We start from the raw sequence: 72,089 nt of genomic DNA, 5'->3' as shown, positions 1-72,089 counted from the left end.
AGAGGTACCAAAATATGTTTTAATGACACAGCTCTGCCTTTGACTTTCATGCCTTTTTAAGTGAGCTGCTAATATATATTCTGAGCAAGGAAATATTTTATATCAAGGGCATTTTTATGTTGATAGATTTTGCTAATGGATACCAGTATATAATAAAACTATTCAGTAGACCAAGTGTAAGTGTGATCAGTCAGAACCGTTAGTGTGATTTTTCTCCACAAAAAGACAATGCAAAACCTTTCCTCACCCCATATTAAGTGCAGACAATGCTCTTTTCTTGTCTAAATGCAAAGGGCGTTTGAACCATAATCTGTACTATCAAGCCTAGGTATCAGTTAGATGATACATGGGGTGATTTTATTTTATTTTTTTAAATGGGCAGTTGGTTTCATTGGTTTAAAAAGGGATATCTCACTAAAACCTTTTCCATGTGTTAAGATACGTTTGCCAGATGGGGTCGAGCTGCTATCCTAGCTCTCTGATCATTGCTGCTTACCAGGAGAGGCAAGGTTAGCATGGTGCAAATGCGCCAGCAGAGTTAACCTGGTGCTTCTGCACATGCATTTGCACTGCACTGGCCTTCCTACCAGCTCACCCTTCCTCCTCTTGGTAAATATCAGCAATTCATCTGCCAAGAAGCTAGCATAGTGGCTCCACCCCACCTGGCTTCTCCCATACCTTTGTTTTATAAAGATATTTCACAAGGTATGATGTAGACGATTTGGTTGAATTATGGCATCCTTTTATAAAATACTTTACTGATAACCCTGAAGGAATGTTAGCCACTGAAATCGCAGGCTGGACTTTAGCAAACACCCCCCTGGAGGGGGGTAAAATGGGATTTTGTATTTGTATTTTTTCCCTTTTCCCTTTTTCTTTTTTTGTAATTGTGGTTATATAATGGAAATTAATAAAACTCTATAATTGAAAATGCTCACTGTGAGTGAGTGAGTGAGTGAGTGAGTGCTCACTGGAAGGACAGATCGTGAAGCTGAGGCTCCAATACTTTGGCTACCTCATGAGAAGACCCTGATGTTGGGAAAGATGGAGGGCACAAGGAGAAGGGGACGACAGAGGATGAGATGGTTGGACAGTGTTCTCGAAGCTACAAACATGAGTCTGAACAAACTGCGGGAGGCAGTGGAAGACAGGAGTGCCTGGCGTGCTCTGGTCCATGGGGTCACGAAGAGTCGGACACGACTAAAAAACAACAACAAAGAATTGAAAATAGATATCTCACAAGATTTTGCCATGTTCTGTGTCCGCTAGGCTTTGGGTTCCTTAAACCAAAGCTCTCTTTACTTTCCCCCCTAGAGCTGGTCGCAAGGAAGGGACTCTGGGCAAATGGGCTCAAAAACATCCTAGCAGCTGGATGGACTGATGTGCCTGAAGATTCATCCCATCTTGTAACAGCCTGTTACACTCAGGTTCCTCACTTCTGCCCTAAAGTGAGTTTTAGATTTTCATTGATTGACAGCCCACTCCAAGCCCCACTTACCTAGGAGTAAGCCTCACTGAATTCAGTGGGACTTTCTTCTGAGTATATATGCTTAGGATTGCACTGTTGTTGTATTTTAGTTTTTATTAAAGCTGATGTTTTATTATAGTCATATTTTAGTTTTGAACCTGCCGTGGGATTATGAACACGAAGAAGTAAGGGACAGAAATAAAACAAACAAAAATGCCTGGGGAAAAACCTCCGTCCTGCAGGCTTTGATGTGCTAAGTGAACAAGCAAATCCTTTCTAATGAAGCAAGGTTTTGAACTGTCAAACCTGTAACCTCCTCCATGAGGGCTCAGCTTTTTCAAAGACATGAGTCTTGCCTTTGGCTAGCTCTAAGACTTGAGTCAGTAAGAACTCTCCCACCGACTTGAGTTGGCTTGGGAGCAGACTGCTCATGCAGCATACATTTTGAAAGGTAAGCTTGAAAATTCAGGGGGAGGGGAATGCTTCCTCAACGTTTGCTAAAAACTACCTATAGCACTTCAAGTATCGCATCCTCCTCCTGATGATTCAGCTGGAGAAGAAAATGCTCAGGTCTTTTCACACATAGATTTCTATATACAAATGACCTTGGTTTTTTATAAGTGAAAACTTAACAGAGCATATTTATGGCATTAAGAACATAGAGACCAATTGTCCCCTCACTCAGATGTCCCTCATTCAGTCTTCAAGGTTCTGTACCAAATTCAGAATGTTATTATTATTTAAATGGAATAATAGAGGATTCCATTAGGACATCAAGACCAGGGAATTAGGAACGTCAACATCTGGGGAGAAATTATGTGAAAGTTTTAGAAGCACCCTTACCTGATGCAGAGTAGAGTAACTATATGCAAAGGACAGCAGGACTTCCAGATGTTCAATAATTAGTACCTGAGGGGATTTGGGCAACCTCACTGTAGAAAGACCCTTAAAATTCCCTTGCACCTATAGAAACATAAAGGAAGCCTGCCTTCCTGTGTTTCTGTCAACCTGTTCTTAGCAGATTCTTGTTTTTACCAGAATTGTGGTTCTTTGATAACACGGCACAGACTTTTTTTTAAAAAAAACCCTGCTACTTGAATGGGTTATTCCTTACAATAAGAAACATGGCATACAGAGTTTTTGGAAGTTCTTCTGGTACAGATGTAACTTTTCAGAAGCGATTTTAACAAAAACATTCACAAAAAAATCTTTTTAATCTTCTGCCTTGTACTTGAAAGATCAAATTGTGCTTTTATCCCCCGTTTTATTGTCTAATGTAGTCGGAAATGATTCATGGGGAAGAGCCAGTGCAAGAAACACTCAGGCAGCCGTTACAAGTCCTGTTTAATTGGCTTCACCCTTTATCATGAGTTGGACACTTAAGCACGTTTCACTTTTTTGGGTGTGGAGGGCGGAAGAATGCTACATGACAAGTAAAAAGCTATTCTTCCATAATACAGATTCCCTGCCCCCTCTTTAAAATAATGTAGTTGGACATTTATCTTTATGGAGCAAAGTTTCAAAAGCCAACTATTGCAATTTAGGTAACTTTAACACTATAGGAAGGTTCTGCAAAAAAAAAAAAAAAAAAAAAAAAAAAGGTTTTAGTTGCAGTGGTGAAAGTGCCACAATGTTGAATAAAAACAGACGGGGTAGACTTTATTTTCCTATACTGCAGACTACACAAGCAAAGCAAACAGACATCAAAGTTTTCATGATGTTTTATTGTAGTTCAGTTTCTCCCCTCCACAAACACCCTGCTTGCTCTCTCCATGGGAGAATTACCATATTTCCCCCCCCTTTCGGAAAATGTTAAATTTAAAATTGTCAGTGGATTTTCCATGGAAATCAATTGCCTGGAGCTAGGGAAATGGGCTTGCAATCTTCACTTCAGCAGATCAATAATTACTATCAGCATTTTGTGTTTTAAAGGGAATCAGACTTTAAAGGGTAGGTCTGTGTTTGAACAAATGTATTGCAAGAGGCCAAGGGAATATTCGGGAGGGGAGTTTCATTTAAGCTGAAGCCACTCTTGATGTTAGTTTTACATTTTTTGGTGGAAGGAATTGTTGATAATACCAAAAGTACAAATCTACGCATGCCTACTGAGTTGAGTGTGCCTTACTTCTAGATAAGTGTCTGTAGGATTGCCGCATTGGATACCAAAAAGGGATACAATTTTACTGGACCAAAATCATGTCAGTTAAAAAAAGGGTGGGGGGAGAATGAACCTTTTATGGCTCACAATGCTTTGCTTCAAATAATCAAAGTGTTATAATAATTGATTATCAAAGCGTTTTGATAATCAAATTATCAAAAAAAGGAGAGGTGTTTTCTCATGGTCCCATCAACTGAGCGTCAGCCAGTGCTGGAACTGGGACCACAAGAAGGGCCTCATTTTAAAGAATGCTTCAGGCGCCACAGCAGTGTAGGGTGGCATGTATGTGAAAACAACATATCCAGCGCTAGTTATGAAGAAGAAGAAGAAGAAGAAGAAGAAGAAGAAGAAGAAGAAGAAGAAGAAGAAGAAGAAGAAGAGTAGTAGTAGTAGTAGTAGTAGTAGTAGTTTGGATTTGATATCCCGCTTTATCAGTACCCGAACGAGTCTCAAAGCAGCCAACATTCTCCTGTCCCTTCCTCCCCCCACAACAAACACTCTGTGAGGTGAGTGGGGCTGAGAGACTTCAGAGTGACTAGCCCAAGGTCACCCAGAAGCTGCATGTGGAGGAGCGGGGAGGCGAACCCAGTTCACCAGATTACGAATCTATCGCTCTTAACCACTACACCACATTGGCTTAGATATCAAAGGGTTCTGTACATATCTTTCCTGATATACAGACCACTATATATCCAGCACAGAGCTTAACAGCTGCTCTGTGCTGGATATATGTGCAGAGGGCCCAAGCTGCCTCCCCAATACTAGTGTTGCTACAGCTTACCTGGATGGTGCATGGCACTGAGGTCGGCTCTGCGCAGATGCACCACCAGGAACACTGGATTGGCTCTGCTGGTGTTTCTGTCCCACCCATCCCTACTGCTGTCCTGCCCCAGCCCTGTCAGCTGCAGCAGCGCTAGTGTTAGGAGCACAGCTCCAGCCCACCGCACTGACTCCCACACCTCAAAATTGATCATTAGGGACTATTCGACTGGACAGCTCCTGCCATAGGTTGGTCAACTAAGTGAGTGTGGAGAAGACATAAGCAAAACTATAATGGCAGCCCCAGGTTCCCAAATAAGAGGAATAATGTGGTATGGTACCAGATCAATTCCTATAATTCAAATAGATTACGACCAGGATCCAAAGAGCCACACTTTGCTATAATTACCCTTCTGTGTACATCCCCTCTGCCACATAGCAAGCTGCTCTGTGAAGGTCATTCATTTGATCTTCATAGAAACAGGAAGCTACCTTATGCCACGCCTATTTATACCACACGATCCAGTGAGCTCAGTATTGTCTCCGCTGGATGCCACGTGTTCGCCAGAGCTCTTTCCCATCACTGCTACATAATCCTTTAAACTGGAGGCTTAAAAATGAATTTACTTTTGTTTAATTTCTTCTTACTTTTTGTAAAACAGCTTTTGTTGTGCTATTGACGATGTATTGACGATGTACTTTGACCTTGGAAAACAAAGCAATAAAAAAATATTATTAAAAAAAAAATAAACTGGAGATACCAGGGTTTGAAAGTTGGCCTTTCACCAAGCAGAGCAGGCTGTCTGCCCCTGAGCTGTGGTCTTTCTCCAAAGAAATGTGTCTGTGATGATGACGGGCAATGAGTTTGCAGAAGAAGGGCCTGTATGGCACAGGCTCCTATGCCTGGCACTGGTTCATTTCAAAAAGAAGGACTAGCCTACAATTTAGGATGAGGAAAAGGGGTAAGAAAACTGAAAAAAGTCCCAAACAAGTACCGTATTTTTCCCTCCATAAGACAATATGCACTGAAGCTTCTTCACTTTTCCTTTTCTAATTTTTATTTAAAAGTTTCAAAACAAATACAGGCAGCCTGTTATAAAGCACGGATCCAGTGCATATTGTTATGCTCGAGAGCAAACAGGCAAGACTCCCACTGGTCTTTTCAAGGCTTTATTATCTGTGCAAAACATTTACAGTGCAGAGCGTCTCAATTCCATGTCTGCTCAGTCGCTAGCAGAATCTGGGAGTGGGCAGTCCTTAAACTTTCCCCAGCATAGCAGTCTTTTGACCCCCATCCAACACCTCCCCTCTCTGTGTGTAAACCAACTGCGCAGAGAGGGCGTGGGCAAAGGGGGACCTGCCTCCCCCCGCTTTGTTCAGGCTCAGTGTTGCGGCTCTCTCTTGCATCTTCCGAGCCCTGCATCCCTTCCCCACTGGAGGTGGGGCTTCCCTCCTCGCCGGAGGAAGAGCTGCTTCTCACGATCTTCGGAGGCTCCCTGTAACCCAACTGTCCTTCCACCTCTTGCCTCTGAGCTGATGGCAGTTCCCTGACACATATGCTCTTGGGATCGTGGCCAAGAGCTGCAATTCAATGTGCAAGTAGGCATGCTTATATTTTGATCATGTGGCTGTGGTTATGCACCCGCCTTGGTGCCACTCATGCTGAAATGATCATGCTTCTGTCCATTCTTTCCTGGATAGTGCAACCTTATTCTCAGTCAAACTCCTTCCAGCCCCCAGCCTTTCAGCACAACCTGAACGGTGCGTTTCATGAAGCCAGATCCCTTTGAACTTTGTAAAAAGAATTCAAGCGGTGGAGGGGGGAAGTTTCTGCTGCTGAAAGCACAGTATGCTCTGAGGAAATATGGGTGACAAGGCAGGATACACATTTGCATAAACAAACATTACACATGTTCTGGTGCTTTGTTGTCCTATACAAGAATGCTCTCTTTGAAAGTTTCATAGCCAATTAAAAGCCCTGTTAATTAAACATTATGCTCTTGCATCAATTAAATATGCACAATTGGCACACTGTTTTTAAAGGCAAGTGTCAACATCCTTTAAATGCCACAATGAATAGTTTGACTTACTACATTGTTGGGCCGTGGAAAACATTGCTTTCCAAAGGTATAATTAATAAAAACTGAAAGATGGCATTTCTCTGTACACTTCATGGTACCAGCCTATCTTCAACTGCGGCTTTTCATAAGCTTGAGAGAACAACAATACCAATTCCATTTATTTAAATGTATTCTGAAGCCTCTTAGTTGTGATGAACACAAAGAGGGAAAAAATGGCATTCAGCTAAGCAATGATTTGATATATGAAACTGATCTGTAATCAAAGTGGTCCATTCAAAAATTAGCATATATGACCTTTTTGTATATATCCAGTCTTTGTATAAACATTTTTGAATTCTCTTTGCCTGAAAGGAAGCTGACTGGTAAAAGGGCATCATGTTTGAGCTTACTACTTCAGTAATAACATGAATTAACCAAATTTTGGAAACTCAGTAAAATAGAAGTTTTAATTGCTGTATTAATTAGTAGGAAAGGATGGAGCAACTAAGCATATACAATTATGTATCTGTTAGCTGAACTTCTGTAGTATATGAAAGCCCTTGAATAGAGGTCAGGTGATACAAATGGTGGTAACAAAAAAGATGAAATTTTATACAAATAATATATCTTCTTGTGGCAAAAGCATCGTGCTTTTTGGAAAAGAGATATGCCATTGATACAGGCAGCAGTCTAATGTGGAGATCCTATTTGGTTTGGTACTAAGGGGAAAATGCCCCAGAATGTTTGTTTTTAAAAATGGGCTTAATGACAAAGAGGTATTGAGCTTGTATAGGATGCCTTTTCCCTTCTATGGATAGATGTCCCACTTAACTCATGCAGGCTAAAAGCAGGACAGCCTTGGGCTAAGAGCATTGAATAAGAATATTTTGTCCTTCCAGCATTCGTTTTGGGCACAATGAGAGTACTTTTGTAATTTTAGGTCTCTGTTTGTTTATATTTCAGGCGCATGAAACATCCTTCCTGTACAGACTGTGAGCAAAATCAAGATCTTGTGGATAAGAAGCATAACAGATGGATTTCCAGAAGATGTGAGAGGAACGCTTGGCCTGCCAAAAGGGATACTGGCAAACATACTTCAAAAACAGTACGTGGCTATTAAATCTTTATTGGGCCACACGAACTCACGTACATATGAATAATACTAATAGGCTATCTAATAGCTGGGAAATTTGCAGAGTGCAGTAAAGGCAGAGGTCATTTCTTGTGCCACTGTTGGAAAGGGATAGACTGGACAACCCAAGTAATTATAGGAGGGTTAGTCTGATATTGATGGGGGGGGGGGGATGATGGAAAAGCTAATGATGGATTCAGTCAAGGAGCATTTAAAGCATATACTGCCATTAATAACAAGTCAACCTTCCTCTGTGGAAAATGGGTCTCATCAAACAAAATTAATTCAGTCTTTGCTGTGATTACAAATCTGGTTACTGATGAAAGCAACTCAGCTGATATTATACAACAAATATCTCTCTGCCCTCCCCCCTGTAGTCAGTTGACCTAGGACTGCCTGAACAATGCATTGCCAATGAGACACGAATTAAAGATTGTACAATATCAACCAGAATATGAGAAAATTAAATTATAATAAAATGATGTTCTTTCTGTTCCAGACCCAAAACTTAATATCCTCGTTCAAGAATCTGAAAGAGGATTTCAAAAATATTTGCTGATCACAGGAGTGGATTACACTTGCAGCAGGGGATCACATGCTTAAACATAGATGAATGTAAGACTGCATCCTGGACATACTGGGCAACACTGTCTATGAGATGCTTATGAGACTAAAGATGTACCTCACAAGCAGACCTCTGAGTAAGCAAGTACAAAATAAGAGTAAGGAGTTTTATTTGGCCTCTGTATGTGTGGAAATGGCAAATCAGCTGAAAGGAGGAGCAAAGATTTGGCAGCCATGGTCTTAAAAATATATCAAGGGAAACAGAGACACCAAAGAAGTCCCAAGAATGAGTAAAATAAATGGAAGTGAAACTGCCCTTCACAGTGAAAAAGCTTCTTAAACAGAATTTGATGACTTTGTTAAGTTTAGGCCTCAGATACCTAAAGGTGTGCCTCCTCCCACATAGACCAGACCAGGTGTCAAGATCTGCAAGGGAGGCTCTGCTTGCAGTTCTGTTGCTCTATGAAGTTCATGAAGGGTCACCAAAACCCTTAAAAGGCCACCCAATCCATTGTGTTGCTTCAATCTAGAAGTCATATCATTGAGGTTGAAATGTCGCCCCACTAGTTTTTCAATATTGTATTTATTTATTTTTTACATCATTAGGTCCTGTAACAGTGTCAGGTGGGTAAAAATGAGAAGCACAGGTGCACTGGCACCATCTCCAGGGGGGCCCTGGGGCCTGGGAACCCACACAATTTTTCCTGCCGGTGCCTGGCCTCTGCCCCCCTCCCCACTGCCCAAGGTCACCCAGTGAGCCTTTATGGTCAAGTGGGCTTTGCATCCTGGTCCCCCAGGTCCTATTCCCACACTCTTCGCCACACTGTCTCTCACACTGGCTGGCATGATTGGAAGGTGTTCCTCAGTCTTGAAGGTGCTGCAGCTGCAGCTGATGGGGGCTGGGAAGAGCAGCAAATTGAGGTGAAAAGGGTAACTTTGGACATTCTTTCAGGAAACACTGCAGAGCCCCTGAAAGCCCCTTTTCATACCAAAAAAATGTTTGCTGGAGAACATTCAGTTCAGCCCTAATTGAATCTAATACCAAGCGCATTAAAAATGGAAGAAAGGCACACATGTAACAATGAAGGTAATTAACCTTTGAAAGAGGCAACGAAGGGAAATCTCTTCAAATCTTCAAAGTCGACCTTCAAAAAGATGTTTTAATCAAACACACCAGAGAAGATTTGATATAGTAGTAACTGGGGAAAGTAAGATGCTGTGTATGAAACCAGTTGTTATTTCATCATCACTGCCTGACATTAAAACCTTTACACTGCCAGAATGAGGGAGATGGTAATAATAAAACCCCAACTCAGCCTATTTTTCCCCTCAATTGTTTTGAGATAGATTAGGTGCTGTTAATCCTTCCCCTTTGCCAATAATTTCCTGATTAAATCTGAACCCATTCACCCAGCTGCTATTTGCCTCATAATGCAAAACATTCAGGTACCCAGATTTGCCCTCGGTGCTTGTGGCTGCTAGTTTCCCCCTCTAAGAAAAAAAAGAAGAAAATGGAAGATTGAGGATGAAGTATGTGGCAAATGCAAATTTCCCAGAACACCCCCAGCCCTCCCTTTGTGTTCTAGAACTTACTGCAAGGAAGTGGAGCAGCCAGTGGCAAGGACGGCTGGTGTGGAAGGAATGGGGAGCACCTTATCTTTAAGGCCCGGGTGCTGCTGTGGTGTCTCCATTGCTACCATGGACCTTGAGTAAGCTGAATGGCACTGGGGACAGAGTTTCCCAAGTTCCCTGGCAGCAATGGACTCTCCTGTAGAGCATTCAGGTATTACATTAATCTGTCCCTGCACACCAGTCTTCTTTGCTGCTAGTTCCCCTTCGTTGCATGGGTAAATTTCAGTCAAGAACGGGAGGGCTGCTGTCAAGAAGGACTGCCTGGCAGTGGACACCACTGGAGTTTGGCAGGTTTGGGACTCAGTTCACAAGGACTTGTGATTTTCTGACTGCCAGAGCACCCTTCAGAGTGGCGGATTATCGGAAGCACAAGATTGGTCTGCATATGCAGCTGCCCTTTTCTTCTAGCCAGTGTGGTGTAGTGGTCAAGAGTGGTGGACTCATAATCTGGTGAACCGGATTCGCATCTCCGCTCCTCCACATGCAGCTGCTGGGTGACCTTGGGCTAGTCACAATTCTCTGAAGTCTCCCAGCCTCACTCACCTCACAGAGTGTTTGTTGTGGGGGAGGAAGGGAAAGGAGAATGTTAGCCGCTTTGAGACTCCTTTGGGTAGTGATAAAGCGGGATATCAAATCCAAACTCTTCTCTTCTTCTTCTTCTTCTTCTTCTTCTTCTTCTTCTTCTTCTTCTTCTTCTTCTTCTTAACATCTGGATCCTCTGCCAGCTCATTTGTTACCTCGCTTGTCTACAAGCCATCTACAAATGACTACGGCAAGATTCTTTTTTGTGCGGTGCCAGACTGACATGTATGTGTGAACTTGTGTGAACTGGAAAAAAAAGCTGCAGCCAAAGAATCTTGATATAATCAAATTCAATTTCATTTATAGAACCCCCACGCCCCATCCCATAGAGAGGTAAAGACAAAAGGCAGGGACTGAAAACTGCCATAAATGGCCTGCTCATCCCAAACCTTGCCTTCATTAAAAGGCAGTGTAGGTGTGTGATTTGTCGAGCTTTCATTTGGGTGTCTTCCCTTCAGGGGTATCAGCAAGACAGGTTTATTAATAGGAAAATCCTATACGAGTCTACTTAGAAGTAGGGGTGATGGAGAAATTTGAATCAGTTCTCATCTGAAGTAGAAAGTATATCATTCATATTTTCCAGAACAATATGTGAATCAAAACACAGCTATCGATTGAAAGTCACACTTATCCAAATTTTGTAGTTCATGAACCAAAATGCATATTTCAGGGAAGACTGTGCATAAAAAGGAATGCTTTGGTGAAAATAACACATAAAAAGTGCATTATAGGAAAACTGCAAAAACGTGTCCGTTAGTGAAAACAGCACATAAATGATGAGTTGATGAGTTCTTTTTTTAAATTGCTAATTGCTGTAAGATTTGGAAAACTGAATTTAAGATTAGAAAAATGAGAAACCGGGAGAACCAAAATGGACAGATCCTTCCATTCTTACTCAGAAGTCATAATGAGTTCAGTGGGGTTTACTTTGAAATATGTGGAAACAGGAGTGCAGCCTGAATGGGTAAATCTATCAGAGTCTTTTTACTGCTTATGAATACAATTGACCTTGAATTTGCTGAAAGGCACCCACAAGCAATTGTTTTGCTTGCAAAATAGAAGCTCAAAGACTTGTTTGCTCTCAGCCAGTTATGTCTGGAGAATGGAGCATAATCAGATGTGGCTGTGAGACTAAAGTTGCATATGCTTGCTGTTCACCCCATAATACCTGCTTGATGCACACATTTGTAAATTAATTAAAGTTTTATAAAGTCACCATAAGTCTCCAGTGCTCCCTCGCGCTCTCCTGTGAAAGAAAACTGATCTTGCGAAAGGTGCCCTAGATTTTCTTCTGCTTAGGCAAAATGTTTAGATGCAATAATAGCAGCCATGCACAGAGGCACCAAATTTCAGAAAACTGAAGCACTGGTATATCTTTTTTTCCAGAAGGACACAAGGCCATCTCTTTACATTTTCTCTTGTGAAGTATATAACTATAAGTTGCACGATCAACAATGTATTCGAAAATAAAATCCTTTTTGGCTTCAAAATACAGAGGTCCTGGAGTCTGAGTAATAATATGCTAATATGTAAAAACAACTTCCCTTTAATTTCTAAGCTTACACTTCAGGCTTCCCTATGCAACAAGAATCTAGGCATATATGCATTGTTTCTGAGATTGGGTAAGCCATGCGGTGGGCAACTGAGAAAATTATGGAGTAGAGCTCTTGTCCAGGTAGAAAATGAGTAGGGTTTCAAACCACCCCCAACTCCTTTCCCCAACTGTCCCTGAAATTAAAGAGCTAGTGGGTATTGCATGCACACGATCTATAGACCTATTAAGGATCAATGGGTTCAATCAGCAATGGACAAGTACCCAGTGCTGATCTGGGGGAATGTGTACTGGGAGGAAGCATTTGGTCACATGCTTCTACTCAGCCACTGAAAAGTCTTCTCCTTCCTCATGTGTCTCTGAAGCTCTGATGACCTCATGTAGGTGGGAGATAATACACTTGTGCTCCCTTCTGCCACTGCCCAGGCCCCACTCTAGCCTTGTTCATGCATGTTATTCACCTGGGTACAGAATATGTGAGAGGCCTACTGAGAATATGCATGACTAGACCCACCCCCAGTTGCCAACATGTGCACCGACCTTGCCCCCAGCCAACACACCACCAGCATTATGCGTATATGGTTGTATGTACATAGAATCCTTCCATAGGAGTCTGGTTGACCAGAGTTCACATCCCTATGAGGGATTCTTGTATATGTCAGACTGGTGCCAATCACACATTGCCCCAGGGTGTGGTCAGCATGTTTTTTAAAGGTAAAGGTAAAGGACCCCTGGATGGTTAAGTCCAGTCAAAGGCAACTATAGGGTTGTGGCGCTCATCTCACTTTCAGGCCAAGGGAGCCGGTGTTTGTCCACAGATAGCTTTCCGGGTCATGTGGCCAGCAGGACTAAACTGCTTCTGGCGCAACAGAACACCGTTAAACATAAAACAAGCGTTTTATGTTAACAGCATATCCTTGGCAGCAGATTCACACATTTGGTACCCAGAGGTAACAAATGCATGAACAGGGCTTGTGTTGCTTGGAATGTGGGAAATGACTTGGTACCTGGGCCATGAAAGTGGATACCCTTAGAATATGCAGGGAACTGCATCAGCCTGGAATACAAGAACAATATGGCAGCTGAATGCTTGTGGAGCACTTGAAAGCATGTAGAATCTTTACTAAGGGGTAGCAGTGAGGGAGGCATCCAGTACTTAGTGGGTCAGCCACTGGGATAGTGTTCAACATGAGACTAGCCATGAAAAATAGCCATGAAGCAGAGAATGCAATCCTGATCTGCAGCATTTAGGATAGTTCTCAGGCAGGAGACAACCTGCCCCAAGTTTTCTCCTTGATGGCCCTGCTACCTCTCTTAATCTCTATCCCTTCTTTGAAAGGGGAAATCTTTAAATGTAGAGCCTCCTGTCCTGGAGCGTGATGTTTGATGATTTCCAGATGGATTCAGTGGAAACTCTAGCATGAGTGCATGAGTGATCATGGAACTTTTGATAGAGAATGTGATAGTTCTGTGGTGTGTGTGTGTATGTATGTGTGACTTAGGGGGTTCTATAGTTCTGCACATGGTTCAGAGTGCTTGATCAGTAGCTAAGTTAAAACAGTTGGTATTTGGGTCCTTTATAGCTGGAATTTCAAGGTCACAGAGTTACCCAGACCTCTTCTCTTCCAAGTCACAATCTTGGTTACTGCTCTAGGCTGAGGTCATGAAGAGGAGGTGGTGAGCAGCAGAAAACAGAGTGACAAGCATTAAGCTGCCTGCAGAATAGTGTGTATGTGCACATTAGACATTATTCAGATGAGGCTAGACATTTCTGCCTCCAAAAAACAATATATTCAGCTGACTGAATTATTTTCTCTGAAATCTCTCCTGTGATCACTTTACACATGAACAGTTTTGTTGGTTGATTTGTATTTGCTTAAAGGAGAAATAGATATGGTATAATAAAAAGGAGAATTCATTTGATGCCTAGATCAAGGTTTAGGGCAAGTACTCTTTGGTGAGAGAGGCCCAGCAAAGATTTAAAATCACAAAAAATGCAGCAAAGTTTGGGAATATAGGCTGTTAGACTTTTAAAATGTCCCCTTCTAAGTTGCTTCTAACTTCTCCACTTCCCTTAGCATAGAGAGAGACTACATGTTTGGTTTACTTACAAACTCTTCAAAGGCCAGATTCATTTGCTTTTCCATATAGCAGCAAGAAAAGACAGGCAATATAACTTAGGTTCCAAAATGGTAAATGCTTCTAAATTATTTGTATAGAAACATAAAGATGGCTTGCTTAAGCCACATGGTCTAAGCTTGGAGCCTCCAACTTAGACTTCCTTACCTGTAGGGTTCAAATGGTGGAAGATGAGAGAACAAATAGTTTAGTAACCCTTCCTCCCAAGATGAGGGGAAGTGACCTAGCTAAGACTGGCAGGACAGTTTCCTCAATGGTGTAGATCATGGGTAGGCAAACTAAGGCCCGGGGACCGGATCTGGCCCAATCGCCTTCTAAATCTGAAGGCAGCCCTGTTTAGGGAAGATTTTAATGTTTAACAGACTATTGTATTTTAATATTTTGTTGGAAGCCACCCAGAGTGGCTATTATTATTATTAATCAGGCCCGCGGACAGTCAGGGAATCTATTTTTACATGAATAGAATGTGTCCTTTTATTTAAAATGCATCTCTGGGTTATTTGTGGGGCCTGCCTGGTGTTTTTACACAAGTAGAATGTGTGCTTTTATTTAAAATGGGTTATTTGTGGGGCATAGGAATTCGTTCATTTTCTTCCCTCAAAATATAGTCCAGCCCCCCACAAGGTCTGAGGGACAGTGGACCGGCCCCCTGCTGAAAAAGTTTGCTGACTCCCTGGTGTAGATATATAACTGTTTCCCATATTATGCAAAGGGTTGGCTTTGGATAATTTCAACTTGGAAACAGTAGAAGGAAATATGTGAGGAAGGATGTTATAGAATCCACAGTTCTGCTCTAGATTCTTGAGTTGTTGCTAACACTTGAATACTTAGACAAAGCAATGTGCGTACCCTACCAGTGTGTAAATATAGGCAAGCTGATCAGTGAAGTTGTCAGAGCTGTGAATGGATGGCAGGGCACAGGATCCATGGATTGTGAGATAAGAGGACCAATGAAGGGTTTGTTGTTATTGCCCGTCTGCATGGCAAATAAACTTCTATTCTGATTCTGTGCCAAAAAGGCATGTCCTGTAGTTGCACACCAGTACTTCATAATGCCAGCATGTCTTGAATCTAAAGTGGCTCTTAGCTATTTTATTAATGACTGTTTGCTTATTCTCGCCCAGTCTGTCTCCCGGAGTATAGATAACTGCAGTGCACATAGGCTAGCAGATAAGAAAGGATGTTAGAGAAATCTTAGCTGTGCAAACAATAGTTTAATGTGACTTGTTCAATTTTCTAAGTAATTTTGTGTGAATGTGAGTCATCTAAATGAGCTGCCTCTCATCATCTTTTGTGGGAAAGCGTTCTCATTCATAAGCGCCTGGCTAGACTGTCTCTCTGTGTTGAAGAGCCTTCCAAGAAACATGCCAATCACAGGGCTCATGATTTTGGTCCTTGGATTTGGAAGCCACACACTGTCAGCTGTGCTAGAAACTCGGGAGTTTCACTTCCATACAGTGCCAAGCACATTAATTCTTTCCTCTCCTTTGTAAATTGCCTTTTAACATTTTCCATCTGGCCTGCTGTGTTTTATTTATTTATTTTAAAATTTGGATGAGGAAAAAAGAACTCCACCCTTTCTCTCTCCTTTCTGTTGCAATGAATTTGATTTGGAATCATAAGGAGGGGAGAAGGGAATAAATAGATTCAGAGGGTGGGGGGGGGAGAGAGAGAGAGAGAGAGAGAGAGAGAGAGAGAGAGAGGAAAGGTACTGTCAGAGTCTTTGCATATCAAAATGCAAAAATAACCAAATCACTCTAATACATTCATATAATATTATACCCTTATATTAAAAAAGTCTAGAAAACATAAAGTGCTTTTTTTTTTTAGCTTATCACATGTATCAGGAAACATTTATTATGCATTTCAGTAGGCTTACGTGTCCTAGATGGATCTTGTAAATAGTTGAGTGCATGAAAATTCATTTAAATTACAGGGGTCAGCAAACTTTTTCACCAGGGGGCTGGTCCACTGTCCCTCAGACCTTGTGGGGGGCCAGACTATATATATATTTTTTGGGAGCGGGGAATGAACGAATTCCTATGCCCCACAAATAACCCAGAGATGCATTTTTTTAAAAAGCACACATTCTACTCATGTAAAAACACACTGATTCCTGGACCGCCCGTGGCCCAGATTTAGAAGGCAATTGGGCCGGATCCAGCCCCCGGGCCTTAGTTTGCCTACCCATGATTTAAAACATCAATACTCAAGCTCCCCCTTTTTCTCTCCATCACTGGAGTGGCATAGGGCAGGGCAGGTGTGACCTTCTGCCAGGATCCACCAACCTCTGGTGGAGGCCTCTGATGTGTCCACTGGGCAGGAAGGTTCTTCACTATGCTTGAGATGAAGGGGTTTTTTTTTGGGGGGGGGGGACCAGTGGCTTTTGATCCTGGATTTGGGACAGCAAAATAGGATAAAACAGAATGTCAGGGCTTAGGATATCCCATCCAGTCCTTAGGACTGCTCTGTCCATCACCTTCAACTCAATGGGTCTTGCTGGTTGCACTGTAAACAGCTAAAAACAAACCCAAGAGGACAAAAGGAGCTCTAGCCTTCTTGTTTATTTATATGTTACCAGGCACCAGTGGCGTAGTGTGGGGGGTGCAGGGGGGCCCGGCCGCACCGGGCGCAACATCTGGGGGTTAGGGTTAGGGGGCGCAAATCCACGGGTTAGGGGGCGCAAATTACTTGCCTTGCCCCGGGTGCTGACAACCCACGCTACGCCACTGCCAGGCACGACTTAAGTTGTCACCTTATTTGCTATAGTGGCAAGGGGGGATTAGCCCTACCCACTCACAAAATCAGATTGAAATATGAAAATATTTTAATATTTTTTTAAAAAAAATGTACAGTGGTACCTTGCGTTACACACACTTCAGGTTACAGGCGCTTCAGGTTACAAACTCCACTAACCCAGAAATACTACCTCAGGTTAAGAACTTTGCTTCAGGATGAGAACAGAAATCGTGCTCCAGCGGCATGGCGGCAGCGGGAGGCCCCATTAGCTAAAGTGGTACCTCAGGTTAAGAACACTTTTAGGTTAAGTACAGACCTCCAGAACGAATTAAGTATCTGAGGTACCACTGTATTGTAGTAATTGAAATCTGGCTATATTGGGATACCTTTAGAATACCTGGCACTGCTGCGGCCAGTGGCTGATGGACTGAGCCAAACTATAAGCAAAGGTGTGACTGCTTTGCATTTAGTAGAACTACCTCTTCTTAAGAGCAATTCATGGAAAGATGTAAAGCATAGTATGAAGGCTGGAATAAGCAGTTGAAAGAGCTGTTTTCACTGTTTATGCAGAGGCCAGCTTTAGAGTGACATATTGTCTCTGACATGCAAAAGCACAACAGCACAAAGAAAGTTCTCATAGGGAATGAAAGCGAATTTAGGGCAATTCAAATAAAACTGCCCCATGCTTATACTTAACAGGAGTACAAATGTTTGGTTCCCAGTGCAGATTTTCCATTTCTCAGGAGAAATCTCATTGATCTCTATGAGCTGCTTAAACGTGTGAATATTGCGATGTGATGATGAATATTATCCAGACTACGTAACACACATTCTACCTCCTTTGAAGCATCTTTTGAACAAAGGCTGTTTCCTGAGAAAGGATTTGACTCTTTTAATGATGCTGCCCACACTGATGGGGCTCTTATTAGGGAGGAATATTTCTGCTCCTCAAATCTAGTTATAGCACAGAGCCAAACCTTCAAAGGCCTTCACGCACGCAATGAGACTCTGACGAGGGCATGAACTTGAAACAATTTACATCTAAGTCAATTTATTGACAAACTATGAAACCTCTGGGCTACCAAAGTACCGAGAATCAAGAGAATACATTCTCTGTGAAACCTTTCATGCTGTTAATAGAGTCCTAGTTACTCACATGAACATGAATTGCAATCGGTTAACAATCCCTATTAATTTGTCCATATTGTATTACAGCATGTTTGCTAATGCCTCAGTTTTAACTACTCTGTTTCTGTAACTATGGAGGAATCACTCACTTCAGTTGGACTCAAGCTTCTTAGGGGGCAGTTCAGAATTGCTTTGGCCCTTTAGAAGGGCATTTTCCATTTCCCTTCCTGACTGAAATAGAGTTCCAAGCAATATCTTCATGTGTGTTGCCACATTTCAGTATCAAACCTGTCAGACAGCATCTCCCCCAGTATAAGGGATTTCTGACTTCCCCTGAAAGGGGGGAAATGTCTCCTTTCCCCCAAAAGGACGTTTAGAGGTGAGACTCTGCTTTGGGATTCTTGTCCAGTAAAGACCTTGCAGTAAGACCATCTAAGGGGAAGTTAGCTTGGAAGCTTCCAGGGAGTTGTTAAGCACTCAATACAAATGTAGCAAGGAAGGAAGAACGATCTATCCGAAGAAAGATATTTCTTAATTACATCCATTTAGTCTAGCCTTATCAGATGGCTGGCAGTCAGCAAATGTATTGCGGCTGAAGAGAAAAGAGGTGTGAGATAGACTGTGGGTACATTTATCGTGTCTTAAAATGCTACTAAGCCAGTATGCTCTCATGCTTGGCATCAGTTTTAATTTACAGATAGCTGGGATATCACCAAAAAACAGCCCAATGCTGTACCACATTTATTTTCTGGAAGAAGAGCTTTTTTTTTTTTTTAAAGTCCCACCAATATGGGGCCCAAATGCCACCAACATCAAGTGGGGTGCACTGGCCAATGTGTTGTGCTTCAGTTCAAATACCTGCTCCGTCATTGTGTTTACTTTGTGGTCTTGGGCAGGTGTCAGTCTCTCAGCCAAATCTACCTCATATAGTTTTCCTGATGTGAAGGGGCTGAAAGGCACTGATGGCGGCATTGAAACAAAAAAACAAAAGGAGAACGCGTTATAAGATAAAATATGGATTTTATTTTCAAAATAGCCCAACACATTTCAGCTGATGCGTTTAAACACCTTCTTCAGGGGCTATAAAAATAAAGACAACACACCACATGACTCATATATATGCAACAATTAAAAACAAGCTGAATTGGTTCTATTCAAAATTGCATATAAGCCTATGTATACTTACTTAAATTGAAAAACAGCCTGCAGAGATCTCTGTTAGATATATTTCCCATTAACTTTGAAAGGAATTATTATCCAAAGGCTGATTATTTACTTTCTAAAGAATTGTACACTGGTGCTAATATGTGGTAAAAAAATCAAGGGCTTCCAGTTGTAAAAGTGACAGTACAAAATAGTCCACAAGACAGAAAGAAGATCTAAGTCTGCAGTGGCCATCCTTTGATGCCTTGCCTCCTGTGTTACCTGCACCCTGGGACTTTGGCCGGCTAGCTAGGCTTCACAGGTGCCTGCTGTGCTAAGAGTAGTGGACTGAGTTCTGTCAGCAAACCATACAGCTCAATAATGAGGCACCAGGCCCTATGGATCCATTCCTCCTGGCAACAATGGACACTGCATGGCCTTGCCTTGCCAATACAGTATTTTTTTATCTCCAATCTGTCTGTGTCTATGGCTATATACACATTACCACTATTCTGGCTTCTGTGTGCTTCCACCATGAGCATTTGAAGGTGAGTACATCTGACATTAGCCATAATCCATAGGTTGTTGTTGTTTAGTCATGTCCGACTCTTCGTGACCCCATGGACCAGAGCACGCCAGGCACTCCTGTCTTCCACTGCCTCCCGCAGTTTGGTCAAACTCATGCTGGTAGCTTCGAGAACATTGTCCAGCCATCTCGTCCTCTGTCGTCCCCTTCTCCTTGTGCCCTCCATCTTTCCCAACATCAGGGTCTTTTCCAGGGAGTCTTCTCTTCTCATGAGGTGGCCAAAGTATTGGAGCCTCAACTTCAGGATCTATCCTTCCAGTGAGCACTCAGGGCTGATTTCCTTAAGAATGGATAGGTTTGATCTTCTTGCAGTCCATGGGACTCTCAGGAGTCTCCTCCAGCACCATAATTCAAAAGCATCAATTCTTCGGCGATCAGCCTCCTTTATGGTCCAGCTCTCACTTCCATACATCACTACTGGGAAAACCATAGCTTTAACTATATGGACCTTTGTTGGCAAGGTGATGTCTCTGCTTTTTAAGATGCTGTCTAGGTTTGTCATTGTATCCTATAGCTTCTCAAGAGATATTCTTGTTTGATGCGCTTTCCCTCAAACTAGCTTCCATTGGATTTGAAAATGGAAGCCACTGTTAAACATGTATTTCAGACAGGCATTGCACATGTGCAGTTGACATCACAAATGTAGACGACAACCTTAGTGAATTGGAGTTCAGGGACTGCAGGGAAATAAATCAGGTAATGGGTGTTGGGTGACGACATCACTGCCACTCTTTTGGTCTATACAACAATGTAAGAAGCTAATTTGAAATGCAGACAGTGGGAGTTGCATTTCAAGCTGCTGATGTGTACATAGCCTTGGTATCCTCTCTCCAGTCCTCATTTTCTGTTTGCGCGCGCACACACACACACACACACACACACAGCCTATTCACAAGCATGCACCCTGCCTTTGGCCTGTGTACACATTGATCTGAATCCACAAAGGTCTGTTGTGAGCAAGAGGCTGCTTTTTATTAATGGCTTACACATTTGAATGTTGTGTGTAGCTTGTTCCTAAAAACACAGCTCTGAGCTCTTTGAAGGAACACCAGCATATGAATGAAATCAATCCATTGCCCATCGCAAAAACACTGCCTCTGAGAATGTTTAGTAATGGGTCAAGATGAGCTGGTGCTGCTTTTTGAAGAAAAAGAAGAAGGAAGGCTAACCTTGTGTTGTTGTTAGATGCATAACAGGAAAATCAGTTTGAAAAGGAAGTGTAAATCGGTGGTTTGTGTGAGCTAACTCTACTGTACACACTAATGCATAGAAAGTACTGATGGAACCGTAATCAGGTCTGGATTGGGCCAAATGCACATTAATATGGTTACTTTCCAAAAAGGCATGCGGCGCCATTCAAATAATTATTTTATGAGCCATCAGCAGCCTTCTCTATTGACATGCTCAGCATATGGCCAGTTCAACCAATGCCCATAGCTAGATTTTAGAGAAGGCTAGCAAATGAAAAAGAAAAATGATTAAAAATTTGGCATACAGACTCTCTAGGCTCAGGGGGCTAAACTAGAGCAGACGGCTGTCTCTGACAACCTGCCGATTACCTAATGTTGACATGGAGGCTGGGAAGAAAGAGAGCCGAGATGAAATGATGCACAGCACACTGCCTAAAACACAACAAAGGAACAGATGAGATGGTGCAACAGCTTTCCTCTCATTTGTCGTGTGCCTGGGACATGTTTGTCAACCAAACCGAGAATTCCTTAAGTGAATGGAAGGAAACCCTCTCTGGCCTGTGGTGCCTTTAGCATCCTGGAACAAGAGCCATGTCTGGCAGCTGATTCACAGATAGCAACTGCAGAGAAAGCACAGTATCTTTTATCTATCTATATCATCTATCTATCTATCTATCTATCTATCTATCTATCTATTTATCATCTATCATCTATCTATCTATCATCTATCTATCTATCTATCTATCTATCTATCTATATCTATCTATCATCTATCTATCTATCTATCTATCTATCTATCTATCTATCTATCTATCTATCATCTATCTATCATCTATCTATCTATCTAATCTATCTATCATCTATCTATCTATCATCTATCATCTATCTATCTATCTATCTATCATCTATCTATCTATCATCTATCTATCTATCTATCTATCTATCATCTATCTATCTATCTATCATCTATCTATCATCTATCTATCATCTATCATCTATCTATCTATCTATCTATCTATCTATCTATCTATCATCTATCTATCTATCTATCATCTATATCTATCTATCTATCATCTATCTATCTATCTATCTATCTATCTATCTATCATCTATCATCTATCTATCATCATCTATCTATCTATCATCTATCTATCTATCTATCTATCTATCTATCTATCTATCTATCTATCATCTATCTATCATCTATATCTATCTATCTATCTATCTATCTATCTATCTATCTATCTATGTATCTATCTATCTATCTATCTATCTATCTATCTATCTATCATCTATCTATCTATCTATCTATCTATCTATCTATCTATCATCTATCTATCATCTATCTATCTATCTATCTATCTATCTATCTATCATCTATCTATCTATCTATCTATCATCTATCTATCTATCTATCATCTATCTATCATCTATCTATCTATCTATCATCTATCTATCTATCTATCTATCTATCTATCTATCTATCTATCTATCTAATCTATCTATCATCTATCATCTATCATCTATCTATCTATCATCTATCTATCTATCTATCTATCTATCTATATCTATCTATCTATCTATCTATCTATCTATCTATCATCTATCTATCTATCTATCTATCTATCTATATCTATCTATCTATCTATCTATCATCTATCTATCATCTATCTATCTAATCTATCTATCTATCATCTATCTATCTATATCTCTCATGTTTTTCCGTGTATAACAGGCCCCTGTGTATAAGACAACACCTATTTTTTTGGACTTCAAATTAAGAAAATGGAGGGGGGGGTTTGCCCAGAGTTAGTGAGCTTTTTTTGTGTGTGGGGGGGATACCTGCCTGACCGCCGATGCTAGTTGAACACCTCAATGAAGCCACCAATCGTTTGCCCACTCACCATTGGGGAGAGCAACCATTGGGGAGAAAGTGAGATGTCGCAGGAGTTAGGAGAGAGAGAATGGGGAGGGGGTAGAAAATGGTGTGTGTGTGTGTGTGTGTGTGTGTGTGTGAGAGAGAGAGAGAGAGAGAGGAAGAAACAGTGAGGAAGAGAAAAAATGACAATGGAGTGCCAGGGAGAGATGAAAAGAAAAAGCGTATGCGCACACAAAAGTCAAATCTAACAAAACCAACTGGTCACAGGATGAGGCTTTGAACAGAAAGTCTTTGCCATGGGCATGCCTGGGGCGGATGACAGGCAGGGGGGCAGCTGCCCCCCAGTCAAGTAAAAAAACCAAAATACTTAACTAATTGACCAATTGCATCGCAAATAGCTCTGCTCTGCTCCCTTGACATACATCTTGGCTATGCCCATGGTGTATGGCTGTGCACATGGTATACATGAGAAGCACACATACTTCCTTTCAGAATCCTGGGAGCTGTAGCTTAGCCCCCACAGAGCTACAGTTCCCAGTACCATCCACTACAGTTTGCAGGATTCATTGTGTGTGTGCTTGAAATGTGAGCCTAGAATGAAATGCTGCCTCCTAGTTATAGCTGCTCTGCCCTTTGCAGGCAGGTAGCAAAGAGCTATGGAAAACAACTAACTTTAGAAATATAATTGTTATGGGAATAAATGTTTTGCCAAATACAGAGGCAGACAGAGTAAAGCAGACAATTCCTATCTGCGAGATCCCTTATGGTTTTGGGTAATTTATAAGCTGTTTTGGACTTTTTGGAGGGGTAACACTCATGGAATGTGAAATTTTGTTTTTCGTGAGGAAGCTGCATCACACGGCCCCTTCTACTGATCCTTCAGTTCTCCTGGTATGAAAGGCATTTCTTTAGTGGTTATTCAAGATCCAGTTCCATTTCAAATTAGCTTTTTTGCCCTCAGATTCTGATATCTGCATTAAAAAGAATTGAAAGGGAGAAAAAACACCTCACCCTGTTCAGCAGGAATACTATTTCTCTTGATCAAATCTGTATGAATTTGAGGGCTGGAGGGGGATGTTTTCCCCCCAGGATTTTTGACCTTACCTAAAAGCCAAATCACCAGATTTAAGTTTGGCTCAGTGGTGGGGGGTTAATCAAATATGCTTTTCACTCTTCATAGTTTTAGATTTCTACAGCTGTAGTATTGAAATAGCGCTGCCAACAGAGGTGCTAAAATAATGCGACACTTTTATGCTATTTGAAACCAGGAATGAAAAATGGCAGAATAACCAACATTTCTTCATCAGGTTTGCAGTCACATAAGTTAGGTAACTCTTAACAGATTCAAAAGTTTTTCCGAAAAGAAAGTTGTTTTTATCTACTGAGAAACTCAAGGACAAAACTAAGTACGCCACAGTTGATAAGTCAACTGTTATCTTCTCATTATCTTGAAATAAAAGGGTCCCCTCCCCTCCTCGAAGTAGTAGAATTTATCTCCACTCAGTTTCTTTAGGAAATCACTTGTTCTCCTCTAAGATAAATGCAGGAAAATACAGAAACATACAGATTGTATCGCAGAGCAGCAACTTGCAGGCAAATGCAAAAAAGGCGTAATAATGTGAAATAGTCACAATCTATGGCCTTTTCAACTGTGTGTGGTGGGGTTGTTGTTGTTTGTTGTTATGCTATGTATTTTTGTGCTACTATATTGTAAACCGGGACGCGGGTGGCGTTGTGGGTTAAACCACAGAGCCTAGGACATGCCGATCAGAAGGTTGGCAGTTCGAATCCCCACAACGGGGTGAGCTCCCGTTGCTCGGTCCCTGCTCCTGCCAACCTAGCAATTCAAAAGCATGTCAAAGTGCAAGTAGATAAATAGGTACCACTCTGGCAGGAAGGTAAATGGCATTTCCGTGCGCTGCTCTGGTTCGCCAGAAGTGGCTTAGTCATGCTGGCCACATGACCTGGAAGCTGTCTGTGGACAAACGCCTGCTCCCTCAGCCAGTAAAGCGAAATGAGTGCCGCAACCCCAGAGTCATCTGTGACTGGACTTAACGGTCAGGGGTCCCTTTACCTTTATATTGTAAACCACCTTGTGCTCTTCAGATGAAGGGTGGTATAGAAAGAATAAGAATAAGAATAAGAATAAGAATAAGAATAAGAATAAGAATAAGAATAAGACTATATAATATAAACAGTCTGCAGAGTGGAGTTGGCACCCCCAACAGACAATCTTCGTGGTTAGAAGGGCTTCACAAAGGCGCCTGTCTCAGCCTAGGCTCTGCCAGCCCTGCTGCCATCTCAACAGCAGTGGCTCTTGGTGGTGGTGGAGGAAGCCAGTAAAGGCAGAGTTGGAGCTTGCATGGCACTCCAGCCAAACAGAGAGAACTGCAAGATGGGCTGGCTGCGTGGTTGGGGGTTGTTTCAATGGGGCTGGAGGTTATTTTTATTCCTATTTTCTTCTTATTTTAAGGAGCGTGTAGTTGTAAATTGTGTTTCTTTTTAGTACTATTTCCATTGTTTTATTGGTTTTAATGTGCAGTCTGTATCAGATAGTTTGTTTATTTTTTGTTGGGAACTGCCCAGAGTAGCTGGGGCAACCCAGTCAGATGGGTGGCAAACAAGCCAGCAAGCTACATTTCTGCAGGTCAATTAGGATTAGCATTCATATTCAGCTATTTACTGTAGATATTTATTTACTGAACAATATTTTCGTACTCAGTTTACTTGAATGGATATTTGAAATAGAGGAATAGCACTTGAAGCTGACAAATCAATATTAGTTTCAAAGAAGTATATATTGAGTGTAATCTTAATATCACAGATCAAATGGAGTGGAGCTTTTATCCTAATTGAGACTTATACCTTTATGGTCCAATTCTGTGTTTTGAATGATATGGCAAACCATAATGTCAGTTCTGCAAAAACTTTATACAGTACTGGCCTTTTGACATTTCCCCGTTTTCTAATGTTTGCAACAGTATCCACCCCGCACCCCAAGACTCAGAAGAGTTTATGTTTCAGATTATACACAGCACAAGAACATTTAAGGACAGAAGGCCATATGGTCCACTTAAAGCTTTAAAGCCCTAAAAACAATCTGATGATTTCTCATTACATAAATTGAATTAGTAGCGGCACCTCTGCCATGTAGCTTGCAAAATCTAGTTGCTCAGATCTTGCATCTGTACTTGGCTTTATGGTGTTTTTTAAAATTTTTGTTCTCCATATCTGTGATCTGTAATGTTGTGCATACACAGTGGTAATATGCACTAGGGATGTGGTTCATTATTGGCAAATTACTACTGTTATGTTAACTGGCTTATGGGAACCAATCTGTTCTTTCTCTTCACAGGTGCTGCTTATCTTTTGCAATTCTCAAACAATTTTTCTTTTTCCATTGGCTGACAGAGGCCAATCCAGGTTACCTTTTTGCAGTTTAATATACCTAATTGCAGATCCTACTGGATTAGTTTATATTGCGTCTTCCTAGTCTCCACAATATTTTCTTGTTAATGAGGTGTGGCAAAATTTGCATAGCAGTGTAAGCTTATGTGATTATTCTCACTGTTCAAATGGAGTTGTGTTGTTGTTGGCCCCAATCCCCAAACCCCCTCTTTTGTCTTACTGAGTTTTTCATATTCCTAGAATATAGACATTTGCTTGTCTATAATGTTTAGTTTCATCTTTATGTCTAAGGAACCAACACCTTATACTAGACTTTCCACCAAGTGTTTATTCCATGAACTACAAGAGAAATCTACCTAGGGTGAGAGTGCTGCTGTTGAACATTAGGGGGGAATGTTGGAAAAGTTACATACTGAGAAGCAAATGCAGGATAAAACAAAAAGAAGATAGCGCTCTTAGGCCTCTGTCATGGCCTTATTTAAAACATGTATTGTGGTACCTTGGTTTTCAAACGTAATCCATTTCCGAAGACCATTCAACTACTGAAATCTTTGAAAACCAAGGCACAAAAGGGCGGTCTGAAAATTCAACTGAGAAAATTGAGAAACACTCAGTGGAAGCCATTCGACTTCCGAGGCAGGTTTGAAAACGGAAGCATTTACTTCTGGGTTTTCGGAGTTCGAAAACTAAAACGTTCAACTTCTGAGAAGTTTGAAAACTAAGATACCACTGTACTCAAAAAGGTGACAGACAGGATATCAGAAGATAGTCATTAAGAAGAGAGAGCTACAAAGCATACAGCATGAAACCCAAAATCTTGAAAATCAAACAGCTGGTCAGAGGTTGGGAAACAGTGTTGCTCAGATACTTTGCTGTGCCTTTTTAGTCCTCTGCTGGCGTTTTGCATTCAGGTTAAATTATACCAGTTGCTGGGAACTGCAGGTGGGCAAAGTACTGCCATGCTCAAGTCATGCTTTTGGGGTTCCCACAGGCACCTGAGAGGCCACTGAGAACAGGGGTCTGGACTAGATGGGCTTTGATGCTCTTAAAAGTACTTGCAGGAGCAGTGAGAATAGGGGTGAGCATGCCTAACTCATTTGCCCACCAACTCATAGAGGTCTAAAGCCTTCTGTGGAATCCTGCACACATAGGGAGCTTCCTTGAGTACAGGAGACTCCTTCAGATCTTCGCCCTCCGCGTGTTAGTTAGGCAGAGCCTAGTGTGTCAGTTTTACACATGAGCTGAACACCTGCACAGGGCTTTTGATACTTTGCTGTTCATAATCATGGATTAGAAAAGCAACAAGAAAATGCTTGTTTTTTTCCAGGAGAACTGAAGTGTAAATCCACACCTGTGTATGATAAAAAGAGAGCAATGTCTCTTAATTCATTTTTGCTTAGCTGTGGCAAGGAAATTTGTTTTACAGCACATTTAGTGCAGATGTGCTGTAAAATGTGTGGTATAATAGTAAAATGCCGCCACCCATTAGCGGTACATGCTTTCCGTCCCATCAGCTTGCAAGAACAGATTCAGATGAAGGTTGGGGTTTTTTCCATGTTTACCTTACAAGAACAAATCTGGTTTTAGAGCTGTTAACTTCATCATAAGATGAAGGGATGGGTACACAACAATTTTAGGACATACCCTTTGTGGCTATTATGAGGATTCCTGTTATGGCTAGTTTATCACAAAATATATTCTTTCCTCGCTATACCATTATGAAACAAAACATGCTAGAAATACTGGACTTTGTCAGCTTCCCTCTTCCCACAGTGGAAGCTCTGGTTTTCCAACAGCTGTTTTTAGTGGTGTGTTACTCCAAGTATCTTGCTGAAAAAGAGTGCTTTGAATATGCAGTTGTACACAGTACATCCCTCCAAGGTGCTTCTTAGGTCACTGAAGTTATAGCAGAAACAAAAAAAATCAACTTGCAAATATTGTTAGAAACACAAAGTGTCCTTGTTTACATCTTCACAACAGTGAACAGATGGCTTAATGTATTAACTGCAATCATCTCTGAGTCTTTTTTTCCTGATCCCTGTTCTATAATGTGATTTTGAGTTCCTTGTAGGTTACAGTTTAAGGTATTACTGTAGGTGTCTGGGATTTAATTTAAGAGCTCTATTCTCTCATTAAACTGTTTTATTGTTTTGTAAAGTTAAAATGACACAATGCACAACCAAAATGCCAGGGAATATCACACAATGAGAATGAATTACCTCCAGGCTTACAACTTTATAATTTAAAGCTTCAACAACATGCACATTTTCTTTGGGGTAAGCCCCATTGAATATAGTGGGACTCCACTGCTAACTAAATGTGCATAAGATCAGGACACATGTTGCTTAGAGTATTTCCCCAGCTAATTCCTTCAATTAGTTCAGAACTATTTTCTTCTTCTTCCATGAAATATATTATTTTCATTCATTGTAACCATGTAAAGCACCAGTCAAGAAGGACAATGGAATGCTTCACATGTCTAATAGCTCACATTTTGGTTTCTCAGTCTTTTGGTATAACCTAAGTCAGTGTTATAACAAAATATATGGGCAAGCTCAAGAATTTCCTGAATAGCAGCAGCAGCAGCAGCAGCACAGTGGTACCTTGGAAGTTGAATGGAATCCGTTCCGGAAGTCCGCTCGACTTCCAAAACGTTTGGAAACCAAGGCGCGGCTTCCGATTGGCTGCAGGAAGCTCCTGCAGCCAATCGGAAGCCGCGCCTTGGTTTCCAAACGTTTTGGAAGTCGAGCCGCGGAAGCCCTGTCAGACTTTTCGCGGAGCCCGCGGAAGCCCTGTCAGACTTTTCGGTTCCAAAGAACGTTTGCAAACCAGAACACTCATTTCTGGGTTTGCGGCATTCGGGAGCGAAAAGATTCAACTTGCAAGGCATTCGGGATCCAAGGTATGACTGTAATAAGGTCCTGGACTGAGAACTAACTTTGCTTCCTAGCTTTGCTTACACTAGATCTGTTCTTGCAAAGCAACTGGAGGAGGTGGAGGAGAGGACAGAGGGTGAAGAAAGAGCTGCGAGTGCAGGGGGCCCCTTTCCCATCTTTAGGACCCCCTGGGAAACTCAACAAACCTGTTCTACCTGGACCTGGGTGTGGAGAATGCAGCTGAATGGGCCACGGCTGTGGGCAGCCTGAGAAAATACCATCCACCTTGGTTCTGCCCATAAAAAGCAAGTCTAGAGTGAGAGACTAGACTAGATGGTTATCTGCTGTTTCCAGGAACTTTTCTCATTGAGAGACTTTAGAGGGTGAGCTGAGAGTTAGCTTGGACCCTGGGTGTAACTATGTATTCCTGTAACATTTTGTTTAAGTTGTCTGTTGTTGCTTCAATTTTTTTGTACAGCGCTTGGAGATATATTTAATATATTAAGTACTGTACAGTATATATATATTTTCAGCGGGAACTCTGTTTTGGTACCTCTCAGGTGAATGCCATTGCCATTATAAGAGGACAAAAGGGAGGTGTTCCTGGTTAGTTCCGGCACCTCTTTTTCTAAAAAAAATAAAATAGTGCTGGGTATGGAAAATTAATAATCAAATCGCTGGTTCTCCTGAACCTGTATCTTAAACATGTATTGAACACTACAGACCTTATTGATCAGGGTGCCAATCATGAACTCCCCCCCCCCGGAGTGGACTTCATGTGGGTTCTGTTTCAATTAGTTCTTAGGTACAGGCTCATTAAGGTAAAGGTAAAGGTACCCCTGCCCATACGGGCCAGTCGTGTCCGACTCTAGGGTTGTGCGCCCATCTCACTTAAGAGGCCGGGGGCCAGCGCTGTCCGGAGACACTTCCGGGTCACGTGGCCAGCGTGACGAAGCTGCTCTGGCGAGCCAGCACCAGCGCAGCACACGGAAACGCTGTTTACCTTCCCGCTATAAAGCGGTACCTATTTATCTACTTGCACTTAGGGGTGCTTTCAAACTGCTAGGTGGGCAGTAGCTGGGACCGAAAGACGGAAGCGCACCCCACCACGGGGATTCGAACCGCCGACCATGCGATCGGCAATCCCTAGGCACTGAGGTTTTACCCACAGTGCCACCTGTGTCCCCAGGCTCATTACTTGACATTAAATCATATGTTCATGTGGCTTCATTTCAGACAACTGAGGTGAGATCTCTTGGAATCCAAAGCTTTTTTCTTTTTTTGAAACAGAGGAAAGCTTTTAAATTTATATATGCTACACATTCCCAGTAAAATGCTGTACAACACTTAAAAATAGATTTAGAATTGCCAGTTAGTCAGTCATGCTTCTGGTAACTTTATTTAACATCGTGGCTGTAATCACTTCTGCAAGGCCTTGACATATTTTATAATTGAACTGCCAGCTTTGCACTAAGCTGCAATTCATTCACACATAAGTGTGACTTGTTAACCAAATTATGTTGATTTCCTCTGATGTGGCTGGATAGCAGGTTATAGTCTTAACTTTTCCCTCAATATGAGATTACAGAGCAACAACAGAGCATTAGCATAGTCAAAGAAAGTTTATTATTTTCTGAATTAAATCACAGCTTCACCTCATTTATCTTTTGCCCAGTGCTGTTTTTGGTTAAAAACGAAGTGCCAGTTCTCATATCTTAATAAAAGTGTTGTGGGTGGCAACATAAAATGGCTGTCCTGGGCAGCAAAACAGAGATGCAAGTTGTTTGGATCCACCCATCACGAGAGACAATGGAGTGCGCCTCTGGGGGTGAAGTCAAACCGCTGCATTAGCAGCACCAAAGTGACCTCCTTGGGGCGCAAGTGTGTGTGGAGGTCCTGGGCTCCCCAAACAACCAGACCCCACTCTTGGCCACACTGATGTTATCTAAAGGACAGCAGAGCAATATGTTTGGCACCAGCTTGGCTGCAGGAGTTTCCAGAACGAGAATTACAAGGCACCATTCAACTGTCTGAGGGACTCTACTCCAAACTTTTGCAGGTTTTTTCTTCCCCTGAAGATGTCCTGCAAGGCAGCAGAGGTTTAGGTTTGGAGTTTTCCTTCCCCTGGATGGGCTACTTTCCCATGTTGGATGAGCTCCATCTGCCCCTTACTTCCCTCTACAGCACATGCAGAAACAGCCTTCTGAACTGTTGGACCCACTATTGGTCTCATTCACTCAATCCACTGGAGCCTGTCTTTGCATGCAGGGCAAGTCCCTAACTCACCAAGAGTTTGAGACCCATCAGCTATCCTCACTTGATTTAGCTGATCAGTCGAAGCCATTCCTGGGGTGTGGCTGCTTTCACATTTTGACGGCTTCTAGGAGCCACAGGTGAGAGCTGAGTGCAAAGGTGGACAAACAACCCTAGAAGGAGCACAATATGTTCCCTACCAGGGGTACTACCCCGCCACTAACAACCCATACACCCTAATTGCTTTTCAAAAAGCATTGTTTTTGCCGCAGGAAGCATTTAGTTAACAAATATGTGCTTCCTTTACAATACAACCCTGTACATGTCTACTCAACAGTAACTCCCATTGAGTTTAATGGGGTTTAATCCCAGGTAAGTGCATATGGCAATGTAATTTTAACCAGTGTTTTATGTTGCTATGCCCGTGCCGTGGGCTTAAATTAAATCCTAAGAAAGATCCAGGAACCCCAAACCTGCCTTATTCATATTTGGCTGTGGTTGTTTCAAATCAATACTTCTAAGACAAAAACTCAGAAGGCTCATTAAGGCTGCAAACTTATAGACGTATGTATGTTTACTCTGAAGTATGTCACATTGGCCCCTTTCACATCATACATTTAAAATACTATGGTTCCACCTTAAACACTCATGGCTTCCCCAAAGAATTCTGGGAAGTGCCGTTTGCTAAGAGTGCTGAGATGTTAGGAGACCCCCTGTATTCCCTTCGCAGAACTACAATGCCCAGACTGGTTTAGCAGTCAATTCTTCTTCACAAGAAACTCTGGTAATTATAGCTCTGGGAAGGAAAGGGAAGGTCTGCTTTAGAACAATCTCCATCAGATTGTTCTCTTCCCTGAACAGCTTCAATTACATCTGGTCATTTAACTTTAAGAACTCATGCCTGAGCTTGCTTCCACCCTTCCCTCTTTTCCTTTTGTGCTGTCTCTTTGCTATTATTTCTCTATCTATCTACTTACGGTATTTTTCCGCCTATAAGACGCCCCTATGTATAAGACACCCCCTATTTTTGGGGACTCAGATTTAAGAAAATGGGGGAAATCTATCCGTGTATAAGACATCCTCAAATTTTGGACATTATTTTTTAGGATAAAAACCTAGTCTTATACACAGAAAAATATGGTACTTGTTCTCTTTCAGGGTTATCTCCCCCATCAGGCAGCTAACAACAAATTAAAGATGTAATATGAGAATCATAATATAGAACACATCTAAAAATATAATAGCAGCTGCTGCTAAAAACTGTATTAGCAGAATAACACGGATCTAGAATAATTGAAAAACTGGCCAGAATTCGTCTTTAGTGTTCTTCTAAAATGGAGAGCGGGGACATACATATCTCACTAAGAGGAAAATGCCAAAATGATGGAGCCATTATAGAAATGGCCCTGTCCCTGGTACTAAACAGTCTAACAACTCCCACTTATTTTATTTGGGAAGGCTTCAGATTATAAGCCTGTGGACAGGTATACAATTGATTGTGTTTCACACAGCTACTGATAACTTTGAGCCTTTTCCTAAAGAAAAGTAAATTGACATAATTGCTGCTCTGTATAAGAAAAGGCATAAAGATGACCCTTCATTATTCTTAAATATGTAGTCCTAAGATGCTGGTTGCACCTGAGATTCTTTTAAAAGAAAGACAAGGTGGAAATGCCCCTGTTTCCCACTAACTGAACTTCTAGGAAGACTCTATATTTAGGGTGCTTCTGGATTGTCACTATTTTGGGGTGGGATTCAATTGCATGCTGGCAAATCCAGATTGTGCAATTATATTTGTTTGGGAGGTCTTGCACAATGAAGCCAATCAGGCACGCTTCCTTGCCACTGTGATTGAGGAGGCTTGGGGTTTCCAGATGGGTGGGGTATAAAACATAAATTATTGTTATTATTTAACCAAACCTTAATTAATTCTAACTTTGACTAAATCTAGAAATTATGGGGAGGATTTGGCACACAAGCATTTAGGTGAATCTGCCCCCCCAACCCATAACAATAGCTAATGTCATTTAATTTCCCTACAAAAAGGTCAGGATTAATTCTCAGTAAATGACAAGAACCCCCAACCTGAGTTTTGGCTGCTAGAAAGAGTCTGTTATCAGCGACCCTGAGTCTCCCAGCCTTTGCCAATTCAGAGATTTGAACTGTAGCTTAAGTCTAGAATGATAAACTGCATTCTGTTGATGAGAAGCCAACTGATGGAATATACATTTTATATGCAATCTCACTCTTTTCTGCAAATAAAGTAAAAAATTATTGTTCCAGAATCTACTTTCTGACAAACACACATGTTTCTTTATAATGCTAGAAGCATACTTAGCTGGCAACTAACTCTTAGCAGAAATTTTTGATTTAGGGAATTCTCCTTTTAGGGCTGCTACACATTAGAAATGAGCATGTTCTGCAGTTTTTAAGCTCATCCATCCTGGATTCTATTAGCTGCTTTTTCCAGGATATATAAAGGGAGACAAGACGTGGCTCTTAAAAATGCATGAGCTATTACAGTAAATCACTATGTTTACAGTGTGTAATCACTAAAGTTCCATGTGGCTAAGCATCTTTGGCAGGACAAGGTTTTATAATAAACATATCTGAAGACTTCCATGGTTTTAAAAAATGTTGCGCCCATGCCCAGTCTAGCAGTGATTGACTAACAAACCCTGGAACTGAATCCCTGATCCCTTACAGACACATTAACTCATTTCTGAAGAAACTAATTGTGCTACATTTTCTTTTTTAAAAGATGCAATTCAAGCATAAGAACATATAGAATGGAAAAGGACAGCATTAATTATTCTCACCTGAAAATATGTCCCACCAAGAACATTTTCACTTGTAGAACAAAAATTCCATCATTCATCGTTTTATTGGTATGTCACCTTTCCATAGTTTAAATTGTCCTCAAGGTGGCTTACAGCATGAAAAAAATTGCATAATTACAACCATCACAAAAGTGGCAATAAATAAGAAATAGAACACTAAAAAGCACACAACCAAACTGAGCAATTCCCACATAAATCATAATAAGAACTAAAATAAGATAATAATAATAATATCAGCAACAGCCACAGCTCAGTAAAGATTTCCACACTGTTTCCCTTTGGAAGGTTGAGTGGTCAGAGTTTCAGCTATACAAGCCCTTGTTTAACACTGCAAATACTTCCTCCTGAAACATCTCTTAATAGGGAAGTTATAATATAGGAAACTTAACAGGCTAGAGTTATGACATGCCTAATGACATCTGGCTACCACAGCTGAGTCATCTTAATGACCCCTTAAAGATTAAAATAGTATAACAGAAGGGTTATAGCTGATGAGAATTGTAGAACTGGGTCAATTAAACAAAGATATATAAAAGAGCAGTGTGAACTGTTTTTTTGGTATATCATGGAGAAATGTGATCATGAAGAAATTCTGTTTGTGCATAAAGCAAATTATACACAAATCAAATTATGAATTATATAAATTATATGCACACAATAACATTTGAATCTGACAAATCATAGTGTATGCACACTGTAGCTGTATTGGATCAGATTGTTATAATATGTGTGATCTCTTTTGTTTCTGCAGCTTGTAAACCTTTACCTTGTTTATGGTAATATAGAAAGGTGGTATACAAATTAAAAGGGAAATGAAATGGAAAAAGTCCCCTCCCCTCACCAGCAGCCACCCCCCATTTTTCATGAGGGTGCCCAGAAAGTCATTTTTGGGAGGTGCAAGTGACTTCAGTAAGGATTGCCCTTTGTGAACTGCCTCTCTCCAATTGCTGAGGGAGCTGAAGAGTTCAGAGGAAAGTCTTCTCTTTACCTTGTGACCTCTTTGCTCACCGACAAGCTCTCTGTTGCTGCCTCTTCCCAAAAGCAGGGAGGTAAGGGGATAAGCAGAAGAGGTAACACAACCCAGGCCCACTCTCCAGTCCTGTTACCAAAGGGTGTGGGAGCTAGATAGGTATCCCTCCTGCTCAACTTTGACAGGCACATTTCTCAATATTAATGTAAAGCAGATCAAGAGTTTATTCAGTGAAAGAAAAAAGAAGCAGCGAGGGAAAAGTAAAAACCAAGGAAGATCTGCTAGGTCACACAGTCTGCAGTTGAATATTCAGAGTACTGGCGAATATTTGTTTCCCGTTTCAGCTACAAGTTACTACTTCTCTGCCAAGTCATAATGAGGTAGGGCCATTATTTGGTTTTTGCATTTGTTTGTGTGCTTGTTCCAGATGGTTAATTCATTGCGTTGGGTCGGGGGAAGAGGTGGGTTTTTTTGTGTGTGCGGAAAAAATAGCTTTGTCGCTCCATTGCTTACACTGAACGATGATGACGAGGGGGAAAAAACACGAAAGACAACAACATTTTGTGGTAAATTCCTGGCAGCAAATAGCTCCAGCTCAGAGAATGCCATCTAGAGATGAACATTGTATCATTCTGATTAAACTATTCATAAAATTAAACCCATGGCACTGGATTTGTTTTGTTTTTTACAGATATAAAAACAAGCTAAGAAGTGCGGGGCACATTTGTTTTGGGCATTTTTCAAGATATGGCTATTATTTATATTATGCATTCGCTCAGGGCAATGAAAGTGGAAATTCTAACTTAGCAGCACTCAGTTTAGGATACCCAGAGTGTGTGCTTTGCTCTCCATCTCAAGCATCAAAGCCAAAATAAGTAGGATATCAAATTATGAAATGCAAGGATCAGATAAAAGCTAAAAGAGAATGACATCAAAATGATATTAATTTCAGTAGTGAGGATTGGGTTTCCAATGCTGTGATTCATGAAATTTCAAGTCATTTTTAGGTGATGGATGATTAATGAAGGATCCTGCATGAAAGGCAGGGAAGAGAAGAACTCCCAGGCCGGGAACTGGGAGAAAAAATTGAAGTTCCGAGGTGAGTACTGGTAAGGTCCACTCCCTTCTGTGTGAAACAAGGGTTAAAATCTATCACTGAGAGAGGGCTCTGTATTCTCTCTCTCTCTCTTCCTTCCTATTTTCTCTCTTTGTTTTCTCCTTTTCTCTTCTCATCTCTTTTCCCTTTTCTCCTCTCTTTTTATTTAGATTAGTTTTGTTTTTATTGTATTCTATGTTGAAAACTTCCAATAAAAAATCAGATTAAAAAAAGGAAATTTCAAGTCATACTAGGGAAAAGAAAACTGACAGACCAGTCTGATGCACACTGACTTGTATGATGGTGCAGACTGTAACCTGAACTGTGAGAGGGAGGGGAGCCACCCACCTAAACCAGCACCTTGTCTGTTGATCTTCACTGACACCATTAAGTGGGTCTGTTTCTTTCCTGACTGCCTCTTCTAACCCCTAGAACTTAAAAATGCTGGTTCAGTGAAAAACAGGAATAAAAGGAGAATTCCCTGGATGCCAAGATCCAAATCTGGGGCAAGTACTCTTGGGTAAGAGAACCCCAGGAGAGATTTAAAATCTTTTGTGAGTTCCAAAACCTTCCTCTTCCCCAGCATAGAAAAAGACCATACGTTTGGTAAGTAAACCAAAATGGTTTACTTACAAACTCTCCAAAGGTCAGGTTTATGCACTTTTCCATACAGCATTCAGAAAAAGTTGCACAGTCAGTAAAATCTGGCTTAGTTACAGAGCTCCTGATTAAAAGTTTTAAGCCTTTGTAAGCAAGCTAATTTAGCTGTGTGACTTTGTGAAGAACACTTCCTTTGCTTCCAGAAATTATGATTTATAGACTTTGAGAGAACTGGACTTTAAATTCACTATTCTGAAATAGTCCAAGAACAAGACTGGGGAGCATAATCATGTGGGATCACATGTTACAACTGAAGTTTTGGTTCTGCGCATAGGATTATGTGACAATGGGTTAAGAAGATATTCTTCAGACTGAATTTTAACTGTCAGTTTTGTCTTTGCTTAAACAAACACTCTCCATATTTTTATTCTTGTCATTCTTGTTCACTGGAGAAGTGATGGCTCTCCATTTCTTAGGTTCCAGTTCTGTTACAGAGATGCCGGTCATCTGAAGGTAAAAAGTCTCAGTGATTGCAGAATGTTGTCATCCATCTTAAAAGCTCTGCAAGTGCAGAAATCCTTATATATTATTTTCCTCTAATAAGCTCTTTTTAGAAAACACTTTTGGGGAAAAGGTCATAATATTGAAAGGAGCAATCTTCAATTTCACTCATTTTTAGGTGAGAGGATTAACCAATGTCAGTGTTGCTGAGCAGGGAACTGTGGAGAGGAATCCTAAACACATTTCCTTAGAAGTCTGTGTTCAATGGAACTGTCTCTCAAGCGACAGTGCAAAGCTTTACAGTCTTAGTCTTTCCTGGTCCCAGAAATGACAAGCCATGTTACTTCAGGATACAAATCAGAGGTCTATTTCTTGTAGCAGTTGCCCTTGTATGCAGTCTTTCTTGTTCAGGAAGATATGTTATAAGTAATAGCTGGTTAAATGGGTTATTGCTTGAGAAAACCATAGGAGCAGCAGAAGGCTTCTACCCTGCAAGGGAATGATAATAGCTTGCAGATAGGTTGCCAGGTGAGAAACCTTATTATCTGATAGTATATGCATTGTGGAGTTACTGCATATGGGAGTTCCCTTACACCCTGAAGCTGCTTGTCAATATCTAGCTCAGAATTGCCTACAGACATTTGCCATCAAGTGATTGCATGCCCTCCAACATTTCTCTGATGAGAATAGGGATGCCCTGTTCCATGATGATGACAACGATGATGGATGATGATGATGATGATTATTTTTTTATACTCTGCTCATCTGCACTGGTGGAGGAAGGGGGGGGTGCAGTGGGTGCGGTCTGCCCTAGGTGTCATCCTGGAGGGGGGGTGACATCACTGCGCCACCCTCCAGGACATTCGCTGAGGGTGGCTAGCCCTGCCCCACAGAAGCCAGCTAGCCCCACCCCCACAGAAACCGGCTAGCCCTGCCCCCATGGAAGACAGCTAGCCCCGCCCCCATGGACGGCTTGCTCCACCCCCAGGTGCACAGCATGTGTGCCATTCTGAGTGCCAGAGCAGCTAGCTCCGCCTCTGCCATCTGACTGGTTGCCCCAGCTACTCTCAGCAGCTTCCATCATATATAAAAGTATAACAAAACTTTAAACATTAAAAAGCTTCCCTATACAGGGCTGGTAAAGCTATGGTTTTCCCAGTAGTGATGTATGGAAGTGAGAGCTGGACCATAAAGAAGGCTGATCGCCGAAGAATTGATGCTTTTGAATTATGGTGCTGGAGGAGACTCTTGAGAGTCCCATGGACTGCAAGAAGATCAAACCTATCCATTCTTAAGGAAATCAGCCCTGAGTGCTCACTGGAAGGACAGATCCTGAAGCTGAGGCTCCAATACTTTGGCCACCTCATGAGAAGAGAAGACTCCCTGGAAAAGACCCTGATGTTGGGAAAGATTGAGGGCACAAGGAGAAGGGGACGACAGAGGACAAGATGGTTGGACAGTGTTCTCGAAGCTACCAACATGAGTTTGACCAAACTGCGGGAGGCAGTGGAAGACAGGAGTGCCTGGTGTGCTCTGGTCCATGGGGTCACAAAGAGGGGGACACGACTAAACAACAACAACAACATGCAGGGCTGCCTTCAGATGTCTTCTAAAGGTTGTATAGTTACTTATCTCCTTGGCTCGGGAGTAACATAACTCCATATCCTCTGACATTTCTCCAATGAAAATAGGGACATCCTCAGGAAAAGCAGTACATTCTGGGACTGAATCAGAAACCTGGATGGCTTCTGTCAATCCAGGACTGTCCCTGGAAAATAGGGACATTTGGAGAGTCTGTGATGGCATTCAGAATGAGGTTTAAATAGAATCCATATTCCCCTGAACGAAGGGAGTCTGCTTACAGAATCTAATTTTTCAAGTGCTCTTCATAAATACAACAATTAGCATAAACTGTTCTGGTTCTGTGATTTCAAATGAACCCCCAGGGAGACATTCACATGGAAACTTTTTCTGTTCCCAATTTCAGCACTAGCATATAAAACAGAGCCATGGAAAAAAGTTGCCGGAATTAGAAGAAAGATTTTGCAGTGACATCACCCCTTCCAGGAACTGAACCTCCTTGCTAAACTGCAGCCTGCAGCCTAAAATATCTGTGAATTCTGTTGTGAAATACGCAAACTCACCTGTACAGCTTTTAGGTAGCAGTCAATAAAAATCACTCCAAGCCTATTACAATAGGCTGGGCTTCAGCTCAGTGCAGCCTGTGGAGACGGAGGTCAGTTTTCTGCCAACAGCGTAAGGTGCTTTAGCATAATCACTGCTTCAATTTGAATTCAGCTGTACTGAGACTAAGCTCTGGAGGCATCTTGGCAGGTTAGAGCAGTACATAATGCATCAAATGACACAAATTCTAAATTTGATATGGCGTATATTCGAGTGGCAAGCTATAGAATATATTAAGCACACTTCTCAAGAATAGATGTTGCTGAGGAACTGGAAGGCAGATTTTGTTTCTTTTTGAAATAAGAACTTAAGAAGAACCATGCTGGATCAGACCAATGGCCCATCTAGTCTAGCATCCTCTTCTCACAGTGGCCAACCAGCTGCTTGTGGGAAACCCACAAACAGGGTTCAAGCACAGGAGAACTCTTCCTTCCTCTGGTTTCTAGCAACTGGTATTCAGAAGCATTACTGCCTCTGACTGGGGCTAGTAGCCATTGTGGCTAGTAGCAATTGATAGCCTTATCCTCTAGGAAATTGTCTGTTGTTGTTGTTTAGTCGTGTCTGACTCTTCGTGACCCCATGGACCAGAGCACACCAGGCACTCCTGTCTTCCACTGCCTCCCACAGTTTGGTCAAACTCACGTTGGTAGCTTTGAGAACACTGTCAAGCCATCTCGTCCTCTGTCGTCCCCTTCTCCTTGTGCCCTCCATCTTTCTCAACATCAGGGTCTTTTCCAGGGAGTCTTCTCTTCTCATGAGGTGGCCAAAGTATTGGAGCCTCAGCTTCAGGATCTGTCCTTCCAGTGAGCATTCAGGGCTGATTTCTTTAAGAATGGATAGGTTTGATCTCCTTGCAGTCCATGGGACTCTCAAGAGTCTCCTCCAGCACCGTAATTCAAAAGCATCAGTTCTTCAGTGATCAGTCTTCTTTATGGTCCAGCTCTCACTTCCATACTTCGGTCACTGTGGTGAGTCTTGCTTTGTAAAAGTATATTTGTATTCACCTTAAAGTCATATCCAGAGAAGTAATCTTGCCGCACACAACATTTCATTTTTACTCTTGTCACCTGGTATCCCAACACTAAGATTTATGTTTCTCATTCATCTGTACTGCTTTCGGGAATAGCAGGCCTCACATTCTTACTTTTCCTGCTAAAATCATGCTTAATTGGATGAATCGTATGCATGCAATTGTGCACCTGGCTGTGCATCAAAAAGTTACATTCACATGCCAAGGAAATTGAGGAAATGGCTGACCTGAGGCCAGGTTGGATGACCCTACTTTAACCTTGAGTCTTGAACAATGTACAGTCTATAGATATACAGTATATAAATTAACACATGCATTTTATGTCAATCTGTGACCTCTTTTGTAGTCTTTTTTGTGATGCATTTCCTCTTTCTTTTGGAGCTGAATAAGTGGGCACCTTACATTTCATGCATCTATCAAGGTAATGTATACTGGATCCAAGCCTTCCCTGATTTGCCCATGACACCCCTCCCCACAATACCCCTTTCTGCCCTTATTGCTCACAAAATAACAACAACAACAACAACAACAACAACAACAACAACAACAACAACAACAACAACAACATTTAAATGCTGCCCATCTGTCTGGGTTGCCCCAGCCACCCCATCAGAGTTCTCTGCTTCTGATCAAGGGAGGACCTCTGCAGTGCACTTCCCACTCTGCACATGGACCAACCTTTCCTCTAGCACAGGGCTGTCCAATTTCCAAGAGACTGTGATCTACAATCACTATAAAATAAATTGTCAGTGATCTACCCATTGGATTGACAACAGTTGTTGAGCTTTTTTGGGGGGAGGCAAAGTTGTTGAGCATTTTTTATTGGGGGGGGGGACCCCGCAATCGACCAGGGGCATCCCGCAATCAACCAGTAGGTCATGATCGACCTGGTGGACAGCCCTGCTCTAGAAGATAGGGAGATCCTCACTATAGAACCCTCACAGGGGTCATTGAGAGGAATTCATAATAGCACTATAGCAATCATTCCACCAGGACAATCATTTCAGCTTGTCAGGCATAACCATCTCCCTTGTTCTCCCCCTGTGTGTTGTTCTCCTGACCCATTATTTTGGGCAGTGCAGGTGTGCAGAGGGTGGTAGAGAGGGGTGGAAAGCCCCGCTGTGCCAGCAGAAGTCCTTGCATGAGCTTCCACTAGCAAGACTCATTAATTGAAATCAACCCCTAGGGTTGTACTCAACCAAGTCCAACTCAGAGTAGACCCATTGAAATTAATGAATAAAAGTTGGCCCTGTCCACGAGTCTAGTCTTCGTAGGATTAACATTGAATTCCATTCATAGGATCGCGCCATAAATTAGGAAGCAAATTACTCCCATCTGGGTCCGTAACATGAGGGATAACATCCCCCCAAGTAAAATAGTCAAAGGGAGATGTTTTTCATGGGCTGATACTTCCTCCCCATCCCCACAAAGAAATACTAGAGAAAGAGGTCTTTGGGACACTGACCCAATCAGCTTCTGTGAGCAGCCAAATCTATTCAAACCGCCAAATTTAGCTCCAGGCAAAGTCCACCTCTATGATCAAGTGACTTGAGTATTTCCTTTTCAATGAGCCTTCATTTAATATGCTAAAATGCTCCCCCAACCTGACTCCTTATACAAGATTAAAAAGTCTAGAGCTTGTCACTTTAAAGGGATGGATGGGCTATTAAGGTATGGGGCTGGTAAATGTTTGGACAAAAGATGGTCATTTTGCATTTGACAAGCACCTTAGGCAAGCACTTTCCAGAGCAGAGGACATTTTGGCAATTTCTTTGAAATACACAATTCCTAAGAGCTACACTCAGGGCACATGATTCAAGCAGCCTGTCTTGATGGAGGCAGTTTGGTTTTATAGATGACTTGTAGTTTCAACGACAAAAACTATGGATCAAGAAAGGGCTTTTCTGTCACAGCACCAGACTGTGTGACTAAATAAAGTTGGGAGAAACCTTGAGACTCATCAGGAGATACAATGTCTGGCTCCACTGTCTGGATTATTACCCTTTGATATTCCTAAACTCAAATGCTGAACATTATTAATTAGCATCTTCAAAATCATTATCATGCCTCATTAACATGGTTTGGAAACTGCACACAGCTCACCATAAACCGTATGTTGCTTCCCAGGTTGTCTTCTATGAACAGACTTCTCTGCATTCCAGCTTTGTTGTTCCAAATATTTTGAGGAATTCAAATACATTGTTGTATACGGTGAGTAAAATGGACCAATGAGGGTAGACGACTATACAGAATAATAAGCTTTCACTGAGCTAAAGTTTGTGGGGCCTACCTGGTTTTGCTGATACCACTCTTAAAATTAGAAAGGATTCACTTCCTCAAATTACATCCAGAATCAGGAAAATCTAAGATTCAGTAGTTGCCCTGGCCCTGGCCATATTAGACCCAGCTGTTCAGCAGCCCATAATAAAGGAAGGAGGAAAATGCTGCTGATCATTGTTCTCATTCAGCCTCATAGTTTGCTGCAGCAAACAGCCTGTGCAGACACATGACAGCAGCATGCATTAAAGGAATTTACCTGAAATGTCTGGTGCTTTATATTTCTTTTTCTTACTTCCCCTGCCTTACAACCATTTGTAGAACACTTTGGGTCCTACTGTGGGTCATTAATGTTAAATAAATAAATAAATATAAGAGAATTGGTCATTTGTTACAATTATTAGTCACTGTTCAAAACAGAATCCTTTTCCTAGGTAGAATTCTGTTTCTCTTCACCTGCCTGCTTCTCTTTGGATCTTTGCCCTATGCCTTATCTGTGCCCTCTTATTCGCTGAGAATTTTCTCACAGGATGTCCTTTCCTATTTGCTTGTTGACTTCACCTAAGACAAGGATGGGGACTACAACTCCCATCATTTCTGACCATTGGTCATGTTGACTGGGGCTGATGGGAGCTGGAGTCTTGGAACACCTGGAGGGCCATAGGCTCTTTACTCCTGAACTAAGACCCCGTTCTGTGAAACTCTCTTTTCCACCCTGATCCTGCAAACCAGCTTTGGCTAGGCCCTGAGAGAACTATGATGAATCAGACATGCCATGGTTGAAAACCGCCATGGGCTGAATTAATAGTTTGAAATGAGGGGTCCATTACTTTCCAGTGTTAGCAAAGCACAGAACAATGTTCATTCTGAAGAAATGTGGAGAGCAATCATAAGCAAAATTAGTCATGGGAAATCAGTTTGGGTGACAAAGAGTAATAAAGCCTATGCAATTTTCTACTCCAGAGAATATTAGCTTAATTTTGAAGGCAAAACTTTTGAAGACTGAATGTCACTGTATCTCAGATTTACTTCAACGAGGGTTAGAGACACAAATAGGCAGAAGCCTGCTGGTGAGATTAATTATTCACCGTGGGACAGAACAAGGTGTACAAGAAGATGCTTAAAAATGGGAAATGGAGTCTCAAGGCCACAGCTAGAGAAGAGGATAAACACAACGAACAATCTGAGGGACTAATTATAGGTTCTGGATAGAGTGAAGCATTTTAAATGCCCTCTTGGGCTTACAAATATTATAGTTATAAATAACTAGCCAATACTGTGATAGTTGTAGTAGAAGTGAGAAAAGCCAGGAAGGCCAGTATTACACACAGAGGTGAGTGTTTAAACCCCAAGAGCTGCTTTTACTAGGTTAACACTGCTTCAGAAGGAGGAGCGGTGGGAGGAGGAAAGGGAGCCTTCCCCTCACGGCCATTTCCCCTGAACAACACCCCCATCCTGCCAAGCTCCTTCCTTCCGTTCACACTCCATGTTTATTCTAGCACATCTGGAATCTAGGGGAAGAAAATGGACTGGAGGCAGAGATGTCATTAAGCAAACCTTTGCCCCCAATTCCTGCTGCTTCTTTGTTAAAAGTCATTCCCTCCTGAAGTTTCTTTTCTGTTGGAAAAAGCTGCGGAACTTTAGATACCTGTGTTTGCAGCTGCAATGGGCATCTTGGTTCTAATTCCAAGAAAGAACTAAGACTGAATTAGGTAGAATGATTGCCCATGACTCAGTATGGGTAACAAATCACTGCTCATATGGCAACAGAGGTTGTTTCGAATTGGTTCTCAAAGGCAATGTAAAAAATAAAAGGCACGTTTTGTAAAGTTGTGTTTGTAAGTGCATTTGATTGGCTTATGCTGTGCAGTTCACTAAGAAAAGGCAGACGTAAGAGCAATTTGATTTTAACTGACACACAATAATTCTCCATCTCTAGAAGTTAAACAACAAAAAAGGGAAGAGTGAGAATGAAATATCAAGAACCCAGTTTTGATTTGGCAAGTTTTAAGTAAAGCATTTGCCAAATTGAAAAAAAAGGAGGCTGGTAAGTTTATAAATGTGTAGAGCCTAATTATTTCATAACCCTTGTGGGTAAATTTAAGTAAAGGATAAAGCGATTCAGTTTGCACTTTCTCCTTAAAACTCTTTACCTGCAAAAGGACTAGATGGAAAATTTACAGTTTCCTCCTAGAAAGTAAATAAATAAATTGATGATAGCAATTATTTTATATCAGTGAAATAAAGAAGAACAAACATTTTTGTGGGGGGAAGGTCTTGATTTATTGTATGAAAATATGCCACATACAACACTGACCATTCTAAAGAAATAAATACATGTTGGTTATGGTACACACAGGAACGTATTATTGTGGTTTAAAATGACTGTGAAAGATTCAAGTCCCTGAACCCAGAAGAGCTTGTTGGCGCTCTCTCAATTATGGTTTACAAAACTCTGCAAAACCCCCCAAAAAGTTCATTTAGTACTAAAATAATGTACAACAAGAAGACACAATTGCTATCCCGAATATACATCACCATCATCATTAACAACAACTTTCTTGATTGTACTATGTCAGATCGCAAAGACTCAGTCCAATAATCTCCTTGCTAAGAAATATATTTTCTTAGATTTCCCCCTCTAGATTCTTGGGTTTTAATCAGAAATGGCTGAGCTTGTTTTTCTGCCAGACAGAGGGGCAGAGGAGATGATGGCACTGCCATTAACACATTGCAAAATACACCTACAAGGCAAAGACCCTACTGGTAACGGAGGGAAGGTTGCCAGGACAACAATGGCCTGATGTCACACAGAAAAAGTTGTCCTTTTAGTCAGAGGTTTATGGCACGGAATCAAGGAAGTGGAAATTAGGCAGAACTCCATGTGGCGCTGGCTGGAGAAGGCTACACTGAGAGAGCAATGGAATGGGATGCAGGTGACGCTTTGGTCTAAACTACTGAGTCATTTGGGTTTGCTGTTCAGAAGGCTGGCAGTTCGAATCTGCATGACGAAGTGATGTCCTGTTATTCTCCCAGCTCCTGACAACCTAGCAGTTCGAATGCACACCAGCAGGTGCTGCTGTGGTGGGAAGGTAAACAGCATTTCTATGCGCTCTGGCTTCTGTCACAGAAGCGGTTTAGTCATGCTGACCACATGACCCGGAAAGCTGTCTGTGGACAAACGCCAGCTCCCTCAGCTTGAAAGCGAGATGAATGCAACACCCCATAGTCACCTTTGACTAGACTTAACTGTCCAGGGGTCCTTTACCTTTTGCCATTCTGCATAATTAAGCAAATTAGAGCCAGCCCTATAATCTGCAAGGCAGATGTGGCCAAAGAAATTGCTCAATAGATATGTCTGTCTGGTGGGGCAGGGGGAGGTTTAGTGTAAGGAATCTTGTGACAAAAAGGAGTTTCCAACTATTTGAATCTGTAAAGAAGCAGTGCCAAACTTGATGCTGAGCCTTGATAAATACAAAAATACTGCTTTTTGCAGGTTCTTGTCTGACATTATATAGAATGTCACTTCTGATCAGTAACAAGATTTGACAAACAACCAAATAAAGAGTAAGATGCATTGACTGTGCTATGGATGGGTTGAAGTGCTTGACTGAGGTTATATTTCTCTCTACAGCTTTATCATCAGTGAGGCTTAGGTGAGTAATTGCCTAACAGTGGATCTGAGAAGTTGGTATGCATGTAGGGAAATCATCTGAGTAGGCGGGGTGGAGAGTAATAATATGAATCAACACATTTATGCTGGCAATGGATGGGTTTAGGTTAATCTTTCTCCTAGCTGTTACCATTAGTGATATGTTCTAAAATACTGTGATTGAGGCTAAACCTTTACATTTCCGTGTGCTGTAGCACCATGTTAGCAACTGGGCAGCATGCTCCTCTTTCATTGCAGCTGAATGACAAAACAGCTTCCTTAATGCACTCTGTATAAAACAAATGTCACAATATTCAGAACCTATTTTTTCTCCCTCTATATGTTTGTCCTCTAGAAATATTACATTTTATTGCACATTTTATTCTCATGCAAAATTGCTTTAGCCAGAAAGGAGATGGCCACTATTTTGTAGAACCTAGGATGCAGAAGTAAAAAAATGAGCAGATACAGGGGTGGAATAAATGGGACAACAAATTTTCAAATGCATTTTTAACGTTAGCTGCCATTACAGAGGTTGGACATACTGCTTCATTCTGTGTTGAACAGATGATATTTAAACATTGTATAATTTGCTGTAGGAATATTTGGCAATAGTATTCATTGTATTTGTATAATGTTTTTAGCATAATTGACATCCTTGTGTAGATGAAAGATTGACAATGATTGCTTGCTTGAACTTTGTTTCCCCTTTCCTACTGAAAACAAACTTTAGCAATAGTTTGGGAGCATGGGAACCACATCTGTCTGATGGATAAATAATAAAAAGCAAATTTGCACATCAAAATCTGACAGCATTATATTATTGTTATTATTATTTGACTGACAGTGCAGTCCTAGAATATCTGCTCAAGAGAAAGCATAATTGAATTCAGTGCAGCTTAGTCCCCAAGTAAGTATCAGCAAGACTGCATCCTGAAATATTTACATTTAAATTTAAAAGAGGAAGCCTCCACTGGAATGGATGGTGTTAGGTAAAACTTTCTCTGTATGGCTGCGAGCAGAATTAATTTTGAAAAGGTCAAATGTTAAAGGGCAAGACTGTGATTAAGGCAGGCTTTACCACGGAATTATTGCCTGAGGCATATGACCCTGTTTCACATTGATTTTTCAATGATGCAGTAAGCATAATTGAGAGGCGGGAAATGAAACCTACAAATAATGAAATCACATTTAGAGAGACAACTGTTTTCCAGTTGTTCTTTCTCAGCTCCTCACATTAAGGAAAGAAGAAGCCTTTCCCCCTGCTGAATTCAGATCTTTGGAATGCTTCAGCTCTAAACAGCCTAATTACTTGTCTTCGTGCTGATAGGAGAAAAGGTCAGAATTCTTAGGCATGTCAAGGCTGTTGAGAAACAAAAGCAAAATAAGCAGCTCTTCAGTTGCACTGCAGAGCATTGCATGGCACATTGGTTTGCCAACTTTCCCCGCTTCCCTAATGGAGGTTTTGTGCCTGTAACAGCTGCAAGCCAGGCAGAAACACATTCAGTGTTCCCTGTCACTGCATCTTCATCCCATTGGGTACCGTTACAAACATCCAGCAAACTCAGTGCTTGCTATGCCTTCTTGGTGAGCTACAACCAACTGAGGTTTTTATGTCTGATGCCATGCAACCCTGTGTTCTACAATAGCCATGGTTATTCCTTCTTCTTCCAAGACAAGATGCCTTTATTCTAGGTTTGGTTTTTTTTTTTTTAAATGCAACTTCAGATATGGATGTGAATCTTGAGAGCATATCTGCAGCTTTGAAGATTACAGTGAGAAGCAGCCCTGATGCAAATATCTGCTTCATGTTTTCCCTGTTTAAACCACTCTTCTTCAGAAAATGGAGCTACACCCAAAAAGTCTCTTCTGCATGTGGATGTGAAAGGTTTTGAGCAAGCGGTAAAAGCAATGTATTTATTACATTTTCATTCCTTCCTCCAAGGTGCTTAGGAAGGTGTACATAACTGGTTGAAGATATTTTGCTGCTGGAGGTAGAACAGCAGGTGGCGCTCTCCCAAATCAACATAAGAAGACCCTGCTTGATTGGGCCAATGGATCCTCTAGTCCAGCATCCTGTTCTCACAGTGTCCAACCAGATGGTTCTGGGAAGCTCACAAACAGGCCCAGCCAATATAGTTCCCCTCGAATGATCACATTATTTTGGCACTTGAAACAGAAAATGTCTGCTTCTTCTCCCTGTCAGTAAAAATCACAGTTAATTTGCTGGCCCAAATCAACTACTGAATTTACCTATTTACCATTTTGCAGCCTTATTGGGGCCAACACTAAGTAGGGACTGATCCAAGTTACTCAGTCAGCTCCATGGCTGAGTGTGTGAAAAGTATCATGAAGAGGAGGTACAAGAAACACAACTTCAATACAAAGAGTTTATGGTGAGGAAAAAACATGCTTGTAACACACATCTGACTCAGGCAGTGCCTGGTATGGCAAGCCAGGAGGGCCAATACAGTACAGTGAGGATTTAAACTTAGGTCTTCTTCATCCATGGTCCAACCGGCATCTAACTGTTACACAATGTTCATGCTGCCACTTTCTAACCCCTTACATTGAACTCAATGGAACTTGCTTTGAGTAAACATGTAGGCTAGGATTGCTCCACCAGTCTCATGTTAGCTTGCAAGAGTTCTGCTCATGAAACCCTGGATATTGGCCACCGTGTAGTCAGTCCAGAGAAAGTAAGATTAAATCCTATTCAAATTGATAGGTGAGACACTAAAGATCTACTTGTATTTTTTAAAGCTATTTTTTAATGAAGTAGTCAACAACACCCCCTTCAAATTCCCCACCCCCCTCAGCTATTTTCAAAGATTCCATGCAGGGAAGTTTAATGGCACATTCCCCCAGCTCTTTTCTCTGAAAGTTTGCCTTCATTGATATCATTAGTTTCTATATTGTAGAGTTTCCACCCCTCCATGGGATTACATTCAAGCCTCAAAAGAAAGAATCAGCCAATAGGGAAAGCCCTGGAGTTCGTACTAGAGAATTGAGAGATAAGGAAGCTTCAGAGTCTTGAAATATCTAAGGACAGGCTGACAAATATGACACAGTAAGAGATTTAAAGCTATTTTCTCCCGAAGGAAACTCTTATGTAAAACACACATTTCTGTGTACGTGTCTTTGTAATGCAGGAGGGAAGAGGGGCTGGGGAATAAGAACCGTATTGTATCAGCTCATTTCATGACATTTTGGAGGCAGAACTGCCACAAACAAAAAGCTTGCTTGATTCTTGAAAAAAACAAAACAAAAGGACATGTTGCAATAGAATATTTGAAAAATTAATCATAGAAGCTGGTAAACTAGTAAACAGCAATGTGGACTTTTAATGTTGTCATAGATCAGATATCTAAATCTATATCTTCAGTTCTTTCTTGAAAAAAAACTTTTAAAAAGTTTAATATACTTAAAACATTAATTGATATTCACAAATTAGTGAAGTTCCTAAGAAATGTTAAATGAAACTTCTGTTGCAATCAGGATTGATAAAAGGCAATAAGGAGAATCCTGTTCATTGAACTGAACAAGAAGAAACTAAGAAAATGAGAGCCTGGAGCTAATAGTTATGGAGAAACTATCCTCATGCTTGCTAGTAAATATGAGGTCATTGCCAAATTGTCCTGCCTATGTTTTCCTCATCTCCATTTAGTTTAGGAATAGCTTTAAGGCACATTATGGGTATGGAATAACAGCTCCCTTAAAAACATTGGCCTTTCATGGGAGATTTGTAGACGTGGCCTGAGAATGGTGGCAGCAATCAAAGGGAAGTTAACAAGATGTTGTTAACAAGGTGTTTCCTGCTTGGCAGGGGGTTGGACTCGATGGCCCTTGCGGTCTATTCCAACTCTATGATTCTATTCTATGATTCTAAGATAGATTTCATAGCAACTATCTGTCCCCTCACCCCATCACAATCTTATTTTGATTTCAATGAAAATGTAATTTACTCAGTGATGTTTTGTGCTATTTCTGTCGACTACTGAGAGAAAAAGTATTCAAGGTTTGTTTTGTAAAGACTGGAATAAATTTATTCCCAACTACAAAAAGCATTTGGAAGAGAGTTTTCAATAATTCATGCATGCTAGTGGATGGCACACATATTAGATGTGATCATGTTAACATTGTACTTCCAAAACTACTAAAAAAGCCCCAGATCTTACAGTAAAATGGTTTGCATATTGCCACTGATAAATTCAGTGTTAAATTCAGTCTGTCACTCTTGGCAAGTAGTTTGAGGCAACCTAGAGTAAACAGCATTAAAGTGATAATAATGCACAGGGTTTTTTTGTGTTTTTTTTTAAATAAATAGTTCTGCCCTGGCTAGAAATTGTTTGTCCATTAAGAGCATTTTGTATGGCATTCTTTTTCAGCTCAGAGAAGCCTGCATCAAAAAATCAATATAGTGTAAATATATAAATCACATCTAATAAAACAGTTAATTAATTCAGAAAAAAATTACCAATTAAGACTTCACCCCATGAGGAAAGATCCTGCGAAATATATCACTGAGGTCCCCGTCCCCCCCCCCCCCACAGCACCTTTGTTTGAAATAATTGCCTTCCATGTTAGTCACAGGCTAACAGACAATATATGATCTCATCTCAATTTGTCTTCTCAGGCTACTCTCTTCGGTCAAGTTATTTGTTCTTGTTTTCTCTCTCCTCTACCTCAGGGCAAGATGGTTCTTCAGAAATGACCAAGAATAGTTGGACTATAAAGTTGTTATTACCAAATGCAGCATCTTTATTCCTGTTTTAGTAGTTGCACCAAAAATGGTTAATGCTGCAGCCTTGGTGCATGAAATTAGGAGCAAGCCCCATTGAGCTCAATAGGCAACACTGGTAACTGGGTAAATATGCTTAGGGTTTGATACACCCCCAAAACCTTTTTCAATATATCTACAGTACATCAATCAAACTGAAAAATAGGATGTTTTAAAAGACTGTCCTTCAATGATCCATCTTAACATATGTTGGCAAAAAATAATAATGCTTTATTAGTCCTGAGTGATTGCCAGGAAGCTGAGAAGGGAAGTGTGTCAGAAGGAAAAAGAATTCATACTGATATAGGTATATAAATATAGATATATACAGTTTTGCTAATATAACTGTATTCTTGTAAAATTTGTTGTTGAATTTGACTGTTGTTGCTTTAGTTCTCTGTACACCGCTTAGAGTTATTTTTATATATTAAGGGGTATAGAAATGGTAATAATAGTATTATTGTTATTATTAATAATAATAATAATAATAGTCCAACCTGCCACAAATCCCAGCTGTCAGTAATGTATAGCATATTCTACAATTAATGCTAGATGTCTGCATGAAAACAAAGGATGTCGGATTATGCTATAATGAAAAATTTGACTTCAGAAAGAAAGCCCACCTTTGACTGAACTCTGTTTGTGCATTACTAGCAGTCAGTGGCGTAGCGTGGGGGGTGCAGGGGGGGCCGGCCGCACCGGGCGCAACATCTGGGGTTAGGGCAAATCCACAGGTTAGGGGGCGCAAATCCACGGGTTAGGGGGCACAAATCCACGGATTAGGGGGCGCAAATTATTTGCCTTGCCCCGGGTGCTGACAACCCACGCTACGCCACTGCTAGCAGTCCCTATACCCTTCCTGGGCTAGGCTTCTCTGGAAGACTCCCCTCCGATTGAGGCTTGTTGAAAGAATCATGACCTTGCATAGCTTTGCAGAGCAGCTGTTCCAGATCTTTCTCATTCCGTTAAAACTTTTGCAGGATAAACAGGATGTGCTATTGTAGCCAGTAAGCTCATTGGTTACATTAATTTTAGAAACTGTAATGTTTCCAACTTCAAGCTTGCTTAAACATGGCTAATATTAAATTACTTTGTAATACGTATTGAGTATTTAGTGGATGGAAAAGTGCACAAGAATAATAGTTTTTAAAAGCTTTAGTGAATCGGAGAAAGGCTATCCAGATTATACAGCATAAGATTGTCATGGATGAAATATAAACAAAAGTAAGCACAGATAACGTAAGCAAAATAAACTGAGATACACCAATCAGTTTGAAAGGGTAACCAAGGGAAACAATATATAAATGGACTATAATCATTAAAGGAATACAGAAGTTCACTTAGTTTGAAGGATTTGTAGTGTGTGTGTGTGTGTATGAGAGAGAGAGAGAGAGAGAGAGAGGGAGCACACTTAGACTCTTTCTCACACTATGTGCATAATTAGTCTTCCTGAGTCAACAACCAGGAATATGCTTGCGCACAGTACTTCAAACTGAAATCCTGCTGGATTATACCATCATTATTCTGCTTGATGTTGTTTGCACAACTGCCCTCAAATTCATAAATGGAAAAACTGAAGAAATGGACTTGATTCTCTACTGTAGGCACCTGACATGATGTCATCAGCCTTGCTGCCACTGTGTCGCAAAATCTAATGACATCATTGAGTAATGTCCGGCTCATTCCTGGGGGCATTGTGAGGAGGTAATGCTAGGTCTGTTGTATTGGTCCCCAGATCTCCTGCCTCTTGCTCCCTTTTGCAAACTTCTCTTTTTTGCTTATACAGTGGTACCTCGGATTACATACGCTTCAGGTTACATACGCTTCAGGTTACAGACTCCGCTAACCCAGAAATAGTGCTTCAGGTTAAGAACTTTGCTTCAGAATGAGAACAGAAATAGTGCTCTGGCGGCACGGCGGCAGCAGGAGGCCCCATTAGCTAAAGTGGTGCTTCAGGCTAAGAACAGTTTCAGGTTAAGAACGGACCTCCAGAACGAATTAAGTACTTAACCCGAGGTACCACTGTAGTGCTTATAAGCTGCCGTGCTGATGAGACCCCAGGCACACATGATTTTAACTCCCCAAAGGTATCTGGACACATTATCAGCACATGCACATTTAATGCAAATTTGTTTCATGGGCATGTGCCCCTAGTACTTTAAGAACCTGACAACACTCCTGTTTATTCCCCATCAATAAAAACAGGAAGTATAAACTCCTATGCTAAAGTTTTACAAGATACTTGATAATCCTATTATACTATCCTATCACCAATTTGCTGCCCTCCATATGTTCTGGGCTAGCAGGGGGTTGATGGGACTTGAAGCCCAAAACATCTGCATGGTAGCAGGCTGGCAAAGGCTGTCCTATCACATGTAAATATTTCCAAATGACACAGGTTTAAACTGCCAAAGCCTTCCAGAATTAGCTGTTGACCTATATAATGCTCTTCAGCTCACTTATAAGAACCCCAGTCTGACCTATTTATCTACCGTTTTGTAAAGGAAAATGCTTTGTTCCTCATTATGTGTTGTTAGACACAGCCCACTCATTTATTTTCACACTCCTGTTAGCACATATCAGATGCCCGGCTGCTCTGTAGCTCACATGCCGTACGCAATATGCCAGGCACCTGGATCTCTTCATAGTTTCACAAAGTGTACAATTTATACCATTTCTTGCAACTCAAAGATTCAAATGTGCAACCTAGAACTGAAAGAGAATTTAAATATATAATAAGCATATCTTGTTATTGCACAGGGCTCCGAGCAATCGCGTGTATCTGAGCTACTGCCTGGCTTAAGTAATACTGCTGCATCAGTGAAAAGTTATTTTGGGCAAAACATTTGCATTTGAGTTGAAAAGACCAGGCTTTCTCTGACTGCCAGTGCAAGGAGTGTTGCACTAGCATAAGGGTGAGAATAATGGCTGTGCAATATGAAACCCAATGCTACAGTGGTGCTAGCATACTGATGACACACAGTTCTTTTTATGAATAGCATCTAAATCAGGAGTGGCTATGCAAGTGCTGGACCACTGCTTGAATGCAGTGGTGAACTGGGTGAGGGTAGAGAAATGAAATTTGAATCCTGGGAATACAGACGCTTTGTGGGTATGTGGTTCCTCCATCCAGAAAATAGCCCAGTTACTTGTTCCAAAGGGTTTCAGTCCCTTTAAAGAAGCAAATACATAGCTTGAGCTGAAATACATAGCTTGAGCTAACTCCCGAGCCTCCCCCAGTCAAAACAAAGGGGGAAGGGGGCAGGAGATCTGTACCACCAGACGTCCCCGGTTCCCCTTTGGCAGTGGCGGCAGCGGCAGGCAGCGGCCTGAGGCCAGCCTGGTAGCGCAGTTGGCTCTGGCTGGCTTCAGGAGCTGCTTGCAATTGTGGTGGTGCCTGCCAGTTTTCCTCTCCGGAAGTCCCCATATGATGTGTTGTGCACAAGACACATCATATGGGCACTTCCGGAGAAGAAAAATGGCGGGCACCACAGCAGCGAGCAGCTCCTGAAGCCAGCCAGAGCCATCTGCGCTACCAGGCTGGCTCCGGGCTGCTGAGGCTGCTGCTGCCACATTTCCTGGGGACAGATTTGCAAATCTGGGGACATTCCAGGGACGGAATTTGTCTGGGGACAGATTTGCAAATCCAGGGGCTGTCCCCGGGCTGTCTGGTAACCCTATCTTGGGCGGGGTCTGCCTTTTATCAGCTTCATCTTGTACACTGGCCACAGCCTTATCTGGATTGGAATAACTTAGCCACTGTAGTTCATGCATTGATATGCCTGAGTCTGGATTGCTGCAATGCACTCTATGTGTTACTGTCCTTGGATCTGGTCTAGAAGCTCCAACATATTCTAAGATGCATTACTGGATTATTATGTTTCTGGATTTTGGTGGGCTAAAGCAGTCACTTTACACATCTGATGCACTAGTCATAGGGCGGCGGAGTTGGTGAGCTCACAGCGGGTGGCGCTGTGCGTAAAACCTCAGTGCCTAGGGCTTGCCGATCGCATGGTCGGCAGTTCGAATCCCCGCGGCAGGGTGAGCTCCCGCCGTTCGATCCCAGTTCCTGCCCACCTAGCAGTTCAAAAGCACCCTTAAGTGCAAGTAGATAAATAGGTACCACTTTATAGCAGGAAGGTAAACGGCGTCTCCGTGTGCTGCGCTGGTGCTGGCTCGCCAGAGCAGCTTCGTCACGCTGGCCACGTGACCCGGAAGTGTCTTCGGACAGCGCTGGCTCCCGGCCTCTTAAGTGAGATGGGCGCACAACCCTAGAGTCGGACACGACTGGCCTGTACGGGCAGGGGTACCTTTACCTTTACCTAACTTCTTTAAAATGACCTTTTATTCACACTGAAAACAAAACATTGCAGGAAGTTGGGGAAATGTATGGGTATATCTAATTATCTATTGGACGCGGGTGGCGCTGTGGGTTAAAGCCTCAGCGCCTAGGACTTGCCGATCGCATGGTCGGCGGTTCGAATCCCCGCGGTGGGGTGCGCTCCCGTCGTTCGGTCCCAGCGCCTGCCAACCTAGCAGTTCGAAAGCACCCCCGGGTGCAAGTAGATAAATAGGGACCTCTTACCAGCGGGAAGGTAAACGGCGTTCCGTGTGCTGCGCTGGCTCGCCAGATGCAGCTTGTCACGCTGGCCACGTGACCCAGAAGTGTCTGCGGACAGCGCTGGCCCCCGGCCTATAGAATGAGATGGGCGCACAACCCTAGAGTCTGTCAAGACTGGCCCGTACGGGCAGGGGTACCTTTACCTTTACCTTTTAATTATCTATTGACTATAAATACTGGTAACAACATTATCACTTTGAAATAAGATAGATATCCTTATAAGGGATTATTTAACTTTGATTCCTGCATTGCAGGGGGTTGGACTACATGACTGTACTGATTTTAAGGTAAGCAATTTCACGCTATGACAATACCACCAAATATGATGCTTATTTCAGAAGAACCAAACTCTACAGTACTCCAGACTTCAGTCCCATTACAACTTGGGGGGGGGGGGTATTTTCATTTTAAAATGTGTATCCATAAGATATCTGAGGCAACTTGCAAAGAACATTAAAACATGAAAGATGTGATAAAACAAACTGCATATAATTTTTTTATCTTGCAACTTTTCTTGGGCCTGCAAGACCAATGCCAATATTCTTCTCTTTCACATGTAAAGCTCCAGCAAATCGCTGCTTTCACAATTGTTTTTCAGCATGCCAAGTGCTTTATCACAGATAGATTGCCTTCTTTCTCTAAGGATGGCACTGAGAAGATTGGCATGTTGTGGCAGTAGCTAGCCTGGCCTGGTCCTTTGTTGAAAAATGGTTATTTGGAAGTAGGCAAATATGACCTTAGACCTTTTGTTGTCCTATAAGACCCACTCTCATAGTCATAGTGTGTGGTGCTTAAAAACTGCCTTAAAAACAAGCTAACAATCCCTTGCCTGCCTGCCTTTCTCCCTCTATACTTCTTCCTGATACTCAGACCTATTTTTATGTCTTTCACAGACTTTATCTTAAAGTCTCTCAGTCTGGGGGCTGCCAGCTTCAACAGCTTCTCATGCTGATCCAGAGATGTGAATTAAATGAACTGAGTTCAGACAGATTTCATGTTATTAATTATGCTGTCAACTCTTCTACAGATATGTATATTTTAAAAGTCCTTAAGTTCTGTGACATTTCCTGGTGCTATTATTATTAATTGGCTACACAGCACTTGTGCAGTCTAATCCTCTCCTCAGCAGGGCTTGCTTCCAGCAATTAAGTGTGCTTAGGATTGCAGTCAAAACAGTGCAGCCGCATACTTGTCAACTCAGAGGTAAGCCCAACTGAGTGCAGTGGAGCTTACTCCCAGGTCTGTGGGTATAGGACTGCAGCCTTAATGTACTGTGTGCATTCTTATTGTTATTTTTTAAAATGATTAACACACACATTTTATACTACCCATAATCAGTCTCAAAATAATAATTTTACTCCCAGGGGTGGGCAATGTTAAAAATTGCAACCACGGGGATCATTCACTTTGTAACTTATGGGTTAATTATGTTAGTGTTGAAGCCAACTAGCTAAGAGGTTTTTCTCTTTAGAGTCCCTCTGATTTGAAGTAGATAGGGAAAAGCTGCTGACTCCCAACTGTTCAACAATAGCAAAAACAAAATCACTTTTACCATTTATATTAAGTGGCTGAAATGAAAATGAAATGAAAAAAAAAGCTAACAAGCTGTGGACACTTATATAAAAGAATTGTGAGCTCAGTTCTGGTACTGAAAATTTCCCAGGCTTAGAACATGCTCAAAGGCACCCTGTCCTTTAATTCTAACTACATTCCTTTTTCCTCATGCTTATTATTTATTAAATTTGTAAAAATACAAGATGAAAAGACAAAATACGTATAACAACAACAACCAATAACTTCCCTCATACAAACACATTTTAAATGTCATAGATGGCTTAATCAGTCACAGGCCTGGTTATAGAGTTACTACATAGCATAGATGAGAGCCAAATCCACTCTGTTGCCACCTTTTTCTTGTCTCTGCCGCAGAAGGGAAAAAGTCCAAGTAAAGTCAACCAGTAGAAGATAAGAGAGGACCAGAAGTCATTCCACCTGCCCCAGTCTCTCATTAAACTCCCCCTCCCTTCAAACTCCTCCTCCTCTCCTGGGCACCCTGCCAAGAACAGACTATGCTGACTCTAAGTGTATTGCTCTTGGGAGCCCACTGGGGGGAGTGTTTTGCTGAGAGGCAGTTTCTTCCTGGAACCATGACCCAAAGCCACCCCTTCGACCACAACAACTCCTTGCATTGAGGCGAATGCTTCCACCTGTGCTGAGAAAGGTTACTGCTCCCGCTAAAGTTCTTCCAAAACTCTGCATTTAAATGGCATCTCCCCTCTGTGAGTTCTTTGAGGTAGTCAGTTGACATAGAATCATAGAATTGTAGAGTTGAAAGGGACTCTGAGGGTCAATTAGTTCAACACCTTGTGATGCAGGAATCTCAACTAAAGCATCCATGACAGATTACCATCCAACCTCTGCTCAAAAACCTCCAATGAAGGGGAGAGTCCACCACCTTCTGAAGGAGTGCGTTCTACTGTTGAACAGCTCTTACTGTCAGAAAGTTATTCCTGATGCAAAATTGGAATCTCCTTTCTTGCAACTTGAAGCCATTGGTTCAGGATCTACCCTTCAGAGCAGGAGAAAATATGGTTCTAGCTCAGGGGTAGGCAACCTAAGGCCCGGGGGTTGAATGTGGCCCAATCGCCTTCTCAATCCTGCCCACGGATGGTATGGGAATCAGCGTGTTTTTACATGAGTAGAATGTGTCCTTTTATTTAAAATGCATCTCTGGGTTATTTGTGGGGCATAGGAATTCATTCATTCCCCCCCCCAAAAAAAAAAATAGTCCGGCCCATCACATGGTCTGAGGGATGGTGGACTGGCCCAAGGCTGAAAAAGGTTGCTGACCCCTGTTCTTGCTGGTAGATCTTCAGTTTCTAGTAAAAACCAAACCAGACGTAAGAAATCTGAAGTCTGCCCACCCCTGTGATAGAAATTACTATATCAATATAATTTTTTAAAATGCAAGTAATAATGATCATCATCATTATGATGATCATTATGATGATGATAATATACCCTTTTTAAAATGCTGGCTCTTTTTAGGTTTTTTTAATTAGGTTATTGTTTGTATTTTGATTTTATGTATGTGATCCTTTATGTGAACTGCCCTGAGACCTATGGGTATAGGGCAGTATAAAATAAAATAAAATAAAATAAAATAAAATATACTTGAATTTGAAAACAGAATTTCCAAATCTGAAGTAGTCTCATGGATCTGTAGGGAGAACATGACTCATCAGGTGTACAGAATCATAGAATTGTAGAGTTGGAAGGGACAACAAGGGTCATCTAGTCCAACCCCCTGCAATGCAGGAATCTTACACTCAACATGGGGCTTGAACCCACAACCCTGAGATTAAGGGGCTCATGTTCTGAGCTATCTGCTCAGCACCCTTTTGGATGAGCCATTATCTGGGCACATGCGTTGAGCATTGAGAAGAGCAGGCCACCACCCCAAACCACTAAATAAATTGGCTTTGAATCAATAAGTGAGATTGGGTTTGAACCCATTACCATAATGCACAGGGAAGTCCCATGCCTGCAATCTGTCCCATTCCATTTCAATGTGTGTGTGTGTGGGGGGGGAGGGGCGGGGATTGAGTTCTGCAAAGGAAAAGCAGTGTGTTGCTGGAGCTGATCCTTCCACTGAAATGAATGGATTGCCCTTGTGAGCAGAGAACTCTGTGGATGCGCTGGAGCAAAAGTCCCTGCAGCAACTGGCTGGATGTGGTTGCTTATCCACCAAGCCCATTCTCAGCACTTCATCCACCAGGCCTCGCTGGTTCTCTCTGAAGAGGAAATAAAGGATTAAATTATTAAACCAAAGTCCATCAACAGCTTTATTGTACCCTGTGCTTGCACCAAATGGAAGACATTAGTCTTTCCAGCTTCTGCATGAAGCAATAAGTGAATTAGAAGTTTAGGACAGCTATGTTAGTCAGTTAAATCACTGACACGATGTAGCATTCCTCTGAAAGCTGTTCAAGGGAAAGCTGGAAAAAAGCCATGTTTCCATAGCAACTCAGCTAGCAGTTAGTAGTGTATATCCATCTAGAAACTGAATGCTTAGAAGGGTTTCTTTTTTCTTTTTTCTTTAAAAAGCAAATTAACTACTATGTGATGTGTACAGAAGTGTAACAAAGTACTCTCCACTCGAAATGCTACAATTTAATTTCAAACAAACTTTTTAGTGTTCTCAAGACCAGACTGCGTAATGCAAGTTGCTTCTTAAACTATCTTAGTAAGATCCTTCAGAGCTCATTGCAGATGACCAAGGAGCAAGGTTGTCACTAAACCCCTTTCTAAAGGAGCTTATCAAGGACTGCTATGAGTGCCCTTCTCCATCTGTGCTCTGTGTATGTGCTGGGGGCTCCAGATTAACAGAAGATCTCTGGTGTTTAGCAAGGTATAACTGTCAGTAACAAAAAACTGGGTGAGAAACTGTTGTCGGTGTGACTTGTATTTCAACCACATTTTCTGCATTTTCTTGCCTTTGATGATGATGGTGATATGAGCAAAGAACAAGGCTACGATTAGCTGCAGCTCCTTGATACTTGTCCATCCCATCCACCTTCAGTCCATTTTTAAGAATATATATATAGCCTTTCTTGCTTGCTACAACACTGCTAACAATAAAAACAAAAAAGAAATTAAAATAGCAGATTAAAAACACACCAGGAAACCAGCAAGTAAAATTCTTAAAACAGCAATAAAAACATTACAAGCACATACAGAATGATGTGCAGAATATCCCAGCAGATGCCACTCAAAGCCTGAGAGAACAGGATAGACTTGGCCTTACTAAGAAGGGAGTTCCATAATTTAGGTGCCACCACAGGAAAAATATTGTGCTGTTAGGGGCCCCCAGAGGGAGGCCTCCAACATTCTGATGGGCAGGTTTTGTGTGGGAAGAGACAGATCATTTAGGACTTCAGAGGCCATTTAGGACTTCAGAAGCAAGTAGTAACTTGTTCTCTTCTATTATATTTCTAGGTATTGTACATACTATACAGGATGTCAGGTGTCACGTGATTCCACCCCACCTTCGCACTGCTCTATGCCACTTTAAACATTCTGGGCAGGCTGGGTCTTCCTGTTATATACCTGCTGGGATTGACAAGGCATCTGACCCTCACCTGAATCTCATAGCTCTCCTGACGAGTGCTTTGGTCTGCCCACCAGATACCAGGCACTCTACTATTCAATTTAGTGTTTTTGTTACAATCCCTTTCTCAATTAAGTAATCAATTTTAATCTAGAATTAAATTCTCAAAACTTTTTTATTTGTTAATTTGAGCAAGTAAAGTACTGCTCTCACTTCATTACAAACAGTATTTCTACCTGCAACACACTTGAGCAAACCTGCTCCTCTTCCTTTCACAGATATTTTGTTCTCATTTGCAACTGTAGCTGCCTCTGATTAGTTATCATTTAACTCTTGGGGGAAATAATTAGCATCACATGTCATGTGCATGGAAGTTGTCGAACCAATTAACCAGCTAGAAGGATTACTCTTAATAGCACCAGTTTTCCTCTAATTTGATATTGCTGGATAGTTTTGATGAACTGCAAAAACATTTTTAGTTTGCTTTCTGTTGCCACCATAGCTATCAACTTCCCTCTTATTTTAAGGGAAATTCCCTTATTCCGAATAGGATTCCTCGCAAGAAAAGGGAAAAGTTGACAGCTATGGTTGCCACCCTGGAACTTTTCTTTATTAGTGCCACTTTGTTTTGTATGATTCCTTGCAAATGAAGGAAAACAACTTTTCTGCTTGTATATGTTGATAGTATAATTTTGGTTACTGAGGACAAACAAGAATTGTATGAAAACAAGATTGGGTGCAGGCCTGGCCAGGACATAGGCGTCCTGACTGTGACAAAGGTGACTTGTGTGCTTGCTTGCTTGATTAACAGCTGTTGGGAACTTCAAGGTCCCTGCTCTCCCTTCTTATGCTCTTTGTACTGGACCTGGAGACTCCAATAGAGAGCATTCCATGTCAAGAAGGAGGGAAGTGGGCACCCTATCAAATGACAGGGCAGGAGCTGCATGGAACAGGGCCTTTTCACTGGTGGTGCCCATTGTATGCCTCGCTCTTTCCAGACCTGTTCTCTTTTGGCCTGTATTTTGGAGCTTTATAATTTAGGAAGACTTTGGAAGAACTGAATGACAAGTCTTACCAGTCGCTGACATATGAGCGGATTTTATTTGCTGCTATTCTGGGCTTCTGGTGCACCAGGGTTTACAACAGCATAATAGAGCTGGCCAGGATGCCAGAAGGGATACAATTTATGAGCTTTCTCCATTAGCTGCACAGCAGAGGGTGCTCACTCAACAGTGCAAAGGCTGATCTTAAGCATTCCCTGTTGGTTACCTGCTTTCAGCAATAGGGGTCACTGTTTGGTAGTACCAGTTGGTTAGCTGTCAAACTCTAGAGATCCCTATTGGTGGTTCTTAGGTAATTCACAAAATACGGAGTCCATTCATAAAACAGTAACATAAATCTCCATTGCTACATATTGGGTGTATATTTCAGTGATTGAACGTACAGATTTATGGCCATGCTGTAGTGTAGTGCTTATGCGACTGTGAATAAAAGGTGGCTGGGCTCATTGTCTTGGGGTTGTTTTTTTTTGGGGGGGGAGAGGGGACAAAACTGATTTCCAGTAAGTGCGCCCCCTTTATTTCCTTGAGTCTGTACTCTGAATAGTGACACCAGGGACCTAGAAGGTGCAGGGCTTGTCAGTCCAACCCCTGCACAGTCTCATCAGGGCTGACCTTAAGGCAATTGGAGCAATTTGGCCAAATTGGGCCCCGCGTGCCGCTCCTAAGGGCCCCCCACACCAGGGCAATATAGATGGATTTTATTTATATCTATAAGATTTTGCAGACTTTGACTGTGAACTGGGGCCCTACCAAAAAACAAACAAACAAACAAACAAACAAACAAACAAACAAAATTCAACTTGTGCCCCACTGCTTCAAATTAGGCCCCACTGGCTAGCCCTGAGTCTCATAGTTGCTGGGCCTGAGCTGCCCTGCCCTTGCATGAAGTCTTGGGCTTACAATTTTGGGAGAGGGGAGTCTGTGGCACTTGAGAGCGTGCAGGCTGGCAAGGCCCCCTAGATTTAGAGGCCTGAGTTGTCCTGCCTTCACATTAAGTATTGGGTTTGCAATTTTGGGAGAGGGGAGACTGTGGTACTGGGGAGAAGGCAGGCTGGCGAGGCCCCCTAGATTTAGAGACCCTAGGCTGAAGCCTACTTAGCCTATACATAAATCCGGCACTGGGTCAAGGCGGCGGCTGCCCCTCTGCCACCGCCACCGCTGCAGCATCAACGTCCTGAATGTGTACTGTAGTATTTATTTATTTAGCCACGCCCCCTGGCTGACCAGATTGGTCGACCCAAGGAGTGACACAACCAGGGCTCCCTAATGGCGTGGGGGCTAGCCACGCCCCTTGCGCAGAGGGGAGAGCTCGTGATGAGCCCACAAAAAGTAAATGGCTTTGGTGGGCAAGCGCTCGGGGGCTGCAAGAAATTGCTTTTTCAAAATTGCCTGGGGGGCCACTTTAAACCAGCCCGGGGGCCGCAAGTGGCCCCCGGGCCGGACTTTGGACATGCCTGCTCTGTAATGATGTGTGTACGATGTGAGTAACTCCATAAGCACCACTCTTGTTGCCTATGTTTGAGCTCACATAATGCATGCCTGTTTTCCCTGAATGGATTTCCTCACCATTCCTTGGCTTCATCTCAGCAGCACCTGCATTCATGAACTTTCCTGACAGGCAGCCACACTGAAAGCATTCTGCATTCCCTGTGCATGAGAAGCACTTCCTGGTCTCAGAGAGATTTTGGTGCTCACTGATGCCGTCTAAAAAGTGGCAAGCACTTCATGCAATAAAAGCACTGCCATGTGAAAGGAGATTACAATCCAAAGGTCAAAACACATGAAGCCTTTTGTTTTTTCCAATTTTTTTTATTGGTTTTCACATTTATCACAGAAAAAAGAAACAAGAAAAAAGAAAAACATTACAAAACACAAAAAACAAAGAAAAAGACATAGAAAAGAATTAAGGTATTACTTCCAGTCCCTAATTTCATTACATTGATAACTGACTTCCTCAAATCCCCTCTAACTGAATTCCATTACATCACCTGTTTAGCAGTTCTCCAAATTTACACATGAAGCCTTTTGAACAGGGTGTGGTGGTTAAAGAGTGGGGCAAGCACCTGCCTAAGTGATTTGGGCTGCAAATTGGATTGTGTAACTTTGTTACAATCTACAGTGCTGTGCATATTGATCTGGATTACTGTAATAACTCAAATGATATTTCCAAAAGTGGATTTAGGGAATGACTGGGGTGTACTTAATGACTGGTGCCCTGGAGTGCTGGTAGCAGCCGTCTTTAGTAATGATGTCCTACTGTGTACAGACATCTGGTCATACAAGGCCTGTGAGTCTCACAGGCTTTTCAGATCTGAACAAAAGTTGGAGCATATAGTACCACTGCACTCAGTTGGGATTTCCACCATCCCCAGAGTGTCAAATCTGTGCATGCGATACTATATATATATAGTAGAAACACCCTCACAACATGAACAAGCATGACGACACATCCCGCTTGCCAGACATCTGGAAATTAGCCCTCCCCACAAAAACTGACACCAGATCCAGAGGCACACAGAACGCCATCACCAATCAACCACACCAGACCCAAACCCAGACCCTCTCCACAGATAAATTACAGACACCATCCAGTAGCCAAACCATGGTGGCACCTCCGGATGTTGCACCCCCCTGCAATCCCTACACAGGCCACAAAACCACAGCTCGCCCCTATACACGAAGCCAAGCCAGAGCACAACAAAATGCAGTACAGCCATCTTCTCAGAAAAACTCTTCACAAAGTTCAAGAGGTCAAGACACAAAGGCTTTAGCAACTAATCCACACCTAATGACCCACCTAAGTGGTACTCAGGATATCACTCAAGAAATCACTCAAGACATCCCTCAAACAATTAAGGAACAAAAGAAGAAAAGGCACACTAGCCCGGGAACTTCCTCTCGGCCCAGAACATTGGAGGCTATATACCACACCTCAACAGTATTTATAGGAACTCAAACACTGAGACCCTGCTCTGTTCCAGTAACAAGAAGCCGAAAGCACCAGCCTGAAGATGACGAGTGAGACCTCGTCGAAACGTCGCCTAGACACCCCAACTTTTACACGGGAAGACACCCGAGGACACCAAAACCTGCATATATATATATATATATATATACTGACATTAGTCTGCACACACACAAACACACACACTGTTCCATGGAATTGTTAGGACTTGAAATCAGCATTCATAGCCTTGAGTTATTTCTCATCCTTATATCTTCCCTTGGATATTACATTACAAAAAGCCGTGAGTGCTCATTGTCTTGATATAATGCAAAATGAAATTCTGGCATAATTAGCTTGCATATTTGTTTTTTTTTAAAAACGTTTTTTCACACACAAACCTTGTAGGCCATGGTGAACTGTGGAACCAGCTGGGTAGGAATCTGCCATCTGGATCCATGTGAAATCCATATTCATTTGGTAACAAAGCCTTGTAAGCCCCTAAGACTTAAACATTTCTCAACGGATGTGTGTAATAGGTGGCTCTTCCCAGCCATTAATTAGGGGACTTGGCCGCACATTTAATTCAAATCAGGAGGGCTGAGCTGCTCTTAAGCTATCATAATATAGAGCAGGTAATCTTGTAAATATAAACTCTGTCCAAAAGACAAAATGAGAGGAAGGCCTGGTTGAGACAAACAGCTCATAATGTGGTAAGTACAGTGGTACCTCGGGTTAAGTACTTAATTCGTTCTGGAGGTCTGTTCTTAACCTGAAACTGTACTTAACCTGAAGCAACACTTTAGGTAATGGGGCCTGGTGTTGCTGCCATGCCGCCAGAGCACGATTTCTGTTCTCATCCTGAAGCAAAGTTCTTAACCTGAGGTTAGTAGAGTCTGTAACCTGAAGCGTATGTAACCTGAAGCATATGTAACCCAAGGTACCACTGTAGTGAGTTTCTCCAGGGATGCAATGATTACTTGGGTTCGCTTCTCTTTGGAAGGTCACAGTCCTGGACCAAAGATGGAGCAGGAGCCCATGTTGGGGACTGTGTGGCAGATAAGAGGATCTGAGGTCCTCAGGGGACAACCCAACCTCTGCTTCAAGTCATGGAAAGCTCCTTCACAGAATTAGAGGTGGATGCCGAATGGCCACCAAGCTCTAGGGCTCACAGATTGCTAGCTCAGTTGGCCTCCAAGTGGCAAAATGCCCACCTGAGGAACAAGAACTCCTCAGGAGTAAAGGCATACTTGTAAGTAAGCTACCCCTCATAAGTAGACCAAACCTCAGGCAGTACCTTCAGTTCCTGGCAGTGTGCTGAAGCAGTTTCTGTATCAGCTTCTTGATTTCTGTATCCCTCTCCACCTAGTTCTTTACTGGATCCTCAGTGTTTAGAGGTTTTTTTATGTTTTAGGCAAATTAAAATTCTGCGCACTGAGTGCCAGAGTTGACTTGGATACTTATTTTCTCATTTCCATTGCGAACACCTGTCATTTCACTCCTTCCACTTTATAACAGTCTCTATGCCCTGGGCAGCTGATGGATATCACAAGGAGTGGAGATAGAGATCAGAAGGATCCAGATGCAGGGAACAATATCAACATGGCTGATGAGCTGCTAAGCTTCTGTGCCAAGCTGTCCTCCAAATATACAGGCAGAGGCTCTCTCTTAACAGACATTTGTTTAGCTGAGGCAAATGTCTTTGAAATTTTGGCACACCAAGTGGCTGCTGTGACTTTCATTGAACACCGAAGGAGTGCTTTTTTTGTCATTTGATTTCTTGCTATAAACTTAAGAGGTCATGAAAAGATAGGCTAGGGGAATTGCTGGCAAAGGCTTTTAACTACTTGGGCAAGGAAGCTTCCCAGAGCTTGGTCAGACAGGTGTCAGAGCTTACAGATTCCCCCCAGTCCAAAGTTTGTGCTTTTTCACCAGTCCCTGGAGTCTTGGAATAATCTACTTCTAGTTCTGTGCAAGTGCTAACTGGTGAACTAAAAATAGGTTTAAGTTAAAAAGCACTCTGTGCATGTGCAGAAACTTGTTCTGTGTTCCAAGAAGGCCTGGTGTCAACACATGGTGTTGTTGGGCAGCTGCTGCTAATGGCAGGCATGTCCAAAGTCCGTTTCAGGGGCCTAATCCGGCCTGCTAGTTGGTTTAATCTGGCCCTTGTGGCAGTTTATTTCCTGGGGTAAAATCCTTAAAAACCCTAAAAAAAGGTCAACAACTTTGGTTGGCCCTTTGGTCGGCCCTCATGCATGTCCACTTAATCAAATCTGGCCCTCTTTAAAAAGAGCTTGGACTCCCCTGGTATGCGAATCCCCTTTAATTGGTGCTCTAATCTGAGTATTGAGCGGTAAGGCCTGGAGGAAACACCATTTTGATTATGCAAGATGCCCCCAGTGTGGTGTGGGCACTGTGGGAAATCAAAATGGCAGCTCCACTGGAGTGCTGCTGCTGTTGTGCACCACCAAGTAAGCTCACCAGAAGAGCCCGCTGTAAGCAGGCCTTCACAGAAAACACTTTGCTGAAGGCCCCCCTCAAACCTGGAAACCAGCTATGATTCTAAATTGGAGAAGAGCTCTTGATGCTGTAATCCTTGCCTCATATTTGATGTGAATGCTATGAGCTGTTGAGATTTCTTTGTGGTGAAGCTTGACACTCTGAGATATCTTGACTTCTCAGACAGCATCTCTAATGGGCTACATCTCCTCCCAGATTTTTAAAACATTATTATTATTATTACTATTACTATTATTATTATTATTTAGATTTCTATCCCATGCACCCTCCCAAAGGAACCCAACAACCTCTCTCACACACTTTGTCCTTGCGTTAGAGAGCAAATGCTCGTATCCTTTACTTCATCAGTTACAATTTTCATCGCCAACGTTGCCAAGGATGTAGCATTCCTTTTTATTCATCCTCCCTCCCAAGAGATACTTTTAAAATCTGTCTCTAACAGATCACCCAATACTGCGAAACAGAGTTCAGAAAAAGCTTTGGAGTTGGTTGTGTTCCCTCAATCTGCAATTGATATAAATTTAAAAGTTTAATTAATCTTTTGGGGAAGAAACTTTCTAACGGAGGGCTTGTTTGTAGGGGGGATGATGACTAATGCCAACAGGGACTATTTTCACAGGGTGGGGAGAAGGAAAATCCATAGATGTTAATATTTTAAGTATGTCCTGCCAATTTCTTGGTCTTTCTGAAAGACCCTTTTCCCATCCGTGAGCGTTTGACTGTGTGATAGCCTGCTGCTTCTGAAAGTGTTGCATTCTTGGTAGCTGCAGTGTGCAGATTTAATATATGTGTGCTCAGAAAATACTGCATCTGAATTTAGATGTGCACAGCACTTAAATTACACAGTAGCATCGAGTATTGACATTTTATGGTTGATGGTTTTAATATTACTATTTATGTCTCAATAAATTATACTTGCAGAAGTTGTAAACCCCCCTCCCCCCGGAAAATTCTAGGTTGTAATAATACTACCATAAGCATACCACTCAGATCATAATTGATATGCATATAAATAGAGTCATTTTAATAACATCAAACATATCTGTGTCCTCTGATAGGATCTGAGAAATGCAGCATGTGCTTTGGGGAATCAGGTAGAACTGCTTTTCACAGATAGATACCTGACTCGAATTCCAGAATGAAATTTTGGTTTTAGACATTGGCTTCCAAGGAGTTTCAAGCACCAATCTTAATTTGATTCTTGAAGTTCTGCATGAGCAAAGAAAATTGAAGGGCACTCATTTCATGTTTTATACTGCTGCTGTTTGGGCTGTTAGTGATTCAGTACAGAAACAGTTGGTGACTCTCACTGTAATAGTCCTGGTTTCCAGCCCAGTAATGCATGAAAACCAAACTATGCCTCACCTTAAATGATACAGGTGGGTTAAGGGGGGGGGGGTATGTTGGATCTAATATCCCTGGTGCTTTTCTTTTTAAGTGTGTCAGTATTGTATATAAACTTGTCAATTATTAGTAGCAAGCCTGGGTAAGGTATTTTTTATAATGTCCCTGGACTGAGATTTTACATTTGCACTTAAATCTGAACTATATGTCATCATATGCTGGTCCTACAAAGTGTTCACATTTCATTGACCATTGTGGTCACAGGGCAAACTGCTTGTTTGGTGAAGATGCTCTGATCGAGTCTCTGGAGTAGGGAGGAAAGTAGCTGGGATGTACATGACGGGGAGGAAAGTTTGGGGTGCCTATATTTCAGTGGTTAACAGCAGGAGATCTGGTGCTGGAGGGTGGTCAATCCTGCTACAGATATAAATTGCCTGTTACCTCTTCTGGATCACCCCTCAGCCAACAGGTTTTAGATGGCCTTGCTAAACAGCTCTCCAGTCTGGTGGTAAAGGTAAAGGACCCCTGGACGGTTAGTTCCAGTCAAAGGCAATTATGGAGTTGTGGCACTCATCTCGCTTTCAGGCTGAGAGAGCCGGCTTTTGTCCACAGACAGCTTTCTGGGTCATGTGGCCAGCATGACTAAACTGCTTCTGGCACGAAACACCATGACGGAAGCCAGAGTGCACGGAAATGCCATTTACCTTCCCGCCACAGTGGTACCTATTTATCTACTTGTACTGGCATGCTTTCGAACTGCTAGGTTGGCAGAAGCTGGGACAGAGGAACGGGAGCTCACCCTGTTGCACAGATTCAAATGGCTGACCTTCCGATCAGCAAGCCCAAGAGGCTCAGTGGTTTAAACCACAGCGCCACCCATGTCCCTTTGGTCTGGTGGTACTAAGGTCATAAAAAGAGCCTGTTGGGTCAGGCCAATGGACCATTTGGCTCAGCATCCTGCTCTCAGAGTCGCCAACTAGATGACTGTGGGAAACCCATGAGTAGGATTTGCGCCCAAGAGCACTGTCTCCTCCTGTGTTTTCCAGCAAGTGGTATTTAGAAGAATGTTGTCTCAGACCATGGAGGCAGAACATAAGACACCATGGCTAGCCTAATCCTCCATGAATTTGTCTAAACCTCTTTTAAAGCTGTCCAGGTCGGTGGCCTTCGCAAGTTGCACAGTTTAAGTACTTTATTTTGTCTGTCCTGAATCTCCCAACATTCAAGGACTGCTATGAGTGCCCTTCTCCATCTGTGCTCTGTGTATGTGCTGGGGGCTCCAGATTAACAGAAGATCTCTGGTGTTTAGCAAGGTATAACTGTCAGTAACAAAAAACTGGGTGAGAAACTGTTGTCGGTGTGACTTGTATTTCAACCACATTTTCTGCATTTTCTTGCCTTTGATGATGATGGTGATATGAGCAAAGAACAAGGCTACGATTAGCTGCAGCTCCTTGATACTTGTCCATCCCATCCACCTTCAGTCCATTTTTAAGAATATATATATAGCCTTTCTTGCTTGCTACAACACTGCTAACAATAAAAACAAAAAAGAAATTAAAATAGCAGATTAAAAACACACCAGGAAACCAGCAAGTAAAATTCTTAAAACAGCAATAAAAACATTACAAGCACATACAGAATGATGTGCAGAATATCCCAGCAGATGCCACTCAAAGCCTGAGAGAACAGGATAGACTTGGCCTTACTAAGAAGGGAGTTCCATAATTTAGGTGCCACCACAGGAAAAATATTGTGCTGTTAGGGGCCCCCAGAGGGAGGCCTCCAACAATCTGATGGGCAGGTTTTGTGTGGGAAGAGACAGATCATTTAGGACTTCAGAGGCCATTTAGGACTTCAGAAGCAAGTAGTAACTTGTTCTCTTCTATTATATTTCTAGGTATTGTACATACTATACAGGATGTCAGGTGTCACGTGATTCCACCCCACCTTCGCACTGCTCTATGCCACTTTAAACATTCTGGGCAGGCTGGGTCTTCCTGTTATATACCTGCTGGGATTGACAAGGCATCTGACCCTCACCTGAATCTCATAGCTCTCCTGACGAGTGCTTTGGTCTGCCCACCAGATACCAGGCACTCTACTATTCAATTTAGTGTTTTTGTTACAATCCCTTTCTCAATTAAGTAATCAATTTTAATCTAGAATTAAATTCTCAAAACTTTTTTATTTGTTAATTTGAGCAAGTAAAGTACTGCTCTCACTTCATTACAAACAGTATTTCTACCTGCATCACACTTGAGCAAACCTGCTCCTCTTCCTTTCACAGATATTTTGTTCTCATTTGCAACTGTAGCTGCCTCTGATTAGTTATCATTTAACTCTTGGGGGAAATAATTAGCATCACATGTCATGTGCATGGAAGTTGTCGAACCAATTAACCAGCTAGAAGGATTACTCTTAATAGCACCAGTTTTCCTCTAATTTGATATTGCTGGATAGTTTTGATGAACTGCAAAAACATTTTTAGTTTGCTTTCTGTTGCCACCATAGCTATCAACTTCCCTCTTATTTTAAGGGAAATTCCCTTATTCCGAATAGGATTCCTCGCAAGAAAAGGGAAAAGTTGACAGCTAAGGTTGCCACCCTGGAACTTTTCTTTATTAGTGCCACTTTGTTTTGTATGATTCCTTGCAAATGAAGGAAAACAACTTTTCTGCTTGTATATGTTGATAGTATAATTTTGGTTACTGAGGACAAACAAGAATTGTATGAAAACAAGATTGGGTGCAGGCCTGGCCAGGACATAGGCGTCCTGACTGTGACAAAGGTGACTTGTATGCTTGCTTGCTTGATTAACAGCTGTTGGGAACTTCAAGGTCCCTGCTCTCCCTTCTTATGCTCTTTGTACTGGACCTGGAGACTCCAATAGAGAGCATTCCATGTCAAGAAGGAGGGAAGTGGGCACCCTATCAAATGACAGGGCAGGAGCTACATGGAACAGGGCCTTTTCACTGGTGGTGCCCATTGTATGCCTCGCTCTTTCCAGACCTGTTCTCTTTTGGCCTGTATTTTGGAGCTTTATAATTTAGGAAGACTTTGGAAGAACTGAATGACAAGTCTTACCAGTCGCTGACCTTCCGATCAGCAAGCCCAAGAGGCTCAGTGGTTTAAACCACAGCGCCACCCATGTCCCTTTGGTCTGGTGGTACTAAGGTCATAAAAAGAGCCTGTTGGGTCAGGCCAATGGACCATTTGGCTCAGCATCCTGCTCTCAGAGTCGCCAACTAGATGACTGTGGGAAACCCATGAGTAGGATTTGCGCCCAAGAGCACTGTCTCCTCCTGTGT

The sequence above is a fragment of the Podarcis muralis genome, chromosome 4 (assembly GCF_964188315.1).
Source record: "Podarcis muralis chromosome 4, rPodMur119.hap1.1, whole genome shotgun sequence".
Classification (NCBI taxonomy): Eukaryota; Metazoa; Chordata; class Lepidosauria; order Squamata; family Lacertidae; genus Podarcis; species Podarcis muralis.
Note: the sequence above shows the minus strand (reverse complement) of the source record.